General features: G+C 39.7%; 1 protein-coding gene across 1 annotated transcript; it reads right to left on the reverse strand.

The window, feature by feature from the left end:
* Positions 1–25,155: 25,155 nt before the first annotated feature.
* LOC134848316 (uncharacterized) lies at positions 25,156–59,957 on the reverse strand. The gene is made up of 8 exons (XM_063865718.1): positions 59,758–59,957; positions 59,409–59,656; positions 59,054–59,310; positions 47,316–47,660; positions 39,133–39,582; positions 29,289–29,549; positions 26,403–26,773; positions 25,156–26,223 (listed from the first exon to the last, which is right to left on the reverse strand). Exons 1-8 carry the CDS (start codon positions 59,911–59,913, stop codon positions 25,570–25,572), a joined length of 2,742 nt encoding a protein of 913 aa, XP_063721788.1. The 5' UTR covers positions 59,914–59,957; the 3' UTR covers positions 25,156–25,569.
* Positions 59,958–72,089: the final 12,132 nt, after the last annotated feature.

The following is a 72,089-nucleotide window of genomic DNA, read 5'->3' on the forward strand; positions in this document are numbered from 1 at the left end:
GATTGTTGTCTGTAATGTTTTTGACGCGTGCGGCAAAGTGGCGGGATTATAGCCGGGCCCATTTGCAAGTTGCAAAAAAAATCGGTTTTGTCGAAGGCATGTCGGGTGTCGTCAGTAGTAGTAGTCAAATAGTTGTCCGTAATGATGGGTCTGCTGGTGAATCTTCTCTTTTTCTGCTGCATCTTGTGCTGTTGTCATCGACGAAGTTGCTGTTGCTGGGAGATGCTTTCTGCTGAATTAGTCTCCAAGGCTGATTAGAGTTTTTTTAGCGGGTCTTGTGAGACTGATGTCACTAGTTCTGCTAAGTCGCAGCCTATGATGAGTCCATTTTCCTTTGAAGGTAATGTTGCGTTGCAATGTGAATATGTTCAAGTTATTGATTCCATTGGCAGATTCAGTTGACAAGCTCAGAGTGAAAAACCTGAGATATTCCAATCCATTATGACTTCAAGTTTGTTGAGTTGAAAAGGCTGCTGTCGGTGTTTGTAGGATACAATTGCTATGCTCATCTTAGCAGAGGCTGTGTCCGATGAAGTCAAAGCTTGGTTAAGCTGAATCATGTCCTTCAACTTGAGATCTGATTTAAATTGCAGGGCGATTGATGATTTTAGCAAAATTACTTTGCTAGCGCAGTCAAGCATGGCATAGGCACGTACTACTTGATTGCCATAAAAGATTGTCATTAGCAATGTCTGAAAGTGGCGAGTCAGTTTAAATGATTTTGTGCCTGAGGTGCTCTTCGTTGCATCAACATGTCGGTTACCGTTCCTAATTGTAATGTCCTGGCGTCCTTTCGAGGTGCTTGACTTGTAGTTGTTGCTGTTATGAAGTAGAGTGTGGTGTTTCCTGTTGCATCCATCTGTACTATAGGTGTGAGTTGGTTAACAATCGGCATATTTGCTGGGGCTGAGGCAGTTAAAGCAGAGGTTAAGATCTCTGAAATGCAGTAGCCGGTCCTTGGGTTTCATCGCTATGAATTACTGGCACTTTCTGACGAAGGGGCAACTGCGTTTTTCCGGACAGTACTCTTTTCGTGGCTGCTTTTGTCCTGGCTGATGTTGTTTTATGGGTTGAAGGTTCGGGATTTCGTTGTGATTGTTTGGACGGCTTGCTGAAAATGCTTGTTGATTGCTGCTGGGCGGGTAGCTACATGCTTCGGTATAGACGTTGAGCCGTATGCTCAAGTCATGGGCCATTCTGCCGGATTGTCACAGTCGAACCCTCCGACGAGAATAAAACGGACGTTAATGACGTTAAAGACGGAATTGTGATAAAAAGGAGGGTAAGAATATTCTGGAATTTTCAAGTTTTAAAATTTCGAATTCCGACAAAATATTTCCCGGAAAATTAAAAAAACGGCCAAAGTTGGCGAGAAAAGAGAAAAACACACAACCGGATTGGCAAGACAAGAATCAGTTGAAAGAAACACGAGAAATACGAAGCCTCTTCTCGTAGTAGCAAAACACGATAAGACGTTTATCTTAAAAGAAACCATACGGAAGGAAGTTCCAGTGGGCAATCCGGAGCGGATCAACACTCTCCCACGCCACGGGATTGGGAAGATAAGAAAGTTATCTCCGAAGGAGAGTGGAATTGGAGGCCCTTTTTCTACGCTCTTTTTCTACGCTCCGTCACTATGTGGTATTTGGGCAAATGTTACATAGACGTTTTTATGGCGCTCCTGGGTCGGCCTGTTAAAGGCAAAGACCATCTTGATCAGCAAACGTTTCAGCGACGAACCCTCCGCTCCAGGCGTATTCCCAAGCTAGAGACCTTAATGCCCTGTTTCGTATTAGGCGGAAGGTACCGACCCTCCGCCTGGTACTATTTAGCTTTTTAACTTAGTTAAGACCAAAAATTTCGGGGGCCGGAGGTTTAGATGGGAAGTTTGGACCAAAAACTATTAAAGAGAAAGCGTAAAACCAAACAAAAATAGCGTATTACCAAGAAAAAGCCAAATATAGATTTGCTTGAAATATATTTGTTCTGTACAAGGCTACTACGCTCGTTTCAAGTATTTTTAAGCACTTTCAGCAACAATTGCGGAAAAAGTCTGAGAACCTATTTAGGTAGTAAAACAAGGCCAATTTAGCAAACGCGTTTTTGTTGATTTATAAAAGACAAACAAACCGATCGAAATAACTTTGGTACCATAAATCGAGGTTTTTGACCATTTTTCTGAATCCAAACCGTTTTTAGGTTGACAACTTAAGGAGAGAAATTTTCTTTAGAATTTGTTAGTTCGTAGTGTCCAACTTTTATGGAACCCTCCGAGCGGCAGAACTTTTTTTTTATGAAACCACGTTTTTATCCTAACTGGGTAGGTTGACAGGGTCAACCAACCTTGTTTTAAGCAAACTAGACCGCGATCGGAGGCTTTAGAGCGGTGAAAACACTTGTTTTTGTGATTTTTCGGGAACCCTCCGAAGTCAGTTAAGCCCCATAACAACCCTCCTTATTAAAAATTATTCACGAAACCCTCCGAGATAGTTCAAATAACCCTGCAGAGTAAAAATTTAGCCTGTTTGAACTCGTTTTAACACTAGCTGGAGACCTCTTTGAGGCGAGACTTGAAAAACTCGGAAAATTGAGGGAACCCTCAGAAGTAACCCTCCGGAGTGACTTAAGCCTCTTATTGACCCTCCTTAGTTAATTTAGGGGGACCATCTGGAGCAACTTAGGTGTTTAAGGTACCCTCCGAGGTAAACCTCCGGGGTCAGCTAAGTGTCTTAACAACCCTCCGAAGTAACCCACCGAAATTTTGAGCCCTTTAACAACCCTCCTTAGTGAAAATTCGTAGAGACTCTAGATATTTTCGATCAGAGGTTGCCTTGAGCTACTTAGTAGGACAACTCGTGCAATCGCAAGACACCCAAAAGAATACCTCGGTGAGTGTATTAGGCAAGACACACTCACTTGAAGAAGACAGTGTCCTGGGCTTCGTTTGTTTGAAGTGTTCCATTTGAGGGAAGCTTTTTCCTTTAAGATTAAGTTTTATTTGTCTGTTATTAAAACTATCACTGCTATTTTATATAGAATTGTTTGATTTTAAATGAGGCAGTGATTTCAGATACCTATGGTGGTAAAGTCATACTGAGGCGAGAGATCGCTGTCACCTATAGGGCGTGTTGTTATTTTATTGTCAGTTGTGTTTTGTATGTTGATTATAACATCTTGTGAGTTTTTGTGATACCATTATACTCAGTCAATAGTAACTTAAGACCGGGCAAACCCTGTGTTGAATTTTAGCCGACTCCCTTATAGCATCTCTAAGGGATTAAAAAACACTTTAGATATTGAAGAAATTGAATAAGCGGGCTTAAGCAAAAATTTTTTGGGAAGTTTTGCATTGTCGTCAGAATATATTTTTTGGATATACAAGGACCTCGCTTATCACAAAACATGCAGCGGAGAGACTCATTAGGAGAATCGAATAAGATTCCTAGGCCGAGCACGGGAAGCACGCGGAGGTTTAGATCGCGGCATAGCCAATCTTCGATTAGTAGCAGCTCCGACGTTTTTGCTTTTGAAGCAACGAGTGAAGGTCATAGTAATCTTTCAGTGAGCACCGACCACCGCTATCAGGAGGATCCGCAAGAGCCCGGTGACGACTTGAAACGGGAAGGGGTAAAGAAACCCCAAAGAACCTCGGAGCGTTCCGAGGCTGATGCAGGCGAGGAACTGTTGTTCAAAGGCACGTCCAGGTCGGGAACCAAGAGCAATAATCGGTGAAAGGAACAATCCTCTCTAGTCAAGCAGGACAAGAATGCGATGATGTCGAGCATCAGTCCCAGGGAAAAGCAACCCAACTCAGAAGCAAGGAAAAGTTTCAAAACGTTGAACGATGAACGCATTGCTTCGCTCCGAACAGACGGATTATCTTCTGGCTTTGGCCATCTGGGACTGATGCTTTCGGACACGGACTTCACTCCTAGCCCGAGACAGGAGATGAGTAAGAAAGCGATGTCAAATTCGCCATTGAGGCCGATGTCAAATGGGATGACGGTGAGAACATCCTCGACATTCGACAGGCTGATGATGTCGGTGGGGACATAGGAAGGTGGTGCATCATCAAACACCAGGCTGCAACCTCAAATGACGTCATCGTCTCTAGGTCTTACCCCAGTGTTGGGAACCGCCAGCGATGTGAGTGGCATGTTTGCCAAGGTAATGACAGGCCTCGAAGAACTAAGATATGATATAACGAAAAGGATTGATCGAGTGGAGGAGAGGGTTCGGCATGGCCATGAGAGTTAAGAGACGAGCTGTCAGACGCTAAATCACAAGCAAAAGGCCACCAGGCTCAGTTGATTCGAAACACCGATCAATGCCTTTCGGAGACCTTGGCTCTATCAACCAAGGAGTCAGCAGAAAGAAACAGTAGGATGACAAGAGAGATCGAGCGACTGTTGAAGGATCATGACAGCACCTACGCTCACAAGATGACTAGCTTGGAGAACAGATTAGATGCCAAGGCTGACCTTATGATGCGCAAGCTTGATGGAATCTTGAAAGGCAACAATCAAGAGAATCGCTGCTGTCCAATGGAAGACTCGCGTCAGGCAACTAACGGACCTGGAACCCACTGTCACGGGGAGGCTTCACTGAGATCTAGGACGAGTTTCGGACCTAGCCATAGGGAGAGACCTAGGGCAGCCCCGTCGATGGCTTGGACGAATCCGACCATGCCAGAAGCGGATGCCACATCGGTGGCATGCTTGCCCACGGGGCCGCAGGTCAGATCATAGCCAGATTTTACCACTATCTCACATGACACTACCATGTACGCTTCAATTTTTGAGCCATTAAGCAGGTCTCCTGAGACATTTAATACTAAGCTCTCGAAGTCTACCGAGAGAGGAGAGAGGTCAAGAAGGACATTCAAGAAACCGAAGTCGTATAAGGACGAGTCAGATGGCTGTAATGATACCTGGATAGAGGTAATGAATTTGGATTTTGAAGAAGAAAACCTCTACAAGAAACAGGAATGTAGCGCACTAACGAGTAACTTAGAGGGCACGGCCCTGAGCTGTGTGATGGCGAAAAGAACGAAAGAACGACAGTGCTCGCAGAATCTTCGACATTTTGCTGAATCGTTTCGCCTCGGGTGTATAGCGGCATCAGTTCATGGTGAAATTTAAGACGAGGCGTCAAAGAGACGATGAGTCAATCGACAAAATTTTGGACGACCTCGAGCTGTTTAGAAGGAGAAGTAATCCCGACGAGAGGATGTCGGAACGGAATTTGGCCATAGCCTCGAAGTTTATAGATGAAGTAAAGAGTGATGAACTGAAAACCATGCTGGACACAGACTTTACCTTGTCAGCAGACTCCGTGCCAACACCCGATGATCTGCGCATGAAGTCACGCGAATATCTGCTCATTAAGCCAAGGGCTCAAAGTCGTTATAACAATTACAGCAACTACAGCGGAATGAACGCCAGCAAAAGTTCTGGTTGGTATAAACCTTGGGAGGACATGGACAAAAGGAGGTCATGCGCCAATTGCGGATCGCTGAACCATCAAGTTCCAGTCTGTTTCACACATAAAAAAACATGAAAGCTATTGGTTTTTTTCTTGACGATGTTGACGCAACCGAAGAGGATCACGAAGAACATGTGAGACGGCTCATAACGAAGTATGGACCGAGGTGCTTGTTTTGCAATCTGGAAGGACATTTCGAATCAGACTGGACTTAGTTCTCGGATACAGTAGCAGCCGCGAAGCATCCCCGCCATGAAGAGGCGCTATCAGGAGTCAAGGCTAGTAGAGCACGCCTAAGGAACGAAGCTAAGTCGCGGAAGAAGGAAGTGACACAAGGCACATTCACGACTAAAAAAGTTAAGACTATGACTGATGACGCGATTGCCTCGAGCTTGGAAGCTGAGTCAGCTAGTGCGCTCAAAGTAGATTATGGCTTAGCGACCCGGGCCGCACTAGAGAATGTTCAACAAGAGTTGGCCACGAAGGAAGTTGAGCAGTGGGTAAGATCTGAACTAGAGAACACAGAGCTGCGAAGGAAGCTTGACACCCTAGAGAGGGCAGCGAAAGAAGAGGACAATCAGGAACCAAAGAAACGGGGTCTGAAGTTGAATGTCATCTCAGGGAAGACCTTCGGCATGAGAAGAGAAGGGACAAAAGTAATGTCGATAAAATCGGTCGCGGGCCATCAGGTAGTAAAGAACCTGAGTGAGCCATCTGAGATCACGCTAGTACACCTGGACATCTATGCTGACTACTTGAGAGAAAAATAGCCCAATTTGGATTCTAAGGCCGTGAGAGCGTTACTACATCGGTCAAGAAGAGCTCAAGGTGCGGCGAATCGGACACAATGCCAGAGCAAGATGCGGTCCACATAGGCTGTGAAGCCGAACTGGTTGCACAGGTATTTAACGTACACTATCCGTGAAGGGACTGCTCGACACCGGAGCGGTGTCAGTGTCATGCCCATAAGCACCCGGACTGACATGGGCTTTGATAGCTCGGTTCTGATTCCGACTAATATCAGATTGGCAGCGGCCAATTAGGGTGCAATATACGTGACTGGAAGGATCCCCATCATTTCGCTGCAGCTAGGACAAAGGCATCTCTGGATGAGTTTCTTGGTCGTCGAGAATCTTGACGAGTCCGACCAGTTCATCCTAGGACGAAACTTTATGCGCAATTTCGATGTCACGATCGACCTCAACGACGGCTTGATACGGATCAAGGATCCGGAGAGGAAGTATGAAAAGAAACCCATTAATAAAATCCTGATTAACCAAGCAAAGGTGCCAATTTTCCTAGATCGGAAGGTTAGGTTAAAACCAAATCAAGCTGTTTTAGCGAGGTTTAGAACGAGGAATTTGAATGAGCTTAGTAACAACAGACATGTGTGTCTGGTTCCTAACCCAAACAGTAAATCACGTTTTAAAATGTAGACGACAAACAGAAATGGAATATATCAGTAACTCCAGTCTGGCAGAACGGGGAAGACCTGATGGGGATTTCGGCGGGAAAGCAGCCGAGCAAATTTGCGATCCAGCTGGCGAAAAAATTGGTGGCAGATGAATTAATGAATACCATGCTGTCTCCGGTGAAGGTATCGCAAACTTCAAGGACTCTCGCTTCTGAAGAAACAAGTGCTAAATTTAAAAGTTAGTCTTCTATTTATTTAACTGCAATTTAACAGATACAATCACTATTATGAGATACAATCACTCTAAGCTTAGTTTTTGCTAAGATAAAACTCAAAAGAAAACTTTCACCCAGAAAAGTTTGCTCTCTGAGACATAAGAACTGTGTTTTTGTTGACAATTCTTATGGATAATACTTATTAATGTTGTTGTTTTCAGGCGTTGTACAACAAAAGTGCCCCCTTACGCCCTTACTTGCTTACAAGACATGTAGGAAAATAGTAAACCAGAAAGGACGTGATTTGAACTGCTTGGCTCGTTAAAGTGCATTTGTAATCCCGACCCTGGAAACCGGCCCTGGGGAAATTTGATGCATCAGTGGACCATTCTTTAGTTCTGCCGAATGCGATGATTTAGTAAGAAAGTCCTGGTTTATGTTGATTGTGATTGAACTATAAATGCCAATTTTTGATGAAAAGGTGGTCTTATAGATTATATAAATGCTTCAAAAATTGTGCTTTCTAAACTACGGCTATCTTCTGCTATCAAACGTTTTAGTTGAAACTCACTCAGAACATTTTATGAAAGAGCTGCGTTAAAACTTGAAAGAGTTATTGATTTCTTGTTATAATTGAGTTTCAAAGCACTTTTTTGATTTCTAATTCTTATATGAAATTCTGAGCTTTCTTTTGAGCAGTCAGTTGTACCGCATCTAAGACCACCAGTGAGCTTGTCTTTTTTTGAATCCGAAACAAGAAGAATCAATTTTTCTGCGCTCTTTTCAGACAAACAAGGCAAGCGTCCGTGATATTGTTGCATTAGATGGTCTCATTGCAAATAATTTGACCGGAGTGATGTTAGCCAAAAACCAGTTCAAATTTTGTTTGACTCTCGTTGGTTAGATCTCGAATATCGCTTGAAGTCTTCGAAAAACTTATTGAAAGTTCGCGAAAAAAATTTGAAAGTGTACGAGGACACAATACAGGAAAAACTGTCATTCCTACAGGATAACTGTGGAAGTTTCGGTTTATTTAACACAAAAGGGAAAAAATTGAAGCCCTGCTCAGAACCACTGTCATCTCCATTGGGTTTGCTTGTACATATACTTTTGGAATTGGAGAAAGAATATCGAGAATTTTCCATAATGAGGGGTCAGTTAAGTTCAAAAGATGCTTTTTTGCTGGGTCCAATTCGTTTTGTGAATCATAGTTGCCAGCCGAACTGCGAAAATTTCATGGGTTACAGCTGTGGGCTGAAATATAGAACTGTTTGCTTAAAGGTAATCAGAAACATAAAAGTCAACAAAGAAATAACAGTGAAATACGGCGATGAATTCTTCGTAAACAATGATCAATGCAAATGCCCTACTCATGAAAATCCTAAGAACAGTGAGCCGGAAGAAAAAAGAGCTGAGGAATTTGAAAGACCTTCAACTCAGAGATATTAACCTCCTCAGCCCTGTATTTTAACCAATACAATCGCTAGTGAGTCTGTTCAAAATGAAGCCGGTCCACCAAAGATTTCCGAAGCTGAATGTTGTGACACACAAATGCAATCGTTCAAAAACGTTGAAAAAAATCGAAAGCAAAAACATATGCTAAATAAACTAGAATCAACTGCAATCTTGCAACATTTTCATCGGCAAACTGTGAATTGCGAAGAAATACCACCATCAGAAGAAAGCGTTGTCTAAGCTCCCGGAAACAGAACGATGATTGCGCAAAATTTTGAGCCGGAACAGATAACAGATATTTTGAGGCTGAAAACGTCTGCTCTGATAATTTTCCAATTTCCGAAAGTGAGTCAGAAGACTCAGGCACCAAAAATAGGAATTTATCTTTGCAATCATCATCAAGGGGCTTCAAGTTTAGTTCAGGGATTATAAGCGAGACATCATATGTAACTATTCAAACTTCAACAGTTTCGCTCATGTCAATTGTTGCGAAACATTGTGAGTCAGATCAGTTGCTGCTGGATCTAATCAAAAGTGAGAAATTAATGCACGGAGAAAAGAGCGCACCAGCACCAGAACGAATCAAAACAATGGTGAGTAAAGCCGCCGAAGAAGAAATCTTCCTTCACGAAAAAGAGAAATATGCTAATAGTGAGGTCATTTTCTGAAATTTTTCAATAGTCTCGTTCAGCAAGTGCAAGAAAACGTTGATGTTATAATGGCTTACTCGAGCTCGAATTCACACACTGATCTCAAACTGGAACCTATAGTGGAGGAAGAAACAATGAGAATTCGTCTGAAATTAAACGATGGGGCCAAAGTTAGGGGTTCTCACCGTGAGTCTGCCTACCCTGTGTGGATAGCGTGTGCTGACCTGCCACCCAAACGTAGGTCTTCTTTTGCTAATATTACTTTATGTGCCCTATGGTGTGGATTTGAATTTAGTGATTGGGATTTCGTATTTAACTACTTAAAAAACGAAATCAGCCAGCCAGCTCAAATAGTTCACGAGAACCGAAAATATGACCTGAAGTTCACAACAACTATGCTGATAGCTGATCTTACATGCAGTTCGCAATTGCTGAAAATTAAGCAGTTCAATGGATACTATAAAGCATATGTTCATAGTTATTCACACAAAGAAAAAATTGTAATGCGAGATCCCAGCAAACATACACACCACTCATCAAACCTAGGTGACCCCGAACTTGAGACTCGTGGTATTCGATGGGCCTCAACATTGTTTGTGATGATCGAAAACTTGCCACTAAGTAGCCCAATTAACACGATGCACCAAGCACTGAATGGTGTTGCCTGCGATTTTCTGAAAATTTTATGTGAAACTTTAAGCTGTGTACCTGAAGTAGACCCTTGGATTAAAGATGTCTCGCTCCCATCTGACTTCACCCGCGCTTTACGTCCTCGTAGTAGACTTAGTGTTTTTAAGGCCTCTGAGTTGAAAGATTTTCTGCTCTACTGAGCATCAAGGAAACCATCGAGACTTGAGTTACATAGTTTATGCACTCAGGTCTCTTTATGAATCAGACCATCAAGCTGATCTTTGTGGCGTTTTATTGAAAGCAGCGTGTCGAAACCTCTCAAACAAGTACCCAACTCGTGTATGCAGAACAGGCCAGTAAACTCGAGCTTCTTGGTTGAATAGTTGAAAAAACTTCCCGTCGAAAAATGAAGAAACTGAACACTATCAAATGTAAGTTAATTCGTTTTAAAGATCTGATTTATTTCATTAAAATGATGTCTCACTTTGAGCTTGATACAAGTATCAGTTCCTTTCGTAATTGAGTGTTTTTCTTGGTCTTTTGATACAAACACTACAAGTCGGCGCAAAATGAAAGGCAATAACTACAGAAATAATTTTCAATGACAATTTCAAGAGCAACGTGATTTAAAAAGAATTTTTTTTCAGCTTAGCATCAAAAACGAGGCATCAAACGACTAGTGCTGAGCGAAATTAGACCATTTTGTTCTAGAGTATCTCGCGTTCGCTTGCTCTTTTAAACTTTTTTTTGGTTAATTCAGTGCGCTTAAAGTTCTAAACAAATATTCGAACTTAAAAAAACTGAAGCTTCAAGGTTCTTTTTGATCATCCCGGTTGGGCAGTTGACCAATCAATTTTTTTAACCAAAATTTGAAAGAGCATTTAAGAGCGTTAATTTAAGCTAATAAAAAAATTATCGCAGCTAAATAGCAGAAAAATATATCATCTGTTTCTTAAGGCATTTTGAACATGTAGCTTTGATCGTAATGTAACGTTTTTTAAGCATTATTGTTTTTAGCCTGGCATCAAATTGCTAAAGTTCTAGAAAAAAGTATGCCGCGCGGTGCTAGAGTGGGCTGCATGCGATTGCTCACCTATCAAGTTCTTTCTTTTTTTCAGTCCGCTGAACATTTTTTTACAAATTTTGGAACGTGAAAAAAATTGCTCGACGGTTTTGTTAGAGAATCTTCCATGCCCGCTGTCTTGTCGAGAAAGGATACCAATTTGAGGTTGTTCGCCTCTTTCGAAGCAAGATTTGTGCGGCTTGAGCGGTTTTTTTAGACGATTGCGGTGAAAATCTTGCTTCAAATTGAGGGTTTTGAGCGGTTTTTGATCGATTTATAAAAAATTACGCTCAAAAACCGCTCAAAAATTGAGCGATTTTTTAGACAATTCTGCTCAACATCTTGCTTCTATATGAGCGATTTGTGCGGTTTTTGAACGGTTTTTCTAATAAAACCACACAAAAACCGCGCAAGATTTGAACGGTTTTTGAGCGGTTTATCTGAAAAAACCGCTCAAAAACCGCGCAAGATTTGAACGGTTTTTTTAAGATAAACCGCTCAAAACCGTTCAAATCTTGCGCAGTTTTTGAGCGTTTGTTTTTCTAGATAAACCGTTCAAAAACCTCTCATTTTGAAGCAAGATTTTGAGCGTAATTGTCTAAGAAACCGCTCAAATCTTGCTTCAAATTAGGTGAAAATCTCGACTCGGGTTGGAAAAGAAAAACAATGTCCTCATAAAAAATACTTGAATGTTTCAGAACTAAATCAGAACTACATACACAGAGAAGAAAAAAATTTGATCCAGTAGCAATAGACGATGTTTCCGTAACTTAGGGCATTCAGATGCGCAAATTAAATGTTAAAAAACAATGTAAAAATGCCTCAGAATCTCCGGCAAGCTACATCAAGGCGGAGATTGTCTTCTACTATCGTTCCACGTGCAACCTTTCTATTCTCAATCAGCGGAACAAGCACGCGTTCTATTGACATCTTCACACAAGCTCTGAGACTGCAGGTTACCAGGTGATCAGTGTGATTTGTTTCTCCACGCTCACAAGTCAGAGAAATGCCTTTGCTACCCAAGCTATGGGCACTTGATGTTGAAGTACCATTAGGGGGAGCAAACTGATACTGCGTTTCATATCATCATCTATTTCTGTATGAATCTCTACAAAAACTCCTTTGAAGTCTGTCGGTTGTCAACTAAAAACTCTTTATTCCCTATCTCGTGGTGGTAGTTGTCAAAACCCATTTTGACAAGGATGACTTCGTTCAGTTTTCTTGTCAGCCTTTTACAAATTTTATTGAACTGTTTTCTACTTCTCACAGGGCGGATGATTTTTTTCTGATGATCACCTCTTCTGGAGCTCTTCGAAAGCAATGTTCCTTTCCACTTCGCTCAGGTTTCTGCCCAGAAAACGATTGATAACTTCATTATGTTTTGTGTCCGTAGGTTCCAGGATCTGCTCGTACCCTTCAATGGTTCCTATAAGGAAAAACAGAGACTTTGAATAAATTCTGTAAGATCAACAGCAGCAAGGTTTGACTCTGACTGGGCAACTTTCTCCAGAGCCATAAGTTATTGACACCATTTGTCTACTTGCTTTCAAGAAACGTTTGTTTGAAACCTTCCTTTTCAATCACTGCATCCCTCCCAAGTGAGACTGCTCCTCGGTGATCGTATTATTATCGGTTTCGGAAAAAGTGCTTCTTCTTTTTTCAGAGGGTTCCCCCTTTTTAACTCTAAACAACTTAACACCGTCCAATCTCACCCCCTACTTTTTGTTGCCTTAGCAAATTAACATCGCTACATTTTGAAACCATTTGACTTAACACAATTTTAATTTAAAATGAAAAGGAAACTTACTTCAAAGGGGACTTCTGTAAACATCAAAGAATTAAAAGAGATCAATTTTAGCCATTTTAAGCCAGACAATTTCGCGCTACTTAATTCGCGTAAGTTTTGAAAAGAAAATACTTGCAAATCATTTCAATGGATCGTTACAAACCGAAATGAAATGGCCTTGCCAATATTTTCAATGAATCATTCCAATATGAAGCAAATACCAGCAAAAGTTCAATGAACTTCAAAAGCCCGCAAATAATTAGATGTCCTTTGACTAATATGGCCTAATTTTCCAGACATTTTCAGCCGGTATAAAAATTTAAAAAACGTTTGACCAATGCCAAAAGTCTAAAAATCAATATTTTTTAGGATCATACTCGAACTTGAACTTAGTTACGTTTCCGGGACTCTGCAAGGAAACATCTTTTCAAAAAAAGCTGACAACATTTAGGTAGGATTAAAATTAGATATTTAAAAATACGAAAGAATGAACAAAAATGAGACAAAATTTTCAATGGTTTAACCCAAACTAGATAACGCTCTGAAAAAATACAAATCAGTTTTGTCTTGGTAAAGGACATCATGTTTTGTACTCTTTCATTTAAGACTCCATACATTTTCTTTTTTCTTTTTTGTGAACTAATGGCCACTCGATGCATCAAAAAAATTGAGTTTTTGTACGGAAGCGTTTTTTTTTGCAGGCTGTCCACTACTTTCCACAAATTGTGGTGGGCTCCGGGTAGTGATATTTAGGTAGGTTAAGATAAGAGTTAAGAAATTCGTACAACATTAATTTTATTACTGAAATCACTAGGTGTTAAAATGTAAGTTGTTAAACTGGAAAATAGGAGTTGAATTGAGGTGACTTCAGATTGTTTAGTAGTGAAATGACTAGGTGTTAAAATTTACGGTGTTAAACTGTATGGTATTGAACTTCAGAACACCAAAAAACTTCAAGTCGTTGATTATAAAAAACCTAAAAATCATAACGAGTAAATATCAACAGCATCAATTGTATAGGCGGTGGATTACAAGCATATTGGAACCAGTTCAAACCAATTATTTATTATATCCAATCATATTCTTCATAATTATCTCTGTACAATACTTAGAACTAACCAATCATGATTCATGATTAAAACTTACAATAAATATTAAGGCTGAAACTATTTACAGTTTCAGCAAGAGAAGATTAAATTTAACTTAACAAACAGTTGTTCTTTCTTGAATCTAACCTCGCGACAATACCAGTATATACTAGATCTATCGAGACTACGAATTATAAGAGTAAGATAAGGATCGGTATTAGACTAAGATGTTGCACGAATCTATCCGGCTGAAAATAAGATAGCGTGACAAACAGACTGTGTACCGTATCCAAAACTTCTCTGCGAAAAAGCCACCCCGGACTTAAACTCAAAATACTGTAACAATAAACATAGAATTAGAAAGAAAAACGCAATTTATATAGCAAAACAGAATCAACATACAGTTCAAAAAGTTTCAAACAAAGCCAGAATAAACATACAGTTCAAAAATTGCCAAACAAAGCCAAGTGTCAGTTGAAAAAGAGTCGATGCACGCAAGGAAAAAGCAAAAAATTTATTTGTTTGAAAAAAGCGTCAATTTTGAATTTCGAAGAAAAAATAGATGGCCTGAAATCTTTTTGAAATTTAGAACAATTAATAATTCACGCTTTTTTGATAAAATGAACAGGGTGTGAAAAAATAGGATCAATCAGAAAACTTTTTAATTTGCTGAGATATCTGAAATGAATTTCCGCTTTCGAAACTAGAAACTGATCACGCTTTTCGTGACCTTTACAATTTAGCTGTTCGATAGTGGAGTTTAATTTCCTTTTAACAAAATAAATGAACTGAATTGAAAAGAAATCAAAGTCAAACCTTAGTAAGTTTAAGCCTGAAAATATTTTAAGACTTTTCCTGAAAAAAGAATCAACACGACCTATAAAACAGTGTGAGTTACATTCATCGATTCTTAATACACTGAAGGAAAACAAAAAAAAAATGAATTATCCATTTTCAAAGTTCGAATTTTGTGGAATACAACTTCAGCGCATATCGAACTTCGAATGGATCAGCGACGAGACCAGCCGCAATTTGCATACCCTGTAGTATTTAACACGTTTAACTAAATCACGAATTCCCTATTGGGAACCAATATTTATTAATTCTGACTTGGATCTTTCATAATTGGCCGGGATCAACAGATATTTCGTTTTGAAGTCTATAAATTATGATGCACTTTTGAAACGAGAAGTCAATCCCGTTTTTACTAATAGAAAATCGTAAGGTGACTTCATTTTAGCAAATGAATTTAAATTGAATTTCAAAAGAAAACAGTCAAACTGCGGAACACCATACTTGAGAGTGAACAATTTCCAGAGAAATGGTTTTTTCAGAGAAGACAAAAAAATCAACATTGTTTAGAAAAAAATTGTCTTTTAAACTAGGACTCCTTTTGAGAAGTGTGCATAAGTTTACTGACTTTTAAAACATAGCCAACAGACAGTTGGAAGAGTCAGAATTTAGCAGGTTCAGACCGTTGGGACCAGAATATGGTATGCTCAGACCGCGTGGACCAGAAAATACTATGTTCAGACCGTGTGGACTGAGTGAATCCGCTTTCAGACCATTTGAACCCAAAAATCCGGATTCAGACCGTTTGAATCCGGTTTCAGACCGTGTGGACCGAAGGAATCCGGTTTATGATCGTGTGGACCAACAAAATCCGGTTTCAGACCATGTGGATCGAAGGAATCCGGTTTCAGATCAAGTGGACAGCAAAATCCGATTTCAGACCGTGTGGACCGAATGAATCCAGTTTCAGAACATGTGGACCGACAGAATCCTGATTCAGACCATGTAGACCAAAAAAATCCGGATTCAGACCGCGTGGACCGGAGGAGTCTGACTTAGACCGTGTGGACGTGTGCAACAATGGAATCCTAGTTCAGACCGTGTGGACCAAAAAATCCGGATTCAGACCATGTGGACCGATTGAATCCGATTTCAGACCATGTAGACCGACAGAATCCTGATTATTCACACCGTGTGAACCACAGAAATTCGGATTCATACCGCGTACACCGACTTTCATACCGCGGACCTTATATTCAGACATAGCAGACTTAAGTTCAGATTATAACGACTTATGTTCAGACTTTTCAGAACTGGCTTCAGACTTTGCAGACGTATGTTCAGCCTCTGCAGACTTGTATCTTGACTTTGCAGGCTTATGTTCGGACTTTGCGGATTTTGACCTGTGTGGCGACTATAAGTTTCCGGTCCCGTGCGGATCGATTCAGATTTTGCAGACGTTATGCTCAGACTTTGCAGACCTATGTTCATATTTAGGTTCAGATTTTGCAGACTATGATCAGATTTGGCAGACTTATTTCCAGACTTTGCAGACTTATGTTCAGACTATGAAGACTTATGCTTAGACTATGCAAACTTTGACTTGCGTGGTATCTATGAACTTTCGGTCCCCACTCGGATCGAATCAGACTTTATGTTCAGACTTTGCAGACTTATGTTCAGACTTTGCAGACTTTTGTTCAGACTTTGCAAACTTATGTTCAGACTTTGCAAACTTATGTTCAGTTTTTGCAAACTTATGTTCAGACTTTGCAGACTTCTTATATTCAGCTTTTGCAGACTAATGTTCAGACTTTGCGGACTTATGTATAGACTTTGCAGACTTTGATCTGCGTGGTGACTATGAATTTTGAACATAAAACCACGGCCTCGACCCAGTAAAAAAAAAGACTACTTTTAAAAAACTCAACTTTCAATTTTTGGAAAAAAAAAATAGGTCTAATGCAAGTCTGAACATAAAACCACGGCCACGGCCCGGGCAATGAACGCAAGTGAACAGAAAAAAAATGGACTTCCTTTTTGAAAAAAAACCAACTTTCAATTTTTCGAAAAAAAAAAATTAGGTCTAATGCTCTTTGAATTTCCAAAAAAAATTGACGATTGACACTTTTTTGATAAAACTAACCCAATTTGAGCAAACTGGATCAATAGGTATGCTTGGAATTTCGCATACACAAGTAAAAATAAGACCGAGAAAAACTGAATGAGTAAATCTTTGAGTCTACATAATTGATGTGACGTAATTAGCTTGCGTCATAATTAGCTGTACTTCATAAGCCAATTATGACGCATAAGCAGTACCAGTCAACCTCAAAACAATAGAAGTTTACCAAATAACATGCCTCAATTTATTGAGCGGACGCATTTTAACTAGTATACGAAAAAGTTCATTTAAAGCATCCGACCCTGCCCAGGTTCGAACCCTCTTAATTTCTTGCGGGTCTCCTGCCCTACCTCTACGCTACAGATCCATGATACCAAGAAGCTAAAGCGCTATTTGTAATATAATAGTCTGTGTTAAAATCCTTAGCATTAGGTGAACTTCGTAGCTGGTTATTGATCAAAATGAAGACTTTCAAAAAGAACACATTTTGTCGCAACAATATTTGCGACTTAAGTTGGAAAAAAAGATAGTTCATATTATAACACAAGCTTTGCTTGTGTAAACAAGGGAAATGAACTGAAACCATCGAGACTTGAGTTACATAGCTTATTCACTCAGGTCTCTTTACGAATCAGACCATCACGCTGATCTTTGTGGCGTTTTATTGAAAGCAGCGTGTTGAACCTCTCAAACAAGTACCCCATGAGGGGATTTGATTCTAATAATTTCCATCATCTGAGGCATCTTTCGTGGCAATGTAAGACATTTGGTCCTCTTTGGACGACTTCAGCAACCCAATTTGAGTCAGCCAATCATCACTTGGTTCGACCTTTAACAGGAACTGTTAATACCTGTAGACTTCTAGTGCAACGTTATATCAGAAATAAACTGTTGCATCAGAAATAAACTCCGATTGAACGCGATCCCTTGCGGAGTTTCACCAGCGAGCTTTTGAGCAAACCATTCCGCGGCAACGATGCCTACTCCATGAAAGATACTCCGCTTCTAATTGAGTTGAAAAAAGTTTTCCTTCAGCCCGTTTCTTCTGTCGCAGCCAGGGTGATTTACATTGATAGCATGAGCTATTCATGATCAAGTTAATAGTTTTGTCGAATTACAAGATGGAAAAGTGGGCCAAACTCATTGCTTTTTTGACGATGAGGAAATTAGGTTTGCGTTCGAGGTGTTCGAAATAGTTGATGTTGTCAGATTAAATTTAGATGAACTCGTGTATGCAGAACAGGCCAGTAAACTCGAGCCTCTTGGTTGAATAGTTGAAAAAACTTCCCGTCGAAAAATGAAGAAACTGAACAGTATCAAATGCAAGTTAATTCGTTTTAAAGATCTGATTTATTTCATTAAAATGATGTCTCACTTTGAGCTTGTTTTCGTAATTGAGTGTTTTTCTTGGTCTTTTGATACAAACACTACACGTCGGCGCAAAATGAAAGGCAATAACTACAGAACTATTTTTTTCAGCATAGCATCAAAAACGAGGCATCAAACGACTAGTGCTGAGCGAAATTAGACCATTTTGTTCTAGAGCATCTCGCGTTCGCTTGCTCTTTTAAACTTTTTTTTTTGGTTAATTCAGTGCGCTTAAAGTTCTAAACAAAGATTCGAACTTAAAAAAACTGAAGCTTCAAGGTTCTTTTTGATGATCCCGGTTGGGCAATTGACCAATCGGTTTTTTTAACCAAAACTTGAAAGAGCATTTAAGAGCGTTATTTTAAGCTAATAAAAAATTTCGCAGCTAAATAGCAGAAAAATATATCGTCTATTTTTTAAGGCATTTTGAACATGTAGCTTTGATCGTAATGTAACGTTTTTTAAGCATTATTGTTTTTAGCCTGGCATCAAATTGCTATAGTTCTAGAAAAAAGTATGCCGCGCTGTGCTAGAGTGGGCTGCATGCGATTGCTCACCTATCAAGTTCTTTCTTTTTTTCAGTCCGCTGAATATTTTTTACAAATTTTGGAACGTTAAAAAAATTGCTCGACGGTTTTGATAGAGAATCTTCCATGCCCGCTGTCTTGTCGAGAAAGGATACCAATTTGAGGTTGTTCGCTTCTTTCGAAGCAAGATTTGTGCGGCTTGAGCGGTTTTTTTAGACGATTGCGGTGAAAATCTTGCTTCAAATTGAGGGTTTTGAGCGGTTTTTGATCGATTTATAAAAAATTACGCTCAAAAACCGCTCAAAAATTGAGCGATTTTGTAGACAATTCTGCTCAACATCTTGCTTCTACATGAGAGATTTGAGCGGTTTTTGAACGGTTTTTCTAAAAAAACCGCTCACAAACCGCGCAAGATTTGAACGGTTTTGAGTGGTTTATCTAAAAAAACCACTCAAAAACCGCGCAAGATTTGAGCGGTTTTTTTAAAATAAACCGCTCAAAACCGTTCAAATCTTGCGCAGTTTTTGAGCGTTTGTTTATTTAGATAAACCGTTCAAAAACCGCTCATTTTGAAGCAAGATTTTGAGCGTAATTGTCTAAAAAACCGCTCAAATCTTGCTTCAAGTTATGTGAAAATCTCGACTCGGGTTGGAAAAGAAAAACAATGTTCTCATAAAAAATACTTGAATGTTTCAGAACTAAATCAGAACTACATACACAGAGAAGAAAAAAGTTTGATCTAGTAGCAATAGACGATGTTTCCGTAACTTAGGGCATTCAGATGCGCAAATTAAATGTTAAAAAACAATGTAAAAATGCCTCAGAATCTCCGGCAAGCTACATCAAGGCGGAGATTGTCTTCTACTATCGTTCCACGTGCAAGCTTTCTATTTTCAATCAGCGGAACAAGCACGCGTTCTATTGACATCTTCACACAAGCGCTGAGACTGCAGGTTACCAGGTGATCAGTGTGATTTTGTTCTCCACGCTCACAAGTCAGAGAATTACCTTTGCTACCCAAGCTATTGGCACTTGATGTTGAAGTACCATTAGGGGGAGCAAAATGATATTGCGTTTCATATCATCATCTATTTCTGCATGAATCTCTACAAAAACTTTGAAGTCTGTCGGTTGTCAACTAAAAACTCTTTTCTCCCTATCTCGTGGTGGTAGTTGTCAAAACCCGTTTTGACAAAGATGACTTCGTTCAGTTTTCTTGTCAGCCTTTTACAAATTTTATTGAACTGTTTTCTACTTCTCACAGGGCGGATGATTTTTTTTCTGATGATAACCTCTTCTGGAGCCCAATAAGAAAGCAATGTTCCTTTCCACTTCGCTCAGGTTTCTGCCCAGAAAACGATTGATAACTTCATTATGTTTTGTGTCCATAGGTTCCAGGATCTGCTCGTACCCTTCAATGGTTCCCATAAGGAAAAACAGAGACTTTGAATAAATTCTGTAAGATCAACAGAAGCAAGGTTTGACTCTGACTGGGCAACTTTCTCGAGAGCCATAAGTTATTGACACCATTTGTCTACTTGCTTTCAAGAAACGTTTGTTTGAACCCTTCCTTTTCAATCACTGCATCCCTCCCAAGTGAGGCTGCTCCTCGGTGATCGTGTTCTTATCGGTTTCGGAAAAAGTGCTTCTTTTTTCAGAGGGTTCCCCCTTTTTAACTCGCTACATTTTAAAACCATTTCTATGACTTAACACAGTTTTAATCCAAAATGAAAAGAAAAATTACTTCAAAGGGGACTTCTGTAAACATCAAAGAATTAAAAGAGATCAATTTTAGCCATTTTAAGCCAGACAATTTCACGCTACTTAATTCGCGTAAGTTTTGAAAAGAAAATACTTGCAAATCATTTCAATGGATCGTTACAAACCGAAATGAAATGGCCTTGCCAATATTTTCAATGAATCATTCCAATATGAACCAAATACAAGCAATAGTTCAATGAACTTCAAAAGCCCGCAAATAATTAGATGTCCTTTGACTAATATGGCCTAATTTTCCAGACATTTTCAGCCGGTATAAAAATTTAAAAAACGTTTGACCAATGCCAAAAGTCTAAAAATCAATATTTTTTAGGATCATACTCGAACTTGAACTTAGTTACGTTTCCGGGACTCTGCAAGGAAACATCTTTTCAAAAAAAGCTGACAACATTTAGGTAGGATTAAAATTAGATATTTAAAAATACGGAAGAATGAACAAAAATGAGACAAAATTTTCAATGGTTTAACCCAAACTAGATAACGCTCTGAAAAAATACAAATAAGTTTTGTCTTGGTAAAGGGCATCATGTTTTGTACTCTTTCATTTAAGACTCCATACATTTTTTTTTCTTTTTTGTGAACTAATGGCCACTCGATGCACCAAAAGATTGAGTTTTTGTACGGAAGCGTTTTTTTTGCAGGCTGTCCACTACTTTCCACAAATTTTGGTGGGCTCCGGGTAGTGATATTTAGGTAGGTTAAGATAAGAGTTAAGAAATTCGTACAACATTAATTTTATTACTGAAATCACTAGGTGTTAAAATGTAAGTTGTTAAACTGGAAAATAGGAGTTGAATTGTTGTGGCTTCAGATTGTTTAGTAGTGATATGACCAAATGTTAAAATGTACGGTGTTAAACTGCATGGCATTGAACTTTAGGACACTCGTTCAGAGCTTCATTTCAAAAAACAAGCCAACATTTCAATTTGGGTTAAACTAGCATATTTGAAGCATTTTCTTTGATTGAGAGCTGAAGGCATCAAAAAAACTTCAAGTCGTTCATTAAAAAAAACCTAAAAAACATAACGAATAAATATCAGCAGCATCAATTGTATAAGCGGTGGATTACAAGCATATTGGAACCAGTTCAAACCAAGTATTTATTATATCCAATTATATTCTTGATAATTATCTCTGTACAATACTTAGAACTAACCAATCATGATTCATGACTAAAACTTACAAAAAATTTTAAGGCTGAAACTATTTACAGTTTCAGCCAGAGAAAAATAAATTTAACTTAGCAAACAGTTGCTCTTTCTTGACTCTAACCTCGCGACAATACCAGTATATACTAGATCTATTGAGACTAAGAATTATAAGAGTAAGATTAGGACCGGTATTAGACTAAGAAGTTGCACGAATCTATCCGGCCGAATATAAGATAGCGTGACGAACAGACGGTGTATCTTATCCAAAATTTCTCTACGAGAAAACCACCCGGACTTAAACTCAATATACTGTAATAATAAACACAGAATTTGAAAGAAAAAAGGCTATTTTATATATACGCGATTCAACGAAACAGAATACAATTCAAAAAGTGTCAAACAAAGCCAGAATCAACATACAGTTCAAAAAGTAACAAACAAAGCCAAGTGTCAGTTGAAAAAGAGTCGATGCACGCAAGGAAAAAGCAAAAAATACTGACTGTTCTGTTTGAAAAAACCGTCAAATTTGAATTTCGAAGAAAAAATAGATGGCCTGAAATCTTTTTGAATTTTAGAACAATTAATAATTGACGCTTTTTTGATAAAATGAACAGGGTGTGAAAAAATTGGATCAATCAGAAAACTTTTTAATTTGCTGAGATATCTGAAATTGAATTTCCGCTTTCGAAACTGGAAACGGATCACGCTTAAAATCTTTTCAGGCTTAAATTTACTTTCATGAGGTTTGACTTTGATTTCTTTTCAATTCAGTTCAAAATAAATGAACTGAATTGAAAAGAAATCAAAGTCAAACCTCGTAAAAGTAAGTTTAAGCCTGAAAAGATTTTAAGACTTTTCCTGAAAAAAGAAACAGCACGAACTATAAAACAGCGTGAGTTACATTCATCGATTCTTAATACACTGCAGGAAAACAAAAAAAAAGAATTATTTTCGAGTCATTTTCAACTTTCGAATTTTGTGGAATACAACTTCAGCGCGCATATCGAACTTCGAATGGATCAGCGACGAGACCAGCCGCAATTTGCATACCCTGTAGTATTTAAGACCGTTTAACTAAATCACGAATTCCCTATTGGGAACCAATATTTATTAATTCTGACTTGGATCTTTCATAATTGGCCGGGATCAACAGATATTTCGTTTGGAAGTCTATAAATTATGATGCACTTTTGAAACGAGAAGTCCATCCCGTTTTCAGTAATAGAAAATCGTAAGGTGACTTCATTTTAGCAAATGAATTAAAATTGAATTTCAAAAGAAAACAGTCAAACTGCGGAACACCATACATGAGAGTGAACAATTTCCAGAGAAATGGTTTTTTCAGAGAAGACAAAAAAATCAACATTGTTTAGAAAAAAATGGTCTCTTTTAAACTAGGACTCCTTTTGAGAAGTGTGCATAAGTTTACTGACTTTTAAAACATAGCCAAAAGACAGTTGGAAGAGTCAGAATTTAGCATGTTCAGACCGTTGGGACCAGAATATGGGATGCTCAGACCGCGTGGACCAGAAAATACTATGTTCAGACCGTGTGGACTGAGTGAATCCGCTTTCAGACCATTTGAACCCAAAAATCCGGATTCAGACCGTTTGAATCCGGTTTCAGACCGTGTGGACCGAAGGAATCCGGTTTATGATCGTGTGGACCAACAAAATCCGGTTTCAGACCATGTGGATCGAAGGAATCCGGTTTCAGACCAAGTGGACAGCAAAATCCGATTTCAGACCGTGTGGACCGAATGAATCCAGTTTCAGAACATGTGGACCGACAGAATCCTGATTCAGACCATGTAGACCAAAAAAATCCGGATTCAGACCGCGTGGACCGGAGGAGTCTGACTTAGACCGTGTGGACGTGTGCAACAATGGAATCCTAGTTCAGACCGTGTGGACCAAAAAATCCGGATTCAGACCATGTGGACCGATTGAATCCGATTTCAGACCATGTAGACCGACAGAATCCTGATTATTCACACCGTGTGAACCACAGAAATTCGGATTCATACCGCGTACACCGACTTTCATACCGCGGACCTTATATTCAGACATAGCAGACTTAAGTTCAGATTATAACGACTTATGTTCAGACTTTTCAGAACTGGCTTCAGACTTTGCAGACGTATGTTCAGACTCTGCAGACTTGCATCCTGACTTTGCAGGCTTATGTTCGGACTTTGCAGATTTTGACCTGTGTGGCGACTATAAGTTTCCGGTCCCCATGCGGATCGATTCAGACTTTGCAGACGTTATGCTCAGACTTTGCAGACCTATGTTCATACTTAGGTTCAGACTTTGCAGACTATGTTCAGATTTTGCAGACTATGATCAGATTTGTCAGAATTATTTTCAGACTTTGCAGACTTATGTTCAGACTATGAAGACTTTGACCTGCGTGGTGACTATGAATTTTCGGTCCCCACTCGGATCGAATCAGACTTTGCAGACTTTATGTTCAGACTTTGCAGACTTATGTTCAGACTTTGCAGACTTTTGTCAGACTTTGCAGACTTATGTTCAGACTTAGCAGACTTATGTTCAGACTTTGCAGACTTATGTATAGACTTTGCAGACTTTGATCTGCGTGGGGACTATGAATTTTGAACATAAAACCACGGCCTCGACCCGGTCAATGAACGCAAGTGAACAGAAAAAAAAACTTCTTTTTGAAAAAAACTCAACTTTCGATTTTTTGAAAAAAAAATAGGTCTAAAGCAAGTCTGAACATAAAACCACGGCCACGACCCGGGCAATGAACGCAAGTGAACAGAAAAAAATAGGGTTCTTTTTTGAAAAAAACTCAACTTTCAATTTTTCGGAAAAAAATTACATCTAAAGCTCTTCGAATTTCCAAAAAATGACGATTGACACTTTTTCGATAAAACTAACCCAATTTGAGCAAACTGTATCAATAGGTATGCTTAGAATTAGACGTAAAAATAAGAGCGAGAAAAACTGAATGAGTAAATCTTTGAGTCTACATAATTGATGTGACGTAATTAGTTTGCGTCATAATTAGCTGTCCTTCATAAGCCAATTATGACGCATAAGCAGTACCAGTCAACCTCAAAACAATAGAAGTTTACTAAATAACATGCCTCAATTTTTTGAGCGGACGCATTTTAACTAGTATACGAAAAAGTTCATTTAAAACATCCGACCCTGCCCAGGTTCGAACCCTCTTAATTTCCTTTCCTACCTCTACGCTACAGATCCATGATACCGTGAAGCTAAAGCGCTATTTGTAATATAATAGTCTGTGCTAATATCTTTAGCATTAGGTGTACTTCATAGCTGGTTATTGATCAAAATGAACACTTTCAAAAAGAACACATTTTGTCGCAACAATATTTGCGACTTAAGTTGAAAAAAAAAGATAGTTCATACTATAACACAAGCTTTGCTTGTGTAAACAAGGGAAAGGAACTGAAATTAAGAAAAAATCAAAACTCAAATCTCGAAAAAGTAAATTTGAGCCTGAGCAAACTTTAAGACTTGCCCAGAAAAAAAATCATCGCGACCCATTAAAGAGTCTGAACTACGTTCACCAACTCTAAATATAGCGCACAAAATATCGCCTAAGTTGACATCTCACCAGTCCTTGAAAGAGATAGGGGTTTCACATTAAATTCAAACATTAATTATGATGTAAAATTATTGACATTTAAATCTAAACTACATTAATGCCAAAAACTGCACTCAACTTAACCCCAACCGGTAGAGTAAGATGTATGCGTTCCTACAAGTATCACCGCCTCTCAAGGTTCGAGGGCGTAGGGAAATTTTGACGGTTAGTAATCAAATACATTTAATCTGGAATATTACAGCTTAAAATAGAAACGGGAGAACCATTTTCGGTCGATAGAAAACAGCAACACCGAAATTGTCAAACAGCAGTCTTAACTTAGTCATTAATAATAATGAAACACGAAGTATGTATGATCATTAAGACATAATCTAGAAGAGGTAATGACAATTTCGTTTATGGTATTTCAATAATCCCAGTTAATTGTTCATTCAGTATTTCACAAAGCGTTCATGACGTTGGGCGGGACTATTGCGGGTTGAGGGGTTACAAGCGGCATCATGTCTGACTCACAACACGAGCAAGTCTGAGATACTTCAAACTGCACTCGTGAATCTCTTGAGTCCGTGGAGGGCTGAACTGCGTTCAACACGAACTTAGATTCCTCGAGAACTTTCCCAATAGTCAACACGAGAAATCCTTGGAACCCAGCCAACAGATGGCGGATCGAGGATGCGGGACTCAGTTTAGACGACTTGACTGCGGTGCTGATCAGTATCTGACAACCAAGCGGGTTCACTTTCATGCCGTAGTTCAGGCTTGCCTCGCCGTTCAACGAAAGCAGCGATGCCATTCTTGAAGACGACTTGCTAGTTCGACCCTGATTGCTCATCCCGCAGTTGTACTCGAAGCAAGAGTAGTTCAGGGAGTAGTAGGGAAGACACTCCATTATGAGTGCCTGGTTAATCTGGTACAGGATCCAGGGATTCAGCGGCTTTCCACTGGCGACATAGAAGCGCACAATGAAGTTGGATTTAAGAGACAAGTCTCGATCGACGCCGCTCGCTACTTTCTTAGAACACCAACACTTCCGGGCTGAGTTCTTCTCAGTTACGTTGATGATTCTCATCTGCGACATGAGCAGAACACGTTCCTGAAAGTTGCAGGATTTCAATATTCAGCCTTACGTAAAAAACCGACTGCGAACACACTTTGTATTTTTATAAAGTAAAACGAACACCTTAGGTATCAAAGAGTTGAAGGACATTATAATATGATATTTCCGCCAGAGTAATAATTATTTGGCAAATACCCTTCGTTAATTTCACCCACCAGGTGCTGGGATGGCGGAGAGAAGTGACAAATTCCAAGGAATTCCAGAATCTGCGGCGAGCCAAGTGCCACCTCGAGTGAGACGAGAAACTCATTCCAAAGTCTGCGATCAACCACTCCCAGTTTCTTGTATGCCATGATAGACTTCTCGTCATAGGATCCCAGGAGTGAGTTGCTTCTCTCTCGCTCCGCCACTTTCGACAGCTTCTTCATCATTGTACAGAGGCTGATGAAGACCAGGTGCGGGTACATGAGTACCCAGATGGGACAACTGGACCTGTCCTTCAAGTTCTGGCTACCAGCCAAGTTCACAGTAAGAATGAAGCCACTGTTCTCGAAATAGTGAAGCGCCTCTGTTATTTGCGTCTGATCTAAACTCAGAAAAGCATGCAAATGAATTTAGTTTGTAAACCACTGTACAGACGAACATCGAAGCAAGCCTTTAGTTAAAATGTATCAATTTTTAAAATATAGGTCTTTTTGAATAACCACACCCACCTATTTGTCAACAACAGATTAATCTTTCGATTATTTGCTCGGGAATTTTTCGTGCCCATTTTTGTGCTTTCAGTTCAAAGTGTGTTCTCTATCTAAATGCAACAGACAGTTGAAAAAGAGTCAATGAACACAAGTAAACAGAAAACATAGCAAAAAGACAGTTAAAAAATAGTCAATAAATGCAAATAAAAAAACACTGACTTGTTTTTTTAAAAATCTCAACTTTTAAATTTCAAAGAAAAAATAGATGCCTTCAAAACTCTTTGAATTTCTAGAACAACTAATGATTGACACTTTTCCCTAAAATTAACCCAATTTGAGCAAACTATATCAATATATGAAACTTTTACTAGGGGTCCAGCTAAAGCACATGTATGATAAATTTTGATTTTGTTGTACTGATGCGGGAAGAAATAGATAATTTCAAAAATTGGCTTCACCCAAAACCTTAGTTGTTTCTGTAATGAAAATAAGGGTGAAATTTTTTAAGAAACTAGAAAATTCCAGAAAACATAACCTTTTTCGTAAAAAAGTTTAGACGAAGCCGCTTATGCACAGAGGCTTCCCAAACTCGTTTGCCTCGATTAAATACTTTATATCAGATTCAGCTGAGTAGTTTTCGAGAAGAGTCAAAAAGTTTCAAAAAACGCAGAAATCAGAACATTGACTGAGGGCCATAACTTTTTTGTTGGAAAATTTGGACGTCGCCGAATATCCTGGGGAGTTCTCTCGACCTTTTTTATTGAACACAAAATATCATTTTGGGACCATAGTTGTCGAGCGTAGTTTCAAAAACGGTCACATAATCTAATATTTGATTTTTTCGAAGACCCTAAATTTTTGTAGAAAAATTTGACCGTAGCCACTTAACCAGGGGGAGCTTCACACAACCTGTTTGATTGAACTCAATAGATTTGGAGGGGAATTTTCGAGAAATGTTAAAAAGTTTCAAAAACACGGTCAAAAAATTTAATTTTTCCGAGGGCCATAACTTTTGGCTTAAAAAATTTGTGGGTAGCCGCTTTAGCAGTGGAGCTTCCCTTAAATTGTCCTTTCGACTAAAATCAAAATCTCAGATTTGGGAGGATAGTTTTTGAGGAAAGTCAAAAAGTTAGCAACAAAATACTGAATTCTTCCTGAAAACTTTCGTATTGCAAAAAAAAGATTCCCTTAAAGCTCTTTGAAATTCCGGAACAATTTATGAGTAGCACTTTTTATATCTAATTAGCCCAATTTGAGAAAACTGCATCATTGAGTAAAAATTATATTTCGCTGGGAAACCTGAAAGTCAAATTCCACTTCAAAACTGGAAGCCGAGCACATGTTTCGTGACCTTTACACGTTTGCCATTTGAAAGTGAGTTTGCCTTCTTTTTAACAAAAGAAATCAACTGCGTTTCAAAACTAAATCGAAAATCAAACTGCGAAAAAGTAAATTTAAGCCTGAACAAGCTTTACGACTTTTCCTGAAAAAAAATCCTCGCGACCTATTGAAGAGTATGAACTACGTTCATCGACTCTTCAACACTTTCCGAGATATATTATCAAACAAGTGAAGAAAAATTCAATTAACCAGATTAGAGGTAAAAGCTGTTTTACTACAGTGACAGGTTTTTCTTATATTTCCCTATATTGAAACTTATTACAACAACATATAAAGTAATTTATCATAATAGGTCACTTTTTTAATCGAAAATTAATCCACGAACTTCTCATTATAGGCCATTTTTTAATGAAAACAATCTGACAAAATCTGATTGATAGCTAATTTTTACTTCAATATAGAATTTACTCAGTTTCATAACAAAAAACATAGCCAATCGAAGATGAGAAAAGAGTAATGAACGCAAGTAAACATAAAAAACAGACTTTCTTGAAAAAAATGTCCAAAAAAAAATAGATGCCCTTAAAGCTCTTTGAGTTTCTAGAATAATTTATGATTGGCGCTTTTTTGATAACATGAACCCAACTTGAGAAAACTGGATCAATAGGTAAAAATTTTATTCAGCTGGGAAATCTTGAAAATAAATTCTAGAAATCGAAGCTAGAAATCGTTCACGCTTTTTTGCGCCATTTCCACGTTCGTATTTGGAGTGCTTTTTACGTAACATTCAGCAGATCAATTTCAATTAAATTCAAAAAGTGCATTATACCTAAGTGCATCAATATTTTAAGACTTATTCCTGAAAACAAAAAAAAATCTGCAAGACCTATATAAGAGTCTTCACTACGTTCATTAATCTTAAAAAGAAGGTTTCTTTTAGAGTCAGTTCAAACTTAGCAATTGGAAAACAAAAAACATCAAAGTCTCTCTGAAAACGAAATTGAAATGTGAGAATCAAAAGTAAAACCAAAAAACTTAGCATACAATTAAACTGATAAAAATTACCAATTTCGGATCGTCTTATTATGAAATCGTTGAACTGTTCGAATGGTATGCAGAATGGGCGCTTCTTTTCGAACTCAGTCTGTGCTTTGGACACAATGAGGTCCCTGCATGCGAGGAACTTCAGGGGGTATTTGGGGAAGGATCCCTCGGATCCTCCTTTTCGGTTCCATTTCTCTCCCCTGATGTCCAGGCACTCCGATTGGCACCAGAACTCCTGCTCCACAATGTCTCGACTCAGTTTGTTTTTGAATTTAGCCACACCTGCAATTCAAATAAACTGAAATAGGCCTGGGAAAAAATTTTTGAGCAAGATTAAAAAAAAACTATCAAATATTTGAACGTAGCCAACAGATAGTTGGAAAAGGGTCAATGAACTCGAGGAGACTTAAGTGTAAAAAAATCTTTAAATTTCGAGAAACTTTTTTCATGAACCCTTATTCGCTAAAATTAGCCGCCCAATTAGAGAAAACTAGCCCAATCAATTTTTGAATATACAGGCAAAACGGAGCATCGCACCTTTTGCGATACCGACAAACATAACTTCGCAAAATCGAAAAAATTCTCTCATTTGATTTAAATTGCGACACACGTCCAACAACACGAGCGCCGGCGTAACATATGTTAAATAGACGACAAAGCATGAGCCGAAAAGAATGCAGTCAAGAAAATTTCGAGCAATAAAGTTCTGAAGTTTTAAGACTCCTATCCTAATGTTTCCGCAAAGGTAGGGGAGTGAGCGAAAAAAATTTTTCCCTCAAACGACCCAAAATTAGGCCAAAAACCACTTACACGCAAAAAAAAAACATTATTCCAAAACTATTATAATAATAATAATGTAGTTCCTGCGAATCGCAGAGGATCTATCAGTAGGCCTTAACAGTCCTGTCGAGGATAGTCCATTTGTATTATCTCCCCACATTTCAGACAGTGTTATTTTGTTGAACGAAGCTGTTTTTTGCGTCAAGAACTTTTACGTGTTACCACTATTGCAGCCAAATTTGGTCATGTTGTGGTAGACCTGAAGCTGGAGGTCAAGTGAGAGCTTGTCCTCGCACACTATCATTGCCATGGCATGGGATCGAATACACGATCTGACGATTTCTTAGTGAACTGTGGTGCGTCGTTGTTTAATCTTAAACATGACGTCATCAGTGTGCTAGCTATTTCGTGCTAAACTCCATTATCGGTCAAGGTCGTTACCGACCTGCCAATCCACTTGAACTTTAACAGCATGCGCTCTATTCACTCTCTGTCAACTTATGAAAGATTTGAGTTGTATTTACTTCTATTGTCATGACATTATTTAAATACTAATCTATCTATATTATCTATATGATAAAATAACAAGGAGAATTAATTCTTGTTTTAAACTGTCTTTCGACGTTTCACATGGCGCAGCCAGCAGTTTCGACCTCCGAGGATCGAACTGACCTGTTGGGCGTATCCGTATTTTGGCATAAACCGACTGCGGACCCACCACATAGCTGGGACTCGTGGATAGGTCAATTCAACTTGGCAATTACTCTAAGAGAGAGATGCGATCCACGAGAGTTATTAAAACCGCCGGGTATCGTACACGACGATCCTGCTCCAAAACCAGAAGTCGTAGGGGCGGATGAAGATGCTGCAGCAATCGCAAGTCGTATTGCACGTAATGACGCAGCAGTCCGGAAAGTCACAGAAATGAATGAAGAGCGCCGGGCGAAAGGTCCCCGAGTGGCACCAGGAGTGTATTATTTCGAGGTTGAACAACGGGTTAAGTCTCGTTTATTCTTCTCGCTCGGCTCAGAAGGGAGGAAAAGATTCCTCCAAAGTTATCCTCATGCAGATCTGAGTGAACTAACGTTTCGGGAATTCCATGAATTCTGTGTTCTCCTATTCAGAAAGGAGAAAAATTTCATCATTGAACGTATGCAAATCTACAACGCGGTACATTCAGACCGAGAAAATTTGGAAGCATTCTATTTACGATTGACGGGACAAGCCGCCCTGTGTGGATGGACAATTGATCAAGAAAAGGAAGTCGTCAGAGATATATTCATCGCAAAAATGAGATATAAGGATATCCAGAGAGAATTATGCATTCACCCAGGTGCTACTCCGGAGGATTCTCTGAAATCAGCTTTACTGCAAGAAAAGGGAGCACAGACGGCAACCGACTTGCAAAGGCAACTCGGGAGTTCGTCGTCGTCGGGCAACTATTCCCAGGCAGGTAATACTATGGGTCAGAATTCCAGGATCAAACAGGAACCCACATTCTCTGTCCAGGGTAAGAAACTTTCAGACAGGATTAGTCGGGCCCAGAATGGTAAGAAGAAGGAGATCAACAATAAATCGAAGTCATGTTATTTCTGTGGTAACAGATTCTCACCAAACCACAAGCAAAGTTGTCCAGCCAGAAATGTTACTTGCAGGAATTGTAACAAAAAGGGACACTTTGCCAAATGCTGTAATTCTAAGAATGTAGCGAACGTGGAAGCTGAGTCAGATGAGACAGTGGAAGAAACATGTAATTTCATCACGTCCGATAGTGAGTCGGAATTCACTGTTTTATCTGTAGCAGCTGTGAAACCAAGTCTACCAATTAAATCAGTGAAAAGGTTGGAGGTGGTAAATGCAGCCACGGGTAAGTTACGTTCCATCCAGATTACACTACGTTGTGGTAAGACGTTTTTCAAGGCAACAGTAGATACTGGGAGTCCAGCCTCCTTCGTGAATAAAAAGACAGCAGACTATATTATAAAAACGGTTCCTTCAGCCAAGTTCTTCACGGTTCAAGAAAGTCCAATTGATACAGTTTACGTTGACTATAATCGGAAGAAAATTGAATTGATGGGTACGTTGATTGTGGATGTATCATCTTTGGGATGGCATATCAAGTCTGCAAAATTCCTCATATCAGAAAATCGAACACGCTGTTTACTGGGTTTGGATATGCAACCACAATTGGGAGTAAGAACAACGCAAGTCAGACCAGATCGTCCTTTGGTGGGAGAAGTCTCCCAATCAGACCCGAATTTAACATCGGATTCATGGAAATCTCACTTTCACCAGAAGTTCCATCGGGTGTTCAATAGAATCGGCAAAGCCAAAAACCACAAAGTATTCTCTACGTTCAAGTCTCCACTTGTCCCAATCCAAGAAAAGGGTAGGAGAGTGCCGGTGCATATTCAGGATAAAGTTGGTAAGGAAATTCAAAAACTCATTCATGAAGGGCACGTGGTTAAATTGAATAAATGTACCAGTGAATATTTCATCTCTCCGATAGTAATTACGGCGAAGAAAGATGGCTCTGTGAAATTAGCTATGGATGCTAAACCTATGAATGAACAAATTCATAAGAATCATTACCAAATGCCAAATTTGTTAGAACTATTGGACTCAGCCGCCCAGATAATTACATCGGATATTTCAGGAGATGTTTGGTTTACGTCCTTAGATTTAAAATATGCCTTCAGCCAGATTCCGCTCAGTGAGGAAATTAGCCGACATTGCAATTTTAATATCGTCTGCGGAGAACAAACTGGTACGTATCGGTTCAAGACGGGGTTTTATGGTCTTACGGACATGCCAAAGGAATTCCAAAAAGCGATGGACAACACTCTCCAGGGTCTGTCAGGAGTATTTTGTTTCCTTGATGATATTCTGATTGTCTCGAAGGGCTCAGTCGAGGTTCATAATATTCTTGTAGACAAGGTGATAAGTCGTCTGGATAAAGAAGGTTTTGCTCTGAAACTTTCGAAATGCGAGTTTTCCTTAAATCAATTATCTTGGTTAGGATACGATATTGATTCAGAAGGATATAGACCGAAACGTTCTAAGATAGAGGCAGTACTCGCTCTGGAACCACCAAGGACACTCAAACAACTCCGTTCATTCATGGGCATACTCAACCATCTACAACGGTTTTTACCGAATCTTCAGGTCCATTCCGACCAATTACGCCCGTCACTAACGGCAGGGAATAAAAGCAAATTTGAGTGGGGGGAATGTCAGCAAATGGCATTTCGCAACATCTTACAGCTGATCGCGAACATAACAAAAATGTATCACTATGACCAAAGCCGGAACTCGCGAGTTAAATGTGACGCTAGTCATAGTGGTCTGGGTGCAGCATTAGAACAGGAGATAGAGGAGGATGTTTGGGTGCCAATTGCTTTTGCATCACGTTTTCTAAACGATCAGGAGAAGAAATATAGTACCAATGAATTAGAACTCCTAGCAATTGTATGGTCGTGTGAGCATTTCCGAACGTATTTGTTAGGGAATCATTTCGTGATTCTAACTGATCATAAAGCAATCATATCTGCATTAAAGACGAACCGTGGAAACAAAACGTATCAGTCACGTTTAACTCGATGGGCTGATAGGTTATTACCTTTCGACTTCGATATTTTCCATATCTCCGGCTGTAAGCTAGGAATCGTGGATTACTTATCTCGGTTTCCAACATTCGAAGCTCCACCACCGAGTAGTTTTGATGAACAATATGTCGTCAAATGCATTAGTCGATTCTTTGAGGCATGCGAATTCTTGGACGGTTGGGCCAAGCATCATACTTCATCTGAGGAGTTATCAAATACCGTGGAAATAGGTCAGGATTATGTTGTACCTGTTCAAATTAACCTAGTTGAATTATTGGGAAATTGTCAATCTCGGATCAATTGTCCCGATATCAATAGTTCACTTGTTGCAACGAACAAGTGTGGAAATAGAACGGTAGAGGGCGTCTTATTTCAAGACATTCAATCTACTTCGGAAAGTTTATATCCGCTAGAGGGCGACAAAATGTTCGCCATTAGTCAAAATAACTCCTCTAATCCACCAATTTCTCCTCCGCTAGAGGGCGTCCAAAGTGTTGGCTCATATTCTAGCCAATCAGCGTCAAGTATTAACATGCCGAATTTTGCCACTTTCTCAGCATGGATCATAACTTATCTGCCATTTCTAATTTTATTGTGGATTATTACTTTGGCAGTGAGCAGTTGTCATCTGTTGGCATTAATAGTCAATTTTTTTGTCTTGATTTCAACATATCGGATTGGTTGGATAGAAATTATTTTGAGTGTTTTTCACTTTCAGACTGCAATGAATCCCAACACAAGTACCAACAACACAAACGACAGTTTCGAGCAGTTGTTAAATCAGTATCTGCCGGTCACTCAACATTGGTTCTCCTCAGATAGAGCCAGGCCGCGGTTTCACGCGGGGGCTGTTCGACCCAGAAGATCCACAACAGTTCAACGAGGAGTAGAATTGAGGAGTCAATACGCCCGTATTCTCGCGAATTTCAGGTCCAAACGGGGCAGGATGCCCAAACTACTATCTCAGTCAGTCAACAGCCTCGAGATTTTAAAGTCACCAGTGGTCTCTGCGGACCAGAAATCATTAACTGGACTGGTGGGAATTCTGGACTCAGATGTATTATCGGAGCTAACGGATGAAGATGCCAGTTTAAGCCTCATGAAACGAGCAATTATCAACCGGGATTACGAAGGATTTTGCCGTATCGACTCCTATATTAAATCATTTTGGCATTGTGCAGCGGTAGTTGATGGCTGTGTTGTGGTGGATAATAGGATCGGTATTCCCATGTGTCTTCGCAAACCTTTGTTATATCGACTTCATAGATCGCATGCGGGTCAGTTAGCAATGGTTGACGCGGCACAATACATCTGGTGGCCCCGAATGCATCGGGACATTATACAACTGTGCAAAGATTGTCCTCAGTGCACAAAGTTTGGTAAGAATTTGAAAGCGAACGTATCATTTAATTCATCCAAGCCGTTACCCCTTTTATCGGGTCCTAATGAAGAGCTGCAACTTGATTACGCAGGCCCTCTACTTGACTCATTGGGTAACAGTATTTATATCTTGGTCGCAATCGACCGTTATTCAAAATATCCGTCGGCTATGATTACGCGTTCCACGGGAGGACGGAAGATCATTAAATTTCTTAAGTCATACATTCAACAGCACAGTATTCCCAGATCCATTAAAACAGACCAGTACTCCGGTTTCAAAAATAAATTAGTGAAAAATTTTTGTCTAGAGAAAAATATTGTACAATATTTTTGTCCGGTGGGGGACCATCGTGGCTGTGGTTTAGTCGAACGGTCGATACAAACAATTAAGCGTCGCTTGGGGGCCTCTCGGTTAAGTTCGGATTTCTCTAATGTTCAGGATACCCTTAGGAATATTATTGAAGATATCCGGGTTACAAAAAATTCAGTTACCGGGGTCTCCCCGTTTGAACTTCATTTTGGTCGTCCTCCGAATACGGAGCTATCTATAGCGGCTGATCGGTTAACGTCGGGAATTCATTTAGACAACCAACGTTTGGAACGGGACCTGCTCACACCAGAGCAACGACGGGAGCAGTGCGATAGTCGCCCTAGAATCAAAGTCGTCAAGAAAGGACAATCAAGCCCGACGGTGTCTCCACATTTTGGTGGAACCACAGATTCAATAGCGGATACACCCCACTACCGTGCACTGGAGAGCTTGGCACAATCTGCAAACCAGTGGTTGTCATTGAAAAAGTCTCTAACACATCAGGAGGGGGTCAAAGCCCTGAAGACTCTGACGGAGAGAAATCAAATCCTCGCAGCCACTCTTCGTTCGAATTTGTCTGCTGGTACCCTCAGATTCCGGAACCAAATGCCAACGGAACAAATTCGCCCTTCGTTGCCAAAACGTAATTTGGATTATTTAGTATTGAACGAACCAAATAAGGTCGAAATTTTTCGGAAATTTCTAAATAGGAAGTCTGGCAAAGAACTTTTCAAACCTTATAAGGGCAAAATCGTGCGGATCACTGATTCCACATATATTTCTGATAAAGGGAAAGTTATTAGAAGGAATCACTTGGCAGTGCGTCTTAAATCAACCCCTCTAAGTTTTTCAGGAAAACAATTAACTCCGGTGAAGAAAGGGAAGAAACGCCCAAACGTGCCATCTTCAACATCATCATCGGAAGATAATAGGCCTCTCAAACGAGCGGGTTCCAGGCAACGTATTTCAGCGAAAACAGTGTACGTGCCTGCTCATTCGAAATTTCCTTCTATGCCAGTTTCACATACTCCACCTCGCGGTCAAATGGTGGCGTCAAAATTAAGGGAAGATGCAACTTCGGAGGCTCCGGGTATACAGAACATCCCGTATCCACAGCATTCTACTCCGATGGTAGACTTGACAGTCTCTTCCTCTACGTCGGGTAATCCAGGAACAGAGGCTCCTATTAGCGTCAAGCCAAGGTGTATTAATGTCAAACCGAAATCTACAGTTATTGTCTCTTCCTCTAAGTCTGGCAATTCAGGAACGGAAATTCCTATTAGCATCAAGCCAAAGGCGCCAATTCCAATAATGACCCCAGTAGGCTCAGATCTTATTCCTATCTCTTCAGACGATGAATCGTCAATCTTGAAGTCACAAGTAGGAACTTCATCAAAATTGGTAGCATCGGGTTCTAACAACCAAGATAGTCACGGCATACTTTCGGAACAGGATGGGAATATGTCTTCTTCGTCAAATTCGTCACGATCTTCTTCACGACGGAAAAAGCAAACTACATTCTACGGTAGCCCTATTAGACACTCAGTTAATGTCATTCAGTCGCAGTCAGCAACTACGCCTCCGTCAACTCCTGCCTCTCCGGATAAGAAAGTCCGTTTTGTCGTGTCCAGTTCTGATCGTACTAATCAAGTAAGCCAGTCTCGGGCTGATATACCCGAGGATTCCCCAAAACATAGGAAATTTATTCGTTTTCCCAAAACGAGCACTTCCGACTTTCCTTCGCGTCGGTCAGATAGATAAAACTTTTGTATTTATCGAATTCGGCATTTGGTCCAGAACCTATACAAACTGTTGTACCCTGTATTTGTTAAAACTTTAAACTTTATACCAAATTTCTATTTGTAAAACTTCATGTCGGTCAGACAAATGAAACTTTTGCATTTACCGGATTCAGCATTTGGTCCAGAAATCATACAAACTATCGTAATTAAAACTTTCGCATTTATCAATTCAGCATTTGGTCCGGAAATTATACAAACTTTTGTATCTTGTTCTCGCCATAATCTTTAAATTCATATCAAACATTCATCTATGATAGTCATTTCCATAAATCTTTTGCCTACCTTCACGGTTGCATATGTAAAAGCGCAGTTATTAATTTTGTACTTAAGAGTAAAGAAATTCAAACACGGTTTGAATTTTTTCCCGAGAGGGGGAAATGTGGTGCGTCGTTGTTTAATCTTAAACATGACGTCATCAGTGTGCTAGCTATTTCGTGCTAAACTCCATTATCGGTCAAGGTCGTTACCGACCTGCCAATCCACTTGAACTTTAACAGCATGCGCTCTATTCACTCTCTGTCAACTTATGAAAGATTTGAGTTGTATTTACTTCTATTGTCATGACATTATTTAAATACTAATCTATCTATATTATCTATATGATAAAATAACAAGGAGAATTAATTCTTGTTTTAAACTGTCTTTCGACGTTTCACATGAACGCCTTACCACTATGCTAAGTGCTTCTATTAAGGCCGAATAAAGCTTTTAACCACAAAAAAAAATTCAATTTGCAGAATCAAAAACCAGAGTCAATTGGCAACTACAATGAAAATTGAAATCTCTGACCTTTGCCATCCCAGGGTTAGTCTTTACCTCTACGTCAAGAAAGCCGAAAAATCCAAATAATTTCAATTTGCGCGGAGCTTCGCAACAGTTGCGATACAAGATTAACAAAGCCTTAGAAGGTTGCCAAAATTTTTTAAAAAGAGATGAAAGTCCCAATATATTTTTTGAATCCGAAAAAACTGGATCAATAGATAATTTTCATACTCCGCTGCGAAATCTGAAATTAAAAGCTAGAAGTCGATCAAATTTTTGTGATGCCTTCCCTTGAACACGGAAATGAGATGAAATTGAAAGAAATCAAAAAAGAATTTACAGCGTAAAAAAGTTTTAAAGACTTTCTAGAAAAAACGAAAAAAATTCATTTATATATGTATACACTACAGTCATTGGCAGTTGAAAAAAAAAACGACGCTAAAAAGTGCAATAAAACACGATCTAAATAAGTTAAAATCACTTCGATCGTCAACTTAAATAACTGATTAAAAATCATTACGACGGCTTTCCACCCATTTTGGCTTTCATGTGGGCCTACATTTCATTGCAGTTCCCATGTGCGTTGTTGTCGGAAAGAACATTGGAATACCTACACCAAAATTGCATGGAGTTGCTTTTCACTCATCTACACACACCAAAAGTAAAAAAAAATCAGGTACTGGTCCATCAAACTCAGCTCGACACTTATTTCAAACACTTGATGCGAAAACGCACTTCGCATGCAAACACGAAAAAAAACCTAGCGATTTATGGATGCTTTGAACGAATGAAAGCTCGCACAAAACAGTCCAGCAGTAAGTGAAAATGCGCTCTCGTATTTCAAATTCATCGCTTTAGTCACTGGGCCAGCTCCCCTTAAATCTGCAATTACGAGATGTAAGAATCTTATTGAAAAAAAAAGTTTCGCAAAATCACGTGAGTTTCACTGAAGTTTTAAACTCAAACGGAAACGACACCGAAAAATGAAAATGAGAATTCACAATAAACTCTCCATATTCAATTAAAATTACAGCGAAGGATATTTCGCATTTCATGTCGACGCTTCACGTGGAAAAATCTTGCTTCGAACTGCTGTTCGAAAACAAATAAAAGCCAATTGATTTCAGCGGGAAAAAAAGGTTTTTCGTTGATGCTTTTCCCGTTAACATTATCAAAAAAAATTCTAGTAATACATTGTTCAATTTCCTTATGAGTCAGTAGCATACCTGAGCACAAATTGGATCCCAAGTTGATTGTGAAGAATTCCACGTAATTCTGCTTGCCCACCGTCTTCAGCAGAAGTCTCAATTTAGTCTGCACATCATGCACCTTCCCTTTGTGCTGATTGGACCCCAACATATTCCCATCTTCGGGCGACGCGGTGAACAATACGAAGTATATTGGAAGTTTCTCAAACTTGCCCGAAAAATGTTGCAACTTCGACAGGTACTCGTGCACAATCTGCAAATTGCTCTCTTTGAAGTTGTCCGTGTTCACTCTGATTACAATCAACGAGTAGAAAGCGCTGAACAACTGCACGAACTTCTGCGACTTCTGGCACGTTTCATTCACGAACACATCGACGCTGCGTCGCACTTGCTTGTGCATCAAGTGCTGGACCAACTTGACCGGAATATGTCTTGACTGGACTCCCGCAACATCGCGTATGGTCATACCTGAACATGATTCGACTTGAACATGATTCAATTTCCGAATTGTTCCTAACTACATCAGATAAAATCTCTCTCAATTTCATGACTTCTATGATTGAATGTTATTGATCCACGCACAACTTTTTTTGAATTGAAACTATTCGACAGAGAGTTGAAGCGGAGCTTCGCAGCACTTACACGTGCGATACAAACAAAAAAGTCATTTTTTAAATAGTCGAAAACAATTCGACATTGCCAAAAACCAGAAGTAAAAATTGGATTAGGCTAGTTTTGTTTTAAAAAAGATGCCATTAAAATAACAATAGAACGTTGAATTAGCATCCGAAGAAAACTCACGAAACGGCCGAAATTACCTGAACAGAAACCATTCAAGCCTAAAAAAGTTCAAAAAGACAAAAAATTATACGAAGTTTTCGAGTCCCCCTCCCCCTGAAAAAACCACACACGATCACTTTTTTCTCAAACGACGCAATATAAGGCCACTAATTCGATTAAGTATAGGCCGAAACATGTTAAGCCGAAAAAAATATAAACTTAATAAATTGAGTTGGTAACCTACAACCAATATAAGAAGCAAACTTTGAAAACAGAGAAATAACTCCAATTCCGATTTTTTTTTCATTCGAATCTAGCGTTTTGTAAAACTGGCTCAATTGTCTCAGGCTGAATTGTCTGTATATTTTTGGCTGAATTGTCTGTGGCCGAAATGTCTGTGCGCCAATTCAACAGTCATATTTTGAAGAGATGTGGCAAAGAGATGCGTGAGTCCTGTTAACAAATTTATTTGCGGGAAAAAGTCTAGCACCAGGTTGTAACACACTTGCTATCGCAAATGTAGAGATAACCAACAGAAATTTGGATAACTGTAAATGAACTCGACCAAAAAAAAACATGATTGAATTGATTTCAACTTTTCATGATCTTTCAATTTATTTTTTCCAAATAATTTTATGATTGACTCTTTCTTTCAAATCAGAGGCGGATCTGCCATGTTCTCGTTGGTGGGGATTTCAACACAGACTTAAAGCTGAGTTTCAAACTTGCGATATAAAATTAATATCCAGTTCAAAAGATCTGTCTCATACGAAAAAAGAAAAATTAAACAAATTCTGTTAAAAAATTATGGACTATAAAAAAAAACAGAAAACTCTTTTCGCAATTGTTTAAGAAATCAATTACCTCACACGAAAGAAAAATTAGGACTACACAAACTCATTTCATTTTTTTCTTCTAACTAAAAGATGGAAATGCTAAGAAAAAAATGAAGTGTCGGTCAAAAGAACGAGATCCAAATTGCCTCTGAAAAATTCAAATTGCCTCTGAAAGTTTTCAGACTAACCTGTTTTTGGCGCCATTTATTTGATTTTTTTTAAATCGGAGACGTAAGATAGAATTTCTCCGAAAAACATGACTTAAATAGAAGAATTTCACTTCAGTCCTTAACGCTTATTAAATACATCTACAAAACTTTTCTCATTGGTACCATCTCATTGGTATTCATTGGTACCATCTTATCAAACTTATTGCTCACAAAACTCTAAGACGAACAATTACGTCTTTAAATTTGCCTTTCAACTTGGCATCATTTGAACTTCGATACTCCAGATCCTTAATTCGCTCGTTTTTATTGACTCTTCATACTTACTTTAAATTGGTTCGCGAAATAGCTTTGAAATTCATCCGTACCACAATATTGTTGTAACAATATACCGAATTGGCCCTATTTTATGGAAGTGGAGGTAGCAGTAATAAAGTTTACAATTGACCGATAGCTTATCAAAGTGTTCGATAACCCATAGCAACCTTTGTTCTTTTAAGCGCACCATTTTACAAAATGCGTTTGTTTTTACTTTTCCTGAGTTATTCGACATTAACAGACATTTTGCATGATATCTACGATTAATTGCAATCAAAACAATTTTTTCTTACAAAACTATACAAAATAACTCGTATTAGCAGGTCAGGAGCTAAAAAAAGAAAAAAGTCCTTTCCTCACAGGAAGTAAAAATTACGAAATAATCATTCGACCTTTACATCTATACAAGTGAAATATGCGAAGATACTAAATCACTGCCATTAAAGGCCTTATTCGCCCAATAGCAGTGATGAGCATTTAAAAACAGCACATAAAAAATAAAAGAGTTAAATAAAAATCTATTTTGCTAATAAATTCAAATTTGGCTATTTAAATTGTCAATTTCATTTCAAAGAAAACACAAAATTAAAACACAAAATCGAAGCTGCGCTTCGCACCACTTGCGATACAAAATAAGAAAGCCGCAAGGTCGGAAAAATCCAAAATTCGAAAAAATTAGATCTATCAAAAAAATGAATAAGAATAATTTGGGAACAAAATCATGGCAAGACAACAGAATGTGATATTAGTATCGGATGAAACTTACCAAGCGGTAACAAAGCCGGAACTACCGTAGCAGAAACCCTTTGAGCGGAAAAACAATCAACAACTCTTCAGACTTATAAAAAGAGCTCAACCTCAAAACACACGTACACAAAGAAACTTTTGTTCGAAAAATTCTATTGAGCTGAAGTGTTTCTGAAAGCCAAAATCTATTCAGCTAAAAAAAAAAAGAAAAAAAAAACAAGAAAGGCGATGGAAAAATTCAAAAATTTATGTTTTTTTTAAATTTAAGAAGTCTTATATAAAAGTTAAGTCCTCCCTCACTCTCAAAACAAACACATGCACAAAGCATAGCCAACTGATAAGTGGAAAAAATGAACAAAAAAAACGACTTCAACTTTTGATTTTCGAAGAAAAATATAAATGGCCTTAAAACTCTTTGAATTAAAAGAACAATTTATGATGGACTTTTTTTTGATAAAAGTCGATCACGTTTTTCGTGACCTTAACAATTTTGCCTTTCGATAGTGGAGTTTGCCTTCCTTTCAACAATAGAAATGCAGTGCACTTAAAAAAAAATCACAAGTCAAACCGCGAAAAATCAAAGATGATCGTGAACAAATTTTAAGACTTTTACCTGGGAAAAAAAAATCAGCAAGACCTACGTTCATTACTCTTGAGAAAAAACTTCCAAAATTGATAATGATCAGCATTAAACTCTTTTCTGAAAATAAAAATCGAGATTAGAAGTCGATCAGGTTTTTTGCGACCTTTAAACTTCTGCTGTTCGATAGTGGATTTGGCCTTCCTTTATACAAAAAGAATTAACTGAATTTCAAAAGAAACCAAAGTCAAAATACACAAAAAAAACAAATTTGAGCGTGAACAGAGTTCAAGACTTTATTTGAAAAAAGTAACAAAAATCATCACGACCAATATAAAAGTCTTCGTTCATCGACTCTTATAAGCAACGAGGTTGAATAATTGAAATTTCGCAATTTTGGAACACAAGAGTTGTGTCGAATCGCTATTTTTTTTTGAAAAACACGCGTGCTAAATCTCCAAAACGTTTTTTTACATCTTACGGAAAAATTACATGAAAAAGCGAAATCCTTCATGCGGGACCTTCGCCGAAAAAAATTAGCAGACACGAAAGTCTAAAATACTCAAAAATTTCCATAAAAAAACAGGTCCTGACTGGAATCGAACCGGGGTTTGTCATATCAAGCATGGGTGTTACCACTGCACCAAATACACAACACATGATGAATTAAAAAAAACACCGAAAAACTTTTTAATGAACAGCATGAACGAAAAATAAAAATAGCAAAAAAAGCCAAACTTCTTGGAACTCTATTACTTGCCCAAAACCGGAACACATTGACATTTTTTTAAATTAGTGTAAAAAAGCCCAAATATTAGGCAAATTCGATGCTGCGACAAATAAGTGAACACAAAAAAGCAGTCAAACAGAAAACCGACAAAAATTGTTTGACGCTCAAACAGTTTTCCGCATTCAAAAAACAGGTTCAGGCCTGATTCGAACCATTGACGTTTGTCTTTATAGGCAGCTGCGTTAGCTCTTCGCGACATGCGCGAATTAAGGTCTGAATTTTGATTTTATAGGAAATTTGAATTAATTATAAGCCAAGAAAATAATCAATCTAGTAGTTAACACGAAAAGGTTTGATAAAATCCAGTTTGATAAGATTTACTAACATCGAGTGAAAAAATCCAATCCAAGATACCGTATTACTGCCTCAGATAAGATTTTTATAATACTTCATGGCAAACGATTCGAAGTTTTTCCCTTTTTTACATACGTCAAAGTGCTTTTTGATGGTGATTTTGAAAGCTATTCCAATTTCAATTGCATATTGAGGGTTTGAATTGCGCCAGCCATTAGTGATCATTTCGAAAATATAGGCTTCGCAAACACTTGCGAGAACATAATAAAAAGAAGTTCTATAAAAATAAAGTAAGAAATAATCCTCGAACTAACAAAAATTCGTCTACCTCTGAGATTCGAACCTGCGACCTAGAAATGAAGAGCCTCGCATACTAACCACTAAGCAGCGGAAGCTTAATATGTACCATTGACCACTCAGTCGCAAATAAAGCAGAGAACAGATTCTATGCAATTTCCAACGCTACAGTGAAATTTCCAAATACGTGAACACTTTATTTAACCAACACTTTTAACGAGAAAGGTAAGAAAAAAAGAAGGTGCGTAAAAACACACAAGCTGATTGCAAATGTAAAAAGAACAAAACCTGAATAACAAAAAGAGTGAGTTAAAATAACTTGAAAACAAGGATAGCTGGTCGCTCTGCAAGTAGCACAGAATGTTTGGACAACAGTTCTGAAATGAAAATGAAAAAACACAAATTTTTCGAAAGTTTTCAAAATATTTTGTGGTTTTCTCTTTTGTAAACTTCGTGTATTTTTACACAAAAATCAGCGAAAATTCGAACCTTTGAAAATAAACAGCAATAGCAATGAACTGAGAGTAGAGAGAATCTCTCTCTCTCTCTCTCTCCTCTCTCTCATCGAGTCATTGTAAAGCAGTTTTTCTCGACACGGAGACCTCTCCTTTTGTGCAACTTCCTTCGGCGTACATATTTTAAAACACTGAATTATTTAAAACATAGCCAATCAAAGATTGGAAAAAAGTAATAAGCACAAGTAAACAAAAAACACTGACTTTGTTGAATAACGTCTCAACTTTCGACGAAAAAAATAGATGCCCTTAAAGCTTTTTGAATTTCTAGAAAGATTTATGACTGGCGCTTTTTTGATAACATGAACCCAACTTGAGAAAACTGGATCAATAGGTAAAGTTTTTATTCAGCTGGGAAATCTTGAAAATAAATTCTAGAAATCGAAGCTAGAAATCGTTCAAGTCACAAACACAAGCCACAAACAAAACAGAAGCTATGAAATTTCCAACGCTCTAGATCGTAATTATAGCTAAAGTGCCGCCAAACAGTGAACATTTTTATTTGCGAGTTAGGTAAAAAAAAAGATTCGTACTAAAACACTAATGCACACAAGCTAGTGTAAAAACTAAAATCCACTTTCAAAAGAACGTGGAGAGCGCTATTTTTTTCCCTTTAACAAAAAAATTCGAAAGAGCTACAAAAAATATCTGACCGAGTAAAACAGTTGCCTTTTACTGAAAAAAAAACGAAAACACGCACGAACTAAATAAGTGTCTTCAAACGATCATTTTTAGTTAAAACCTCCAAGAAAATCTCAAATAAATCTTTTTTGGAGTGTCTGAGCATATCTCAAACACTCCAAATGTCTCAAAATTGGCTGCAAAAAGAAAATTTTTCGCATTAAGTACACAGTATTCGTGAAACACTGGAAACAATTACTTCTTAAAATCCAGGACCTTTCCAGTGGTAGCAAAAACTACAGTTCAAATTCATATTTGAGAGAATTCATATCAATGGTTAAATTGAGCTAAAGCAGTTCTGCAGCAATGCGTGATATTACGATGTGAAGCGTAAAGAACAGTGTTCAGAATAGTAATTATGATCACCGTGCTAGTTGCAAACCAAATTTATAAACTAGAAACTGGACTAAGTGTTGGCTTGACATCAGCCATATATTCTTACGTCTCTCCCCTCCCATCCCTCAAAAATTTGTATCAACTCCGAAAGCGATTTTAAAAATTTAAATACTGGTAGACCTTAAATGAATGTCCTGAAGTAGTACCAAATTGAAGACTTTTTCTGGTTTCCTGGTACGTATGACCCTTTAAATCCGCTAGCGTATTATTACCTTTCATTTCACAAGGATAAAAATAACCATGTAAGCTAACAAATTCTCTTCGGAACAAAATTATTCCTATATAAGAGTCTTCACTAATTTCATTGACAATCGTTTTATTACGCATTCTACGCGATACCTGCCGTTAGAATCCTGCGATCCTGCTGCAAGCTTTCTACATTTTGTTAATTGTGACAACCTTGATTAAACTATAGTGTTTCTAGCTGATTGAAGCAGTTTTTGTAATTTCCTTTTTCTCTTATGTTTCGAGTATCTGTGTTATCAAAAATTACGGAAAGCTATCCAGAACAATATCTCATCAGAGCGAGTAACAAAAATTGAAAATTAAAATCAAATTAAAACAGCACAAGTGAAAAGGTCTAGACAGTGTGAACAAGGTAAGCAAAACTGACATAAGTCTTGTCGGTTACACACATCAAATTCTTTTGTCGTTGACTTAAGCTTAAAAAAGGTTGGTCATTGATTCTCCATGTCATTCAATGTAACCATTATTCATTTAACTTACCAAGAAATATTCAGCGCAAATTTAGGATCTGATAGCCGAAAAAGCAGTGCGAAAATTATTCACAGGCGGCAAAACGGCGCAATTAGAAAAATGTTTTTGTCGCAAGGCTACGATTCACTGTTTAGTAATTCCGTAAAGCTTTTAATATAGAACCCCACTCCCACAAAGACACGGCTGTTTTCTTGCTGTATAATGTTAGTGAATTTGGATAATAGACATTTTCGATATTGGAATATTTAAAAAACATGACGGCAAATGTTTTCTATATTTTCCCAATTTATCATGTTAAATTAACCTTCGGCTAATTGGCGCCTTTCGAAATGGTACCAATTGTCGCCTGCCACCAATTATTGTTCGCGACGAATTTTCGCCTCATGAACCGAAAAATGTCTATTTGTGAAATCGGGACTAGTGATGATACTCTAGTGTGACAAACTGCCAGCGGGGTTAGTTGGATAACCGGTTAACAAACACAGGCCTAAGGTTTAAGCATCAGGGTGAACAAATTAGCATTGGATGTTATTGACGAGTATTTAAGCAATGTGACTTTAAATTTCCTCTATTATCGAATTCCACGACAGCTATTTTTAATATGAAAAAAGTGGAGTGAGATAATACAACACTACTCTGAGTAAAAAAATAGTAAATTGTGTATTGAAAAAAAAGACTACGATATTTTGTCATCAGCAATATTTCAGGGTGAGACAAATACAGTTTTGAAACACAGTGAAGGGAGAGGACAAGAATAATTTTTATAGCCAATTTAAACAATAGTAGCTGGTAGCTTTGGAGTAGCACCAAATCTTCCGAGCACTCTCATCATTTTCAACAATGGGAATTTTGAATTTTTTAATCGAGCCTAAAACGCATAAAATTTTATTTGAGCGTAAGCAAGTTTTGAGATAATTTCCTGGATAAAAAAGAAACAAATTCACCAAGACCTATATAGGAGTCTTCACTACGTTTATTACTCTTAAGAAAGGAAACAGAAAAGCTTAAAATATGGGGAAAAATGATGAAAATCTGCCTTTTAGGAAATACTCGAAAATAAAATATCAAGTTTAAGTAAGCTACCTCGTCGCAGCATGGACTCTGCCAAGAGTGCGGCTCTTGCCCTCTGGTAGAGATCCAGTGAGAATTTATCTACCACAGATCTGTTAATGCACCCGTCTTGCGACTCGAGGAAATTCGCGTAAAACTTGCCGCTCGTCACTTCTTCCACGATAGCTGCAGTGCTTTCAGCGTCCTCTGCGAACAACTGGGACAGTAGCCACTTGTTCATGTTCTGTTCACATCCCTGGATCGTGACGTTGTTTTCGAAGTACGGACTGGTGGATAGAAGGGTGATGTAGCAAAAGGGGATGTAGGACAGGTTGTTGTCTGCAATCTGCTCCCACGCGCTCTCCACGTCACTATCGTCTGAACAAACACAGAATTTAATTCTCCAAAATATTTTTTTGATTTAGAGGCGAAGCTGCCGAAAAAGCCAAGATGGGTCTCAACATTACACGAAAATATGGCTGAAAAACACACATCCAAGGAAATGAACGGTTTCTGCTTTCAGTCGGCGGATTCACCTCCTGTCTCCTACATCAAATAGCCACATGAAAAATATATTGTATGCAAACTCCAGAATTTTGTACGCACAAAAATCAAACAGAAATGTGCGAATTTGATTAGAAAAAAAATCCCTCGCACTAAGCGCCAAATTCCGCTTCTGGAAAAAGGATGCTTTGAAAAAGAAAAAACTGACACATGCCGGGATTCTATCCAGGGCCGCCTGCGTTTCAGGCTCAAACTAAACCATGATTGGTTTCCATGAAAATTAAGTTAGTAAATAGCTTTAATGAAGATGTTTTTTTAAATTTAATAAACAAAGCTTTGAATGGAGCCTTTTCAAATTCACTGCTTTCTATATGTACCCAAAATTGCATATTCTTTTGGAATTGAATCAACTGCATCATAACCGGAATACATCGAAAAGTCTAATTGTTGTGATAAACTCATTAAATAGCTTCCGATAATCGAAATGCGTTTACTTCGAGGACAAGGTTTTATATGGAGGTCAAAAGCAATATTGAAAGGACTGACCAACAAATCCAATGGAAAATTTATTTTTATCAAAGAGCGGCTATCCAAATCGGATAAAAAAGAGCAAAATTATGCCAACAGGGAAAAACCGCTCAAGACAGTAGAGACAATTGCGCCGTCAAGCAAGAGAACCAGTGCAATTCTGGCAACTGAACCCGTTATATCGAAGTTAGAAGTCGAAATGACGTGGATCGACTCGCCGCAAGAGCTGTGCCCAAATTCAGCCAGAGGCCTCAAATTCAGTCTTGAGGCTCCACCCGATATAATATGTCTAATCGAAACTTGGCTAACAGAAAATGATAAAAATGAAAGTTGGTTAGTAAGTCGTTATAATCAATTCTGGTCTATAGATAGAAACACTCATGGTGGCGGCGTCATGATACAAGTAAGAAATACCCGCTGTTTACTGAATCTGATGGCAATGCCCTTTGATGAATGTGTTTTTGCTGAAATATCACAGAATTCTGTTAAATTTTCAGTTGGTTTTATATACATTAAACGCAAAGCTAACAAACTGATGTTCGTAAAAAAGTTGGTTCAATTTTTAGACGAGAGAAAGTCGGTAAATCGGCCGTTTTTTGCGCAGTGATTTCAATATATATATACTATGCAGAGCAATTTGCTGGCTCAGAATTACATGAACAACATATCCTCAAATGGTTTTGAGATCGCTAGCAATGAAGCAACGCGTGTCACAGATAATTCCAAAACTTGTTTGGATCATTTTATTTTTCAAAATATATCAGTGCCGAATTCAAAAGTACTCAACTGTGAAAAAATTACTGAATATTATCCTATCACATTAGAATGAAATATAAAAAAATACAACAACGAAAATCCTTTTCGTGATAAATCTTTTCTTAAGAAGCGGCTTAAAGTATTAGTTTTTGGAAAAAACTGATGATACTTTTGAAACTAATAGAAATAAATTGTTTGAATTACAGGACCCAAACGCCGCTTTTCAGCGATCGCATGGAAGTGTTCTTCATGATTTTGTTCCGCTCAAGTGTAAGAGAAATGCACAAAGCACGCGGCCAATTTGGTTCACCAACAGACTTGCAAATCTGAGAAACAAGCGAAATGCACTTACAGGAGGTGGAAAATAAGTCCGCAGATTTCGAGTTCGGACAACTTTTGAAATTTAATATCCGAAGAGCACAATTCGAAAAGGAAGTTAAACAATAAAAAAAAAACAGTTTTATTGGAATAAATTTAAACATTGTATCGGAGACTCAAGACAAACTTATTAACTACTTGAAGATATCAGTGGCAAAAACCTTAAAACTCCATCATTGAATTCTTGTTTTGAGATAAGTGAGAACCCAACCGATTTCGATAATGCGAATAAATGTAATACTTTTTTCACAACCATAGGCAAAACACTCAAAAAAGGTCACACCCAATTTTTTCAGGCCGAATATTGAAAGCACTCCTCTCTCGATGTATCTCAAAAGGGTCAATGCCGTAGAAGTATCAATCATCATCAAGTTTGGTTTATAAGTTCTACTTCGGCGATGATTACATAAGTAATTTAATTGTAGAAACGTCAGCTACAGTTGTGACACCCTATTTAGCCTTTATTATCAACCTTTCTTTTTTCAAGGGAGTGTTTCCCAAAGAACTTTGCAAAGCCAAGGTGTTTCCTGTACACTAAGAAGTTTATTTTTTTTCCCGAAAATGACAAGATCACTGTGATGATATATTCAAACAAAACAACTTGCTAGCTGTATCTGAGAATCATATCTACGAACTTTTGAAATTTGTTCTCAAATCTGCACTGTGAATGCTTTTTGAATGAAATGTTTCCTTTTCAAATTTCTAAGAAGATTATAGTGCTAATTTACTCTCGGAACATTTTTGCAACCGGGAAATTGAAAGTTTCTCGAAACGGTACAGAGCTTGCAAGTTGTATAACAAGTTGGAAAACCTACGTTTTTAATTCAAAATTGGGAATTGGTTAGATATATTTATAACCTATGAAGAAATTCAAAAAAATTGCACCCCAGGGTTTAATGCTACTGGAAATCTTCCGATGGGCTGCAATTTCTGTGGAAACAAAACGACCTATCAAAAACTTCTATTTCTCGCATTTTTTACGAAAAAATTCGTAGTTTTCGCAATAAAAAAAACTCAGAAAAACTTGGAAAAATTTTATCAAAGACAAAAAATTCTTTCTCATCATCATCTCGTAAAAAGCAGTGTAAGAGCAGGCGGCACAAGAATGTGAACAACAGTTTTCCTCATGTTTTGAAATCGATTTTATGAATTTGAAAAAAAAACTAAAAATTGAAGATTTTTTTTCTATTTTTTTATTCGTTATTTTGTTTGGTTTTTTAAACCTAATTATTACAACCTGTAGGGGCGAACGCTTAGTGGATCCTAGGACCCCGTTGTCTGTCCTCTCCAGGTCTCAGTTTTTGATGCTTTGATTGTATGTTTATTCATTTTGGAGAAATTTTTTCTTTCTTTCTTGTAATTTGAAAGATAATGAAATTTGAATCTTACTTAAACGCGCTCAATTCATAAAACACAAGTCAAGTCCCTGAGGTGACAACTAAGCCGGCAAGAAATAAACAGACTAGTTAAATCATTTGGTAGCTGGGTATATTAATAACCTCACGAAATACAGCTTTATTTCTGCAAATGGTGTGCAGAGGCAACGTCCATTCCTGGGACGACAGAGGTTCAGGGTTAGAATCAGGTCATGGTCTGTTTTTAAGTAAATAAAAAACTTCGGCGATGATTACATAAGTAATTTAATTGTAGAAACGTCAGCTACAGTTGTGACACCCTATTTAGCCTTTATTATCAACCTTTCTTTTTTCAAGGGAGTGTTTCCCAAAGAACTTTGCAAAGCCAAGGTGTTTCCTGTACACTAAGAAGTTTATTTTTTTTCCCGAAAATGACAAGATCACTGTGATGATATATTCAAACAAAACAACTTGCTAGCTGTATCTGAGAATCATATCTACGAACTTTTGAAATTTGTTCTCAAATCTGCACTGTGAATGCTTTTTGAATGAAATGTTTCCTTTTCAAATTTCTAAGAAGATTATAGTGCTAATTTACTCTCGGAACATTTTTGCAACCGGGAAATTGAAAGTTTCTCGAAACGGTACAGAGCTTGCAAGTTGTATAACAAGTTGGAAAACCTACGTTTTTAATTCAAAATTGGGAATTGGTTAGATATATTTATAACCTATGAAGAAATTCAAAAAAATTGCACCCCAGGGTTTAATGCTACTGGAAATCTTCCGATGGGCTGCAATTTCTGTGGAAACAAAACGACCTATCAAAAACTTCTATTTCTCGCATTTTTTACGAAAAAATTCGTAGTTTTCGCAATAAAAAAAACTCAGAAAAACTTGGAAAAATTTTATCAAAGACAAAAAATTCTTTCTCATCATCATCTCGTAAAAAGCAGTGTAAGAGCAGGCGGCACAAGAATGTGAACAACAGTTTTCCTCATGTTTTGAAATCGATTTTATGAATTTGAAAAAAAAAACTAAAAATTGAAGATTTTTTTTCTATTTTTTTATTCGTTATTTTGTTTGGTTTTTTAAACCTAATTATTACAACCTGTAGGGGCGAACGCTTAGTGGATCCTAGGACCCCGTTGTCTGTCCTCTCCAGGTCTCAGTTTTTGATGCTTTGATTGTATGTTTATTAATTTTGGAGAAATTTTTTCTTTCTTTCTTGTAATTTGAAAGATAATGAAATTTGAATCTTACTTAAACGCGCTCAATTCATAAAACACAAGTCAAGTCCCTGAGGTGACAACTAAGCCGGCAAGAAATAAACAGACTAGTTAAATCATTTGGTAGCTGGGTATATTAATAACCTCACGAAATACAGCTTTATTTCTGCAAATGGTGTGCAGAGGCAACATCCATTCCTGGGACGGCAGAGGTTCAGGGTTAGAATCAGGTCATGGTCTGTTTTTAAGTAAATAAAAAACTTCGGCTCGAAAAAAATATGGGAACGGATCAAAAATAAATGAATCACGGAAAATCAACATGAAATTTTATTTGAGTTTACCTGTGAACAAATAATCTTATCATTTGAAACGTTAATTGTTTGCTTCAATATTGCCACTCCCTTTGACAATTGATCAATCGTTTTCTATTTCAGATGGAGATAAAATTTGGATCGAGAAGTAAAAAGGGGATAGTTGTGATGTTGATCGGTTAAATTTTGCAGAAGGGGGAAGTAAGGAAGAAAGTCGCGTGCAGAAGGTGAACAAGGAGTCGTGCTGTCTTCAGGCGGCTGAAGTGGATTGATGCAGCTACTGGTCCTGTGGTTAAAATGAAGAGTGAGCGAAAATATCCTTAACCGAAGTGAAGGAAAAATGTATTTGGTAAGAGGACCAACCATTGCTTTTCGAATTATTATTTTGAATTGTTTGTTTGTATCATCGAGTTTTTTGATCGCTCGTCGTCTTTCATCGCCAATTTCTGCAATCTTCAATCGGTCGCACACAAAGCTTCCCAATCTCTGTTATCACTTGCACTACCCTCACTAGACTATCGTTTCAAGTATATACACTTTCCAGACCGCCAAGTGGCCATAAAAAAGGCGAGTTAACATCGGTTCCGATTCTGTTGCTGAAGTTTTGTTTTTCTACAAGGTTCCGATTCTGTTGCTGCATAGCGTTTAGATACTTGAAGATTAAGAGCTGGTCAAATAATTTATTGGAAGTCGAATCGTTTGAAAATCATTTGAATCAATTATCAATTTTTTTCAGCTCATTAATGGTAGGATCAGTACAATGAGTATTTGACTTGACATGAAACCATTTTAACGACACCAATGGAAAGAGCAACGCAGTGTCTTTAGCATCAACCTAAACTGATGCATTTGGATTTGAGTTGTGTATAGCTTCCGTCTACCAAAGCAAAGTATAGATCTCGTCTAGTTTGAGTTTTACTCAATTTGTGATACAGAAGTTTCATTGACGTAACAGCATCTTCCAAAAAACATGCAGAAATTGAATCCCTTGCTGGTATATTGGCCCGTTTGTGAACTAATTTTTGAACATGATCGAGAAGGCTGCCTATCAGGCGCCTTGTCTTGCCATAGATACTTCACTTGAATTAGCTCGTTAAGTCATCCGATGAAGTTCGTTCCATTATCACACAAGATATGCTTGGGCATCCTTGTTGAGCGATGAACCTCCTGATAACCTTCAAGCATTCTTCGTCGTCTTGACTCTTATGACCAGGAAATACTAATGAGTGTGAGCGAGCGATATTGGCAACCTGTCAAGGTGTAGTTGTACCAGGTCAATATGGCGTATCACAGTTCTTGCGTAATGAGTGTTCACCGGCGAGATTATCGGAACTCATCTGCCTCATTTAGCCAGTCAGCTGTTGCGAGTCGTCAATCAACTTAAAGCGATAGCTCATTGCCTTTGATTGGATATAGCTGAAGGAGACGTGATGTCCGGCTGATGTCTAAGCCGTTTTGGAATGATTTTTTATTCCTCCAAAATGCTGTCCTTGAGCATATCGTCCCAGAACATACAGGCCTAAATTTCGAAGCTGATTCAGATCGTCGGTGTTATTCAGAAGTTTCCAGTCGAGTTTTGTGATAAAGGTTCCCGCAAAGGCTCTGTCTTACCTAAAGATCCCTATGGTTGAACTTTTTCCAGCACTGATCCTCAATCCAGCGTCCAGTCCTGATTGCTTTTGATGCATGAATCTTTTCCTTCCCACAAGCTGCCTGAATGAATGAACAGGATGATTTCGTCGAATGACCAGTTGAGCTCGTTTTTCTCTTCATTTGCTTCGAGAATGGCAGCTTGTCCTGGAAAACGATCTTGATTTCTCTGCAACAATGAGGCTAATGATCGCTAAACATGCTAATTTTGCAACTCATCTTGTAAGATTGGCTGGGCTTTGAAGAGTCAAACGTGTCTCCACTTGACCGCTGGTAGCATCTGTTGAACTTGAGCAATGCGGCTGACCACAAAATTAGATTATCTAATTGGAATTGAACTAATCCAAGCAAGTGCTAGTCTTGAATCACTTCATGCGTTGTATTCTACCACCAACTGCAAAATTACGATTGACTTGACGACATTTCAGGAGTTTAGAGCCCATAGTCAGTGAACAAAGCTCAAGTCTTGTGATTTAAACTGTCTTCCTTGGTGCAAATTGTACTTTGGCGGCTAGCAATGAAGTGCGTGTTCTGCTTCTTAGTAGCCCTGACATATTTGGCTGCTCCGATAGCTATCTCCACTGCATCACAGAAGAGATAACAATCACTTTTTTTGAAAGCATTCGTCTGCCAAATCTGAAGGAACAACTACGGAAGACAGAAAACTTCCAAACCATTAACTTTTAAAAAACTTTTGTACGTTTTTCTCCCTTTTAGCGTGTTTCAGCCGGCCAGATTATGCTGGATGAAGCCCTGATTTTACTTTCTGATTTTTGATCTCGAGTGAGAATTTCTCGAACGTGCATTGTTTAAACACGTTCTGGTTCTTTTCGGGTAGTTAATTTCTGAACTTTTCGCTCTGAAAAAACTTCCGTCGAATTTGACTGCAATATAGAAATGAGCAAAAAAAACATTATAGGAAGCACGTGAACGGTTGTGTTGACGGGGTTGGTTTCACGGAAGCGAATTTATCCTTATACCGATATTGGAATCAATTAAAAACTGGAAGCTATTTGAGTGCACCAGTTTTGACGATGCAATCATTGACTGCTATAAATAAATCTCATATCATGCAGTTTGTCGGGTATATATATCACTATAACCTTAAAACTTGTTGCCCAATTCTGATTGTCCAAGAATTTGTCCAGAGTGTCAATGATACTGGCACTTTCTGATGGTTTTTTTGTTTTTTTTCCCTCAGTAACTGCACCAATGATGTAACCATACTCAAAGAAAGACTCTCGAAATGCCAGTTTTGTCTGTTCATTACCTGTTTCATCCGCGGTATCTGACAAGAATTTAATGGCGTGATTGCAACTAGAAGAGTCAAGATTGATAGCACGAGTTATATGTTACGTTTCAATTGAATCATCTTCTCTACTCCATCTTCTCAACTTGCTTGTCAATCTTAGCAGTGTCACCAATATCATTGAGTACTATGCGATAGAAGGAAAGCGACTGTATCAAACCGAAAACGAAATTTTTTTTAGTTATCACAAACTGCCAGTAAAGGATTAATTATCGGAAAACTAATATGGAATTTTAATCGAATTTTTATGTGAGCAAGTAACGATATCAATCAAAACGTAATTGGTTTGCTCCTGCATTTCTGCCCCCTTTGATACTTGATCATTTCTTTTACATTCCACAGGAGATGAATTTGGACTGATTAGTAACAAGGCTGATAATGTAAAATTCTCGGCTTTTAATTTGGGAAGTTGGAAGACGGTGGTGATATAGTAGGTAAATAGGGATTTAGTGTTGTCTTCAGGCAGCTGCAGTAAATAGATGCATCTCCTGGTCCTGTTGTGAAGAAGAAGACGGGTGAAAACATTGATATCAGCAGTGTAGGAAGGAATTAATTAGTAAGAGGATCAGAAAAGATTGCTTGTAGCCTTTCATCGCTATTCATCGGCAACCTCCGCAATCTTAGAATGATCTGATCGGTCATGAATTGAGTATAGCTTCTATCTGAAAATGCAGAGCATACATCTTGTCCAGTTTAAGTTTCCCTTTATTGCTTAATGTTTCGTGATAACAGTTTCAGCGACTTAACAGCAGCTCATGAAAGTTCGGAGGCCATATCATCTGAAAATTGTCTTTCTCGGTTAGGCAGTCAGCTTCTGTGAGTGGTGCAACAACCTAAGGCAATTCAGCTGAAGGAGGGTTGATGTCTGGGCCATTTTGGGTTGTTTTTTTTTCTTCGTCGAAATAATGCTTATGAGCGTCTCCCGTCCAAGACGGTTCAGCCCTTAACTTCGAAGCTGATTCCGATCGTCGTTAATTTTCTTCAAAACCTCCAAGTTGAACTTTGCAACAAAGGCTACGTTTTACTGAGAGATCACAATCATTTAACTCGAACACCTTCCAGCTCTTTTCGTCTATCAAACGTCTAGTCCTTATTCCTTTTGCTGCGGCGTATTTTGCCACGATGATTTCGTCGAATAAGCATTTGAACTCATTCTCTCTTCATTTGCTCCGAAATTTGCATCTTGTTCTGGAATACAATCTTAATTTGTCTACAACAAAAGATTCCTGACCACCAAGCGTGCAAGTTTCGCAATTCAGATGTTTGGTGATTTGGAACGTATTTCAACTTGTCGGTTGGTAGCATCTGTTGAATTTTAAAAAAAAGCGGTTGTCCACAAAAGTAGACATCTGTTGTGAGAAGCTGAGACTTATCAGCAGCTCAAGAAAGATCGGAGGCCATATCATCTGAAAATTGTCTTTCTCGGTTAGGCAGTCAGCTTCTGTGAGTGGTCCAACAACCTAAGGCAATCCAGCTGAAGGAGGCGTAATGTCTGGGCCCTTTTGGGTTGTTTTTTTTTTCGTCGAAGCAATGCTTATGAGCGTCTCCCGTCCAAGACGGTTCAGCCCTTAACTTCGAAGCTCATTCCGATCGTCGTTAATTTTCTTCGAAACCTCCAGTTTGAACTTTGCAACAAATGCTACCTTTTACTGAGAGATCACAACCGTTTAACTCGAACAACTTCAAGCTCTTTTCGTCTATCAAACGTCTAGTCCTAATTCCTTTTGCTGCGGCGTATTTTGGCCACGATAGTTTCGTCGAATGATCATTTCAACTCATTCTCTCTTTATTTGCTCCGAGATTTGCATCTTGTTCTGGAATACAATCTTAATTTGTCTACAACAAAAGATTCCTGACCACAAACCGTTTCGCAAAAAACCAAGTTTCGCAATTCAGATGTTTGATGATTTGGAACGTATTTCAACTTGTCGGCTGATAGCATCTGTTGAATTTAAAAAAGCGGTTATCTACAAAAGTAGCTTTTCTGCTTAGATCAGCTCTGATATAAGCAAGTGCCATTCCTGAACCACTCCAGGGTTTGATATCTACCACAATTTCTATTGACTTCAAGACACCTTTCAGGAGTTTGCAGCCCAGAAATGTTGTGGTAAAGAGAAGCTATTCTTGTAGGATCGCGTCTTCTCTGTTAGGACCATCTGCTGCTCACGCTTTAGTTTGAGAGATCCTTGAATGACCTCTAGCAACCTGACTCTCTTGTTTATGAATATCAGGATTCTATCAACTCAAAAACTTCAGTACCAACGTGAGCAGTTTCCAATGCCTCTTAAGATTCAAGATCAAGATTCTCGAAGAGCAGGAAAGGATGCAAGTCAGTTCCTGATGACCTTACGAGTGGCTTGATCGATTGCAAAGTCTCACTGAAGACTGAAAAAAATGAAGAAGTTGCGGAACTTGCTTTAGAGCATGACTCGTCAACAAACTGCTAAGATACACCACCAATTTCTGAACTGGTGACAGCTTCTCAATTTCATGGACAGTTGATCAAAACTCAATGAAGCTCAGTCAGGCAGTGAAAACGCCACTGAAGCTACGAAGAAAGATCTGCAGCAATCTTGTAGGTTCGATCTGTGCAGTTGTTAAAAGGTTGAGAGCCTGACTCGATGCAGCCCACTTTCTCGTTGCGGCTTGTAGAGTTTGGCGAGCAGTCGTGACTGATTTCTGAGATTCTTGTAGGTTCGATCTGTGCAGTTGTTAAAAGGTTGAGAGCCTGACTCGATGCAGCCCACTTTCTCGTTGCGGCTTGTAGAGTTTGGCGAGCAGTCGTGACTGATTTCTGAGATTGACCAAATGCTAGATCAAACTCTTAATCATCACTGATAGCTCAACTCATCTTGGTTGCAACTGAGGCTAGCAAAAAGGTCGCTGATTTGAGCAACTTGCCGTTTCAAAACTCGCATAAGCTTTTCCATAGCTGATGGAGTTTGAATTTCTGTAGTGGGCTCAGCCAGTGTGGCCAGTTTTCTTAGGTCAGGAGGCGGACCAGAAAGAAAACTTCGCGATAACCTGAAAACAACTGTATCAAAACAAAAGACGAAGTTTTAACAAATTACGGGTAAATGAAATGAATAAATTATGGGAAAAATAACGCCTTTTATTGGACTTCACAGGTGGACAAATAATCTCATACTTTAAAACGCGCTGTATTTGCTCCAACGCGCCCTATTTGCTATGAATGTGTTTCAAGCCAGAATCTGCTTTTTAGCTAATAAACACAGAAGCAAAGCTAAGACTTCTGTAAACGAACAACAACATAGGAGCAAGAGTTTTAAGATCTCGACAAAACTCGAATTGGCAAAACAATCACTGACTGGTGTATAACATGGTAACATCGTTTGCATAATTTGAAACAATTCAATTCCCAACTCCCGAATGAGTATTTTTTATACAGATGAAACTATGGCATACTGCTCAAGATAAATTATAACTCAAGATAAAACCGGTAATTCTCAGAACTTTTCAAGAATTAGACATTTAACTGAACCTTCTAAAGGGCAAGAAAGAAAGTCCCTTGATTAAAAATCCGAAGTACTAATTTACTATTAATTTCTAAAAACTAGAGTTCCTTTCAAATAAGCCATTACAATTTCTTCGGAAGCGTTCAAGACCATTATCAACAAAAATTTAACATCGGGTGATCAATTTTTTAATCAGATGATTTGCCATCCACGTGAAACTTGCACTTGACAGGGTCCCTGAAATTCTAAATCCATCTTTAATTGTTTTTAGAACTAACCATGAAACTTAGAATCGTTGTCTAGGAAAGTTTTCTTATCTATGGCTTCCACGTCCATTGGCTCCATGTAGAACAAGTCAACAAAACCGGTAATCCCAGGTCGGAGATCTCCCAAATTGAACGTAGCAGACCTCTGTCTGCAAAACATCGGAGACTCGTCTAGCTTGTGAAGCGGTTTTCCGTCCACCGAAACGATCACGAAGCCAGGCTGTAAGAAGCTGAGACTATTCACGTGCTCTTGCTCCAACTCTATGTGCCTAAACATGACTCGAAAAATAATATGAGGCTGATACCGCTGGATAATTTGAAAACTCGCTGTATCTTGATTGAAGTACAGTATTGGATTTTTACTTACTCGACTATCGTATAGATTTCATTGGATCCTTGGTGCATAACATTGTTGCAATGTATCCATTTCAAAAACCCACTATCAATTGTTGCTTTCCTGGGCTCTGTCCATTTAAACTCATACGGGTATTTCCATTGGCGCATGTCATCCACTTGAATTGGACTGCCAGGTGGGAATTTACTGGCATCAAAAATTGAACTTTTTCGTTGTCCATTGCCATAAATATCCTCGCTTCTCGAGGAAGAGGAACAAGCCTTGAAAAAAAAGTTAAAGCATTAACTTTTTTTAAAAAATATATTCAATATTTTAAATATGTTCAACTTATTATTTTAAAAAATATATTCAATACAATTACCTGTTCGGAGCTGTTTACAGCATTGATTTCATTCGTAGACGATGAAGATGTATTTGCTGGTTCTTTTGACGCAGCGCTATCTAAATAACCAGAATCTTCCGAACACCCTTTCCCCCTAGTCAAGGAACTTGCGAACTGTTGATCATTTTCCATCATTTCTGCGGAATTGAAACTTTCACGGCCACATTAAGTATCATTTGGACCTAAAGATAGCAAAATCAAAAAGTCACAGACAAATTAGAACAATTGAAGTCATTTATATCTGTTTTGTTGTTAATATTACTACAATCTTTTTTCTTTTAAATTAAATCATCAGAAAGTTAGAAATTATCATAGTAACCGAAGATATCACATTCTTCCTTCATCGTTTCGTGAAAGACAAGTGTATTAACTTTTTAATTGTACCATTCAGACATGTTTGTCACTTTTTATTGAACTTTAATCTTTGTATACACTGGGCGACATTGAAATGGCAACAAAAACTCGATGAGCCAATGCTTTTTCACCGTGTATTTGACGAGTTTCTTCAAAATTCAATTGCTTGCTCTGATAAATAGCAACAAAACTTGACAACTGGCCTGGAAATTAAGTTTCGAAAAAAATGGCAAAAATAATGTAGAAACGAAAAAATAACGTAGATAATGTTTTACCTGATTCAATTCATAAAACTAACTTCAAAACCTTGATTCAGTCACAGTTTCGGAAACTTCTCGCCTTTATCAGGTCAATAAACTAACAACACTTGAAAGCACATACCTTTAGAAACACTGACAAATAAACAGACCAATTTTTTGGAACAACAGTAAATTTACAGGTTTAAATTTAGTTATAATTTTTCTCAAATTTGCTTCAAAAGCGTAAAATTGTAGGATTCCACTTTTTCTTCAACTATTTCCATTTTGAAGAAAGATTTAGCTATATTCTTAATGTCGCGTTTTCAATGTCGCCCATTATATAATTGTAACTTTCGCCCAGAACTTGCACATTGAAGTAGAAAAAATCCCTGTTGACTACCAGCTGACGTCAGAAACCTTAATTCTACGGATTTTTTCATCGTCTCAATCTAGCCAGCTGATTTTTGGTCTGTTTAAGGGTCAACAATAATGTAACAGCTTTCAGGCCATTAGTCGAACGAATCTTACTTATCTTTCGCTTCACATATAAATGCAACCACACAGCTGGGTCTCGGATCCCCAGTGTAACATTCTCCCGGAAGTATATACCCACGGAAAGTAAATCTACATGCTAAGACGATTGGTTGAGGTCGTAGTAAATTTACGTGCCTTTGACAGTCTCTACAATAGCCAACTCTATGTTTCTCGTAACATCTGCCGACAAAGTCGTTGCTGTTTAAAGGCTATCAGCCGAGCCGTGCTAATTAACTTCACTTAAAGTTGAAATAAGTGAGCTCATGCCTGGTCTCAGTATACCTAGAACCTGAGGTCACTCCTAAAACCGAGGCTGGTACACTATCAAATCTAAGTTATTTTGACTCTATTGTTTTAGTAGATGAGAGAAGACCAGCCTATCCACCAGAGATGGATCAACCATTTACCTGAATGTAACATTCGTCTACTGCAGTCACACATGAGGCTTAAGAAAAATAGGCCCTATAACCACTGGCTCAAGGGTCAGGGACACTATCTCTTGTGTTTTTCTACCTCAAGAACGGTCGGAGCCAGTTCGGTTCGCTTGTGACATGAGACTACGACCCGTTACAGCTTAAAGGCTACTACTAAAATATCCCCCCACTCTAGAATTAGAAACGTCCCCATACTTAGGTCTCTAGATACCCAAAATACATGAACGCCGTTAAAAACCGGGTTGGAACAATCCGTTAAGTTACTTTTTATTAGACAGTGGAACTTTGATCCATTTCAGATGGATCAACCTAAAACTCGCCTTACCTCAACATAACAATTATAAAACACACTCTAGAATTTAAATTAAGTACTCACATTGTAGCACGCTCAAGAACCAGGAAGTAAATAAGTCGGTAAACAACTCAAGAATTAATAAAGTAACTAATATGAGTTTAATGTTAGTCAGTTTCAACAACAAGAACAAGTTTTTACTCTAGACTGCAAGTTCTCGTGAACCATTGGGACACTCTAGCTGTCCACCTTTCCACCGAAGGTTCACTCTGGTCCAGTCAAGAATAGTATTCCAATCGTAATAATCCAACTCGAGGGAATGCTCTCGTCTCTGTCACAGATGGGACAGCTCTACTCTCGATTATTATAGTGATGGAAATTGCGAATAGCAATTTCCTACTGTTTTTTCTTGCGACTTTCCCGCGTGTGTGTCTTAATCGTTCTGAAATTGTTCTGATCTCTTTTTCTGATTTTCAGTTCTCGCGAGAAAATCGTGCATGACAGGTTCCATTCGAAACTTTGAAAAATTAAATTTCACTCCAAAATCAAGTGTTTTTTGCTTCTCTCAAGGTCAAACTTCCAAATATGACCGACTGGCACATACTCCCCGGACTCGAGATCGATGTCCTCATCGCGCGCTGTCTTCTGCCTGTGAGTCCCAGAAAAACCGAGTGTTGCTCAAGATACAGTGCCAGTGGTCATTTACAGAAGTTTGCAGCAGATTTAAGCTTATCTACACCCCAAAATTCACAGCCATTTAAAATTTTCACACTATTGCTAAACAGCAACCAAAATCTGCATACACCTGCACCCTTGAATTTTCGCTTTTCAAGCCAATCATTTTAAAATCTCTTTTGTCCTATTCAATCAGGAAATTGTCATGCAGCATTTTCGATTTATATAATAAATATAGTATATTAGTAACAATATTTGCTTTGTTAAAATTTCTTTTTCGTGAATCCAAGTTTCACTCAGATCCACGCTCAAGCCCCCCTTCCCTCTCAAGACTCAAGATCCATCCGATTTGCCCATTCATCTCGTGCTCTTCACCTTGGAGGTACTGCATCCTGAAGTGCTAGATGCGGCAAACTGTCTCAACAGTTCCTCTTCATCATCGGAACTAATCACAATCTCCTCCCAAGCCTGCAGCTGTTCATAGGATCGCATCCATTCTCTCTGCTCCTGCAATCTCTTTGCTTGGTTGGGTAGTGCCTTCACCCTAGCTTCTCGGTTCAAGCAAAAGGAGTTGTGCAGGCTCAAGCTCACGTTCTTCGCCAGGTCTTCCTCTAGTATCGACTCCCTCGCTTTGGTATTGTCTCTAGACATCTTACCCACTCTTTTCCATCCTGTCGTGATCGCATTACGATGGGTTAGCAGGGGTCTCTTGAAAGCTTCCGGCCCAATCTCGGCCTGGAACTGTCGATACTCTTTTTGATGTTTTCTCATGTGATCTTTCGTTGTCATGTACAACCAAGACGTCAGTGTCGCCCGAAACCATGGAAAGTACCTCAAGCGACTCCATACGTGCCTGACTTCCGTCGGTATGGCGAATACTTTGCACGCAGTCTCAAACAACTCGAGTCTCCTGCTGTAGTCTATCGCGTATATTGACTCAGCCGTTGGCGTCGTCGCCTCCCGATACTTCGTTATATTCTCTTCTATCCATCTCAGGGCTAACATCGTACTCACTACTAAGAGCGTCACCTTCTGCCGGTGATCCGGTAGTCCGATCGACCGAATCTCTTCCACATCCCACACCAGGCAAAGGTTCTTGTGATCTGGATACCACACCGTTTGTGCCAAGCAGTGGCATGGGCATTCCCCATGAGAGATCTCAATGCTCCTGAGATTACGCTCCCCTGAGGCTTCCAAGAGAGGCTCAAGCTCCATCATTTTCTCGTGCATCGTGTCGTTGTCTTCCAGGTTCGGAGTACTTCCCACAGGTTTCCCGATCACGTTTTGTCTCTCGTGATCGCTCGTGTTTTCTCTTTCCAACTTCAGAAGATCTTCTCCCCAGATTTCGCTTAAGTCATCTCTCAATTCTTTTGGTACTGTCCCTTTGATTTTTCTCAACAACTTGTGCGAGTGATGCGACATCCGAGCCAACCTCACACACTTGGGCACTGAGAAGGCCTTGTCCACCAGTATTCTCTGGCTGGACACTTCCACCATCGCCATGTGTAGCGGGTAGTGACTTCCGCACAAGTTGGCCATCATTGACCCTATCAGCGATTTCGCGTTCAATGGCAAGCCATAAGCTTCGCTCATGGGAAATCCCATTTCCGCCTCAAGACCAACCTTCCAGCTCCGGATGTGTTTTTGAGTCACCTGCAACACCCCGGGCCATGATTCTACGCTCAACGCCGTCACTAAATGATGTTCAGACTCCAGTCTCTCCAGTGCCTGCAGACCACACATTCTCGAGAAGAATCCGAGAGCTGTCGCTATATTCACCGTGGTTCTCGCGTAACATTCCGCTATTATTTGCACTTCACTTTTCTCCCTTTCTGTGATGTCTTCGAACCAAGTGACCAGGTCTTCTTTTTGAAACGACAGTATTCTGACGCATGACCGTCCATCGCAGATGTGCTCTCCGTTCCCACACGTCGAATCCAGACAGCTACCCGGCTCCAATTTCTTTGCTGACCCGGGGTCGCTCGTCCTTTCGCTTGGCTCTTGCATCTGGGGTGTGATTAGCTTATGTAGCACACTCAACTTCGCCAGATCTTCATCTTCCGTTGGTGCTAACCTCACTCGCTCGGTGGTTTCCTCGATTAGACTCGCATGGGGATGTGGACACCAGGAGGGTCTTAGTAGCTTCCATATCACTCCCAAGTTCGTGGTTAACAAGCCATCTCCACCGCCCATGTTCACTTCAACTCTCTTGTTTGAGCGCGGTATGCTTATCACCTCTGGTGTTTTCTCAAGAATCAGGCCCAGGCTCGGCCCCTCTTTCTCCACCGCGTCTATCTCCATTATTCTTTCTGTCCAAAACTTCAGTAGCTCCGCTACCTCATGGTTTCTGTGGGCTCCTCCAGCTTCCGAGTCTAAGAAGGGATTGTAGGCTATTCCCATCACTCCAGACACATATTGGTATTCCCCCTTCTCACTGAGTCTCGAGTACTGTTCTGACGAGGCCAGGTTACGGTGAACATCATGTTCTTCCTCGAACTTCTTATTAGAGAACCTCCGTACCTCGTCCAGCTTTCGATGGTTCTCTAAGGATAGTCTGGAACCATCTTCTTTCTCTATTCCTGTACTCTGATATACGTTCAAGATGATCGTTGAGACTCTTCTCTCCATGGTTTTACTTCCACTTGCTCTCTGGTGGCATGCCAGGATGGTGCTATCAGACATCATTGACATTGTCCATCTCAAGAAACATGTGGCATCTTTTCTTCTAGCCAGGCTCAAGCCTGAATTGTCCCTGGCCACGTGTTGCATCAGTGCCTGATACACCTCTAGCTTCTTGCTTCCCAACTTCAGCCTGTCATACGAGGTCAATGTCTCCAACTCTATTCCCACCAGACTCCAGGTGAACATTAATTGTCCCGCAGTTCTAACGAAGGGATTCGCCATTAGTGGCGGTGCTGATGAGGATGTTCTCATCGCCTCTTCAAAATGATCCTTCAACAAACTCTGCCAGGACCTCTTCAGATGACTTGCCATCTCTATCTTATTAACCTCGGCTTTTTGCTGGGTGGCCCAATTGCGTCGCCTGCGAGCTATTCCACTGTCCAACTTCTTCAAGCAGTCCTCCATTTCCTTCAATGTTTCGAGGGCCACCCACCACGTCCGGGAAGTGTTCCTCGTCTTGCTCCTCTCCAATGGATCACTCGTCACTTGTTTGCCCATGTCCTGATGTGCCTTCGAGATCCATTCTTTGCCGATCTCCACTTCCCCTACCTGTCCGTTCGTTGAACCTCTCTTCACGTTTACCTTCTGAGGCTTGAAGTCTTCTTCTGACGTCGAACTGGTGGAAACCTCTATTTCCTTTTCTACTTCAAGTGGTTTCCTGAGCTCCGAGCTGTTCTTGTATGCCGCCGTCTTGCATCGGGCCAAAACGATGGGCGCCGTCTCTCTCAAGTTTCCTTCCGAAACAGCATCCACTGAAGGACTACCCCATCCTTCCACTTCTCTCTTCCTCTTGCGAGTCTTCACATCTCTGCTCGAGGGTGTTGTGGCTATCATCATTGATTCGACCTCTCCATCCACTCCTTCCAACTCTTGCCTCCCCCCTGCTCGAGCCTTAAGGATATTAGTACTTTTAATCATATTACTAGTCCCAACCTTATCCCTTTTTATACCATCAACCATTTTATCCACAGTTTTTTGTTTCAGAGTAGAGCTGTCCTCACATTTCTCTTTTCTAGTCTTCGATCGTGCGTTCCTCAGCTCCACTAGCTTGTTCAGCAGCTCTCTTCTTGCTTTCTCATCCAGGCCCGTTCCTATCAGGAGCGGTTCCCCGAATCTCACTACTGCGTCCCACAGTTCCTTCTTGAACTTGTCCAGCGTCGTCTCGCTGCCCACTTCTCGATTGAATTCCCCCAGGAATTCCTGCCAAGCGTCATCCTCGAGAGATCCCAAGAATATGTCCCTGTTCCCTTCGAACGTGTTCTTCTCCCTTTCCTCCGAGCTCAAGAGTAACATCCCCATATTGAAGGTCTCACCTGCCAATGGCAACTCTAGGTTCTTCCGCGGGGACGGGTTCAGAGGTGGTGTGGCAGTATCTGCCCAATTCTCTTCGCTCAAGTCTTTCAACAGCTCTTGAGTGGTGAGTTCCTCCCCTGATGGCCCTGGTTCAGGTGTATTCCCCACCTCCATGTCTTCTCCAGCTTCACTGAGAGTTTCATCCATACTCTCTTCCTCTGATTCATTTCTTCTTCTCTCGAGAATTCTTTTGAATCGATCCTCAACGGGTCCACTCCTCTTGTCTCCAGGCGTGTCTACAGACAGTGGTGACGGTAGGATCCAGCTTTTTATATTCCGTCAGGGCTACATGCAGTTGACCTGCTGCATCTAGTTCTGTTCCCTCCTGTGTCACTTCTACTTGTTCCAAGCCATAGGGTGCCTTGTATTTTCTCGTGGCAAATTTCATTTCGTCCACCAATGCGACGTGTCCCTCCATCACGATCATCCTGCCATCATCCCATATGGGTAGCATATTCTCAAGTCCTTCCTTTTCAAGAGTCCTCAAGACTTTCCGCACCTCATATCCAGGGGGCTGCGAACCTCTACTCTTTTTCGCTTGCGTCGTCCACGAATTTACCTTCCTCTCGCTGATGTGGAAGTAGACTGCCGCCGTGTAGCCGATGAACAGGGGATCCCAGCCATCCGTGAAATGCCTCTGCGTTTCCTCCGTCATCATCTTCGCCATTATGGAGGGAACCACCAAGGGACTATTCATTCCCAAGGTCATCCTCCTGACTGTCGGGAACTCAGGCATGGTGGCTGGTAGGATTTCTTTCTCCATTATGGCCTCCAGCTCCCTCTTGACTAGTGCAAAGCACTCCTTCCAGGCGATTGTGCCTGTGGTAGTTCCCTTCTGTATTCTTCTTATAGCTTGCGATCACGACATTCCTGACCGGCTGTTCCCTCCAAGTTGGGGGAAGCTCTGGCCTTGTCGATCTTTCACGACTCTGCTGTTGCAATTTCTCGCCTAGCTCCTTCAGGCGCGATGAGGCGCCACTCACCTGACTGCCACTCGAGGTCGAGGTTGGGGTATATCCTGGTAACACCACATCCATCAGAGGACGTACAGGTTGTGTCTCTAGGTTGCGCAAGGAAGGCGTCACGTCATTCGGTATCCAGACCTCTAACCCTTCGCTCATGTGTTCTCTGGCCTCGCGGTCAAGGTTGAACCGTCCTCTAGCCCTGGGAGCTTCATCCACCTCCATGCGCGACTCTGGCCTCGAGCTGGTCACCACTCGTTCGTTTGACCTGGCTCCCTTCTGTGCGTCAAGCTCGCGTTGTCGCTGTTCTATCCTTTCCAACTCCGACTTCAGTTGATCACGATTTGCGACGTTCTCCCGCACCCTCAGCTCCTGCTGATGTTCAGCCCTTAGCATCTCAAGTAATTTCGACGTCTGATCTCGCTCGTCGACTGCCTGGTCTCTCTCCAGCTGAAGCTTCTCCCTGTCCAGCTTCGCCTGATCCCGATCGAGGTTCGCTTTATTCCTCTCCTTCAGCGCCTTCTCGAGCTCTTTCTTTAGAACCCCCAGATCCGGATATGCCTCTGTCGTCTGTTGCGCTCGCGACATCGACGGCACCTTACTCGAGCTCTGGCCTGTGGATCTTGCTGTTGGTCTCGTCGGTAGCGGAAACTCTCCTGCGCCGTGTTCGGTGTTGTTACTCAGGCCAGGATTTCTTGCCAAGTCAAAGCCCCTTACTCCTCCATCCGCATTCCAAGATAACCATCTGGTCTGTTCTCGATTTGATATGCCCTCGGTGGTGTAGCCGACCATCAAGACAGCATCCGTCGCAGACTCCCTGCACTCACCCTGGTCCTCCAACTGGAGGATCGCATTCAGCATCACCGCCATTCTCTCGTCTATCTGGGTGTAGTCCAGGTCCCTCAAGCGTCTGTACAGCTCGTCAAGAGTGGGCTTCTTCAGAGCCGCGGGCACGGAGTTCCAGAATCGGTCTGCCATTTTTGCAACTTCGGGATGTATATAGGTAGATGTTAACCAGCTCAAGAATTACCTTACCAACTCAAGAATTACCTTACCAACTCAAGTATTACCCAATTCAAGAATTCTCTAGAAATGTTCTCTTGCAACTACTTGCTGTAGATTCGGATTATCGCGTGTTCAATCAAGATTCTCTCTTTTTGTTTCTCGCTTGAGTGTAGTTGGATTTTCAACTTTGTTTTTCAAACTCGATCTGAAAACAGAAAGCTTATTAAAACTTAGCATGTCACGTTCCTAACCTAGGGACCCCCCTTCTACCCATATGGTTAAAATCTTATCATTCTCATAACACTTAAAGCAATTCGATTGGATTTTCCTTTAAGAACATGCAGATTCATTTTATGTTTTAGCACCATCAATTCTTTCTTTTAAAATTCAATTGTCATACCAATCACATCTTAAGATCCTTTTACCTGCGCCGCACCCCAGTACCTAACTCAAGACTCCTCCCTCACACCCGACCTGATACCTCCATGTACCCGACTCAGGCGATGCTCAAGTAGTACTTCTTGTGAAGATGCACCATTATCTCTGTTTCTGCAAAGACCACATGTAGGATAGCGTACAATTCCCTCGAGCTCAGTTTGCCCCTGTTTGGGTCGTACACCGGCATCGAGACCTCCACTATTCCTCTTTCAATCATGAAGTCACGTAGTCTTGTCAGTGCCAATATCACGTGTTCGGGATCAATTGTGTTTCTGTCGTTGACTCTCGTTACTAGGAAGCAGAGGTATTTGCCCGGGACCTGTGCCACTGACGGTGGAAGCGCTGCCATGCCTCCCAGTCCTGGCCTCTGTCTGAACAGAAACTCTACGTTCTGGTACTCTCTTTTGAAGTCAGCCTCCAATCTTGATTTGAAACTCATGTCCGCCGTGATGCAGATCGCGCTGGTCCTGTTTGACAGGATGAAGTCGCTATCCGTTATCATGATGTTCTCTGAGTATTCATTGGGTATTTCGAATTTCGTTTTGAAATTCCTTCCTATGGTAGGCTCTGGTTATTCTTCCTCCAGTTCCAATCCGCTTGTTTCCCTCACTTCCTTGAGCTTCTTTATCATCAAATTTTCGGTGTGGGTAAGTCCTACCCCCACTCCCCGGACAAAAATATTTATCGACGTCCCCGTCGATGTAGTCGGGTCTGAATTGTCCTTAGGGATGTCCAGTGGCCTGTCTGTTGCTGTCCATCCGAAAAGAGGGTCCTCTGTCTTCATGTAATTTGCTGCTGATACATCGATTTGCTGAATGCTTTGTCCTTCGCGGCTCTCGTCCTTGACATCACGCATCCACTCTAGAATCCTCAAGTTCGTGTTCTCCCTCCTTTCTATCTCACTCTGTTCGAGATCCGTCTCCAATTCTGGCGTCGAGTAATCATCCTGCGGATAATGTCCACCATCGTCAATGACCTGCCATTCCTCTCCGGCTTCCAGTTCGCCTGCGCTTAGTAGTTCATCGCCCAACTTGTCTGGCTGTATCTTATCGATCAAGAAGTCATCCCCGTACCTATTGTACCTCATGCCTGTGCGTTTACGATTGCCAGTCCTGGTTTCCGGTGGTGTTGGTCGATCCGGCTCCATCCACTTCGGTACCTCGTTTTGCTCTGGGTCGTTCCAGTCTTCTTCTACAAATGAACCTGCATCCGACTCCACTTCTATCTTTTCGTTGTCGTCCAAACTCAAGTTCTCATTACCATCATTTTTCTCTCTAGTGCCTTTCTCATTCACTTCGCACGCTGGTTCCACCACCAGGTACTCAAGACCTTCCATGTCTTTTGGTAGGCACCAGTCCTCCGGGGACGGGACATGAGGCTTCAGATTTTCGTAATGTGCTGCTCGCCCTGTACTCAAGCGATAGAACCGTCCTTGTTGATGTACTTCCGTAATCATGAACGGTCCTCTCCATTTCTTGAGTAGTTTCTTTGTTCCCTTGGGCGGTATGACATTTTGGAAGACCCACACGTATTGGCCCACTTCGTATGGCTTTGCTCTTAGTATCTTTTCGTCATATTTCTTGCGTTGCCTCATTTGCGCTTGCGCCGTGTTTCTCCGACATAGCTCGTTTAGCTCTTGTTGTCTTTTGATCGCTTCCTTCACGTATGCTTGAGGTGACGTCCTCTTCCCCTCGTACTCCGGGTAGAAGAATGTTATAGGCATTGCCCTTTCCCTGCCTGTCAACATCATGAAAGGACTGATACCCGTCGTTGAGTGCTGAGTACTATTATAGGCTCCTACTACCTGTGGCAGGTATTTGTCCCAGTCCGTCATGTATCTCGAGCAGTACACCCTGAGCATGTTGACCAGTGTCCTGTTCTGTCTCTCTACCAACCCATTGGTCTGTGGATGATAGGTCGTCGAGTGCGCTTGAGCAATGTGTGATCTCTTCATCAATTCTTTTGTCAAGTCCCCCACAAAAGCCTTGCCGTTGTCCGACTGGAAAGTCATTGGACAACCATACCGCGATATCCAATGCGTTATCAGGTGATCACATGTCTCCTCTGCCGAGGCTGTCTGGCACGGAACCGCTTCCGCCAACTTGGTGAAGTGATCTATTATAACTAGTATTTGGTTATAACCCGACTCCGTCATGCAGATTTTCTGATGGTCTATCTGCACCACTTCATTGAATTCCGAACTCTCGACAGACTTGAGGGGAAACTTCATCTTCCTTGGGTCTTTTACTTGAAGGCATGCTAGGCAGGCATTCACCCATCTCTCGCAAGCTTTTCTCATTCCCGGCCAATCAAACCTGTGAAGTATCCTTTGTTGTACTTTATCTATCCCCTGGTGGCCCATCTGGTCGTGTGATCTGAAAAGCACCTCCGTTTGGTACAATTGTGGTAGTATGATGAGGTTGTGTTTGTGTAATATTTTTTCCTCATCTCTTCTCTTGCACGCTACCACCCCTTCAGCTGTGTGATAAAGTAAATCTCTCTTTTCTTTGTAGAACTGGCTCAAGATCTTGTAGCTGTCTTCCTCAAGTTCCCCCTTCTCCTTGACTCCCGAATGGATCCATTTGGAGAGGTTACTTGTCATTTTGTCATTCCTCTGGGCCCTTATTAGGTCAGACAGCCTGTATCTCGCCTTAACGTGCTCCTTTAGCGCCATGATCTGTCCATTCATTTCACCAGGGTTGTGGATGTCATCGCTCAGCTTCACACATATCATCCTTTTCACGATTTTCATGTCGTCTTCTGGTACCAGATTCGTTCTGACGTTTGAGTTGCACGATAGTTCCCTTAGTGGTTTTCTTGAAACTGCTATTTTCTCGAGCTCTTCACCACCTCGTACCTCTTGTATTTCCAGATTGTACGTCCCTGAAGATGGATCCGTCTGTAATTCCCTGTCGTGCTGTCTTATCTTCTCTTCCGCCAGTATCATGCATAGACTGTCTTGGTCTTCGCTGCTCTCATCCGAGTCTTCATCCCATTCTTCACGCTCCCCGGACAATTTCCCTTCTCCGGTTTCGTCTTCTTCCATGAATCTGGACCACTCCCCGGACTCTTGATCTAGTCCCAGGTGTTCAACTTCTTCTCTGATTGTTACTTTCTTATCCCTGACTTTTGTCTGCTCCAGAATTTTGTCGGGGATTTTTTCAACTAGTGATCGCACAACTTCCTTGCTATCAGTGATGCTTCCTTTTGAGACGTCAGTATTGTTCACTGTTTCTTCTCTCCGAAGTATGGTTAGTTCCGGTGCCTCCTGACCTTTCCCTTGGATCACGGGCTTGTCATCTGATAGTTTCTCAAGCAACCTCATTAAGTCTTCATCTATTCG

The sequence above is a fragment of the Symsagittifera roscoffensis genome, chromosome 1 (assembly GCF_963678635.1).
Source record: "Symsagittifera roscoffensis chromosome 1, txSymRosc1.1, whole genome shotgun sequence".
In the NCBI taxonomy this organism is placed as follows: Eukaryota; Metazoa; Xenacoelomorpha; order Acoela; family Convolutidae; genus Symsagittifera; species Symsagittifera roscoffensis.

What these genes read in the sequence shown, in the direction of transcription:
- LOC134848316 (XM_063865718.1), bottom strand. Translation starts at nt 59,913, where the DNA reads ATGATGGAAAATGATCAACAGTTCGCAAGTTCCTTGACTAGGGGGAAA. An exon ending in CTGTAAACAGCTCCGAACAG is followed by an intron (nt 59,657 to 59,757) that starts GTAATTGTATTG and finishes TTTTTTTTCAAG; the next exon opens with GCTTGTTCCTCTTCCTCGAG. An exon ending in AGAGTCCATGCTGCGACGAG is followed by an intron (nt 39,583 to 47,315) that starts GTAGCTTACTTA and finishes AATCATGTTCAG; the next exon opens with GTATGACCATACGCGATGTT.